The sequence below is a fragment of the Miscanthus floridulus genome, chromosome 6 (genome assembly GCF_019320115.1).
Source record: "Miscanthus floridulus cultivar M001 chromosome 6, ASM1932011v1, whole genome shotgun sequence".
NCBI classification, from domain to species: Eukaryota; Viridiplantae; Streptophyta; class Magnoliopsida; order Poales; family Poaceae; genus Miscanthus; species Miscanthus floridulus.
The window spans coordinates 114,217,872-114,289,210 of record NC_089585.1 but is presented as its reverse complement, the minus strand read 5'-3'; the positions used below and the strand labels follow the sequence as shown (position 1 = coordinate 114,289,210).

The following is a 71,339-nucleotide window of genomic DNA, read 5'->3' as shown; positions in this document are numbered from 1 at the left end:
TTAATGAACTTATATAGAATGGTTAGTTAATGAACTAATGTTGACTGCTAATAAAAATTGAATATAAGGACGCACGCTTAGTAATGCTTCCTGCAGATGCAATAAACCCAGAAGCCAGATAGCCTTGTATATCCTTGGAGTCTTTTCTTTCCTCCTGTCGGGTAAGTCTTGCTGAGTACAATTGAGTACTCAGGGTTTTATTTCCCCCTGTTGCAGGTGACAGACGGATGCTAGAGTTGACTCTTGTGTGTGGATCCCTCCTGGTGGGCTCAGAGATGATTCTTTTACGTTACGATCATAGTTTTTATTCATAACTCTCACTAAATATTTTTATAAATAGAAGTTTTATAATCTGTTGTCATAGTTTATATATTAATGCTTCATCTTATTATGAATAGATATTTATTTTCGCTGTAACTCTGATCACATGTTTATATTCCGCTGTTAAATTAAATTGTTCATAACTCTGATAACATGTTCATATTCCGCTATTATAAATAATAAATATTATACTCAGATGTTATATGGAAAGGGATGTAAGAAATGACTAAAATATTGTAAGCTTTGTTCTCTCATTTGTGATCCTGATGGAAAAATATAGATTTTCGGGTTCTCCTTTGCGGTGTGCTCGATGGAACCGCATAATTTGATGTCCTCCCTTAAGTACTTAGTGTTTAATAGAAGACAAGTACTCCTGGAAGACATTAGATTAGGTGGTTCTGCCACACTAGCCCAACCTAGGCATCTCCGGGCATGAAGCTCCCTAGCCCACGAGCTCCCCAACAGTGCCCCAAGCTCCGTGATGGCGGTTAGCGCCCCGAAGGCTCCCTAGCCCGACACAAGCTCCCCGATGGCGCCACAAAGGCTGAGCAAGCTCTCCAATGAGACATGGCGGGCTCTTGGCGACGAATGGAGATTTCTGATTAAATGCGTCTAGACGATGGAAAGCAGGTCCATGGATTACTGTGTCTAATGGTGTTAAAACTCGCATCCACTTCAACTCACTAAATCCTTTCAACCGAACAAAAAAACTAGAATGACTCATCCCTCAAACCAAACATGAGATGGAATGACCTCATTCCACGTTATCTCTAAACCAAACACAGCCTAAGAGACGGGAGACTTATGACACTTAAAAAAACTAATCTAGGCTCATACTAATTTTTTTTGGTAAAAGAAACATGGTCATGTCTATCTAGGTGTGCAGTAAGGTTTTATCTAACGTGACAATTTTGTTGTATAAAAAGTATTACATCCTAAACCTAGTCATATCAAGTACTCTAGGAAAGTAAAGGCACATAACTTGCAATAAGTAAAAGCGGAAGCATACAGTAAGTAAACAAACAAGCAAAACGGCACAATCTTGGCATGAACATTTGTCACATGCCATTACTAGCCAATCTGCCATCTTTAGTCCATATTGGAGCTCTTCCAATGATAGATGTATAAATCGAAAATATATGATTAGGTAGAAAATTAGGTAAAATACTGTAAGGACCGTGACGCCTAAGAGGGGGGGTGAATTAGGCAACTTAAAATTCTAACTCAAAACTATGGCCTCTTTTTCTAACCCTAGCAAAACCTATGCAATAGATAAACTATCTAGATGTGCAATTATGGTTTTGCTAGTGCGTTGCTATCTCTACCGCAAACATAGTAAAGTAAACAATGTAAATGTGAAAGCTAAAGAGCAAGGTAGAGATATGCAAACTCCCGTCGACGACTCTGGTATTTTTACCGAGGTATCGAGAAGCGCACAAGCTTCCCCCTAGTCCTTGTTGGAGCCCCTCGCAAGGAATCCCTTACAAGGGCCAAGCTCCCGGTCGGGTAACTCCATGGATAGCCCCGGGCCTTCCCCACGCGCAAGTGGGTCTCCGATGTGCCTCTCGGCAAGCCTCTCCTAGATGCTCCCCGCCGTCTTCACTATCAAGCTTTCGGCCGAAACGCCGTGGGCCTTGTTCCCTCCGGTACACGGTGGCGGCCACACCACAAACGCGGTTGGTGTGATCTAGCAAGACTTCAAGCCCCTCCGATGTACAACACTTGTGCTCGTAAGCACGGGGTGGCAAGAGGTATGCAAACCTCACTAAACACTAGGTATAAGCCTAGAGCAAGCGCATAAGCGGTGGTCTAATCAACCTAAGCACTTCACAAAGCACTTATGCTAATCACCTAATAAAACACTAAGCACTATGCATGTGGAGGTCACTAAAATGGTGTATCAACACCCTTGGTATGTTTCTTTAGCTCCACTACACTCAAATAGCCGGTTGGGGGTTGTATTTATAAGCCCCACTAAGAAAGTAGCCGTGGGGGTCGAACTCCCGCGAAACTGCTACTGACCGGACGTTGAATCATCATGACCGGACGCGTCCGGTCATCCCAACCATTGAGCTGGCAATGTGCTGATCGGACGCTGGCCAGCGTCCGGTCGCCTACCACCAAACGCGTCCGGTCGCAGATATGCCGCTCTGGAACCTTTCTGTACTCGATCGGATGCTGCGTTCCTGCGTTCGGTCGGTTGCCGCTAGCGTCCGATCCTTGTGTCCGGTCGCCTGTCTGCTGAGCCACCGGTCCAGCGTCCGGTCGCGCTTCCAGCGTCCGGTCACCTCTGCGAGCTCGTTTCTTTGCGATCTTGCGTACGGCTTGGTTCCTATCTTCATGCTTGGACTTTGCTTGATATCTTGGGTCTTTTCTTATGCTCCTAAGGTCTTGCTTAAGGTGTTGATCATCGGATCATCACGTCGCCTTCGTCCAAGTCATGTCTTGCACCCTGTTGGACTACAAAACAAACACTCACAAATTCATTAGTCCAATTTGGTTGTGTTGGTCATCAAACACCAAAATCCAAAGTAAATGGGCCTAGGGTCCATTTTCCTTACAATCTCCCCCTTTTTGGTGATTGATGACAACACGACCAAAGCAAGCAAATAATAAAATTTTGAAAATTTAAAAACTACCTACTTGCTAGGATGCAATGCAAAGGGCAAGGTTATATGATGCTAGAAGATACTACTTAGATACCAATTGAAGACCATCTTGCCCTTACAAATGTCCCCATATGATATTATGGATTAAGGCCTAGCTTTCTAAAAAAAATTCTCCCATTACTTAGACTAATCTATAATTCATTTTCCTCCCTTTCTCGGACCATTACCACTTGTATACATCAACTTGATGCTTGCCTTTGGTCCTTCAAATTCTCCCCCTTTGGCATCAAACACCGAAAAAGAAGACATTAGTAGCACAAGGGAGGGTCAAATTTCATGGTCCTTTGTATAAAGAGTGAAATGGATCACAAAATTTTACTCTCACATTATATAGACTAAGCTCCCCCTCAATATATGCATACATATGGTAGAAAGCAAGGCATATGCATAATTAGCAATTTATTTTACAAGAGAGTTTAATCTATATAATGCATGGAGAAAGCATATAAATATGAAATGAAATCAATATGATGATGCCAATTGAAGAATGATGCTTAACTCTGGGGACTCCAATTTCCTTACAATGAGACTACTACACATGTGATAGGTTTGAAAAAAAATTTGATACTATTTGAGCAAGTGTTAGTCTCAAGGCATCCAAGTTGTAGATTAAGCTCCCCCTAAATTTGTGCACACAAGTGTTGAATACTTGTAAAATTTGTGCACATTGATTTAAGTATCAAAATACCACTTGAAAGATGATATTTGGGAGCGATTATCTACAATTTGGACTTTGGCACATATTAGATAATTAATTGTAAAACAAGCTATGTGCCGTGCTCCTAAACAATTTTAAACCATGTAGGTTTGCTCCAAGGGTTGATAATGAAACCGAGCAAGCCTACCATATGATATACCTATTGAATGCATGACAAAATATTTAAGCATGTAAATGCAAACATAGGCATGAAAGATAACTAGATGCTTTAAGAGTATATCAATTGAAAAACAAACAATTGAAATGAAAACTAATTGAAAGTAATGACATCTAGTTATCTAACATGGGAAGGGGAATTTGGGTCCATAGTATTCACTAACCTACTTGGCAATGACTTTGTCCATCAAGATGCACCCCATGAAATACACCCATACTTTGCCAAGTCTCCAAATTCCCCGAAAGTCCGACGAACTTCTCACTTCCCTTTCGGGATCCAAACCTTCTTAGTGCTCTTCATGTTGGAAATGATTTCCTTTGGCACCCAAAAGCGTTTGACCCCATTGTTGGCTTGCTTGTTCACCTTGATGGCCACCACCTTGTTATTTTTCTTCTTCTTCAAGAGATAAGGTGTGGATGCCTTCTTGTCCACCTTATTGGTGTAGGTGTTGGAGAGCTTGCTTGTTTGCTTTTTCTCCTTCTTCTTTGCTCCTCCCCCATTCTTCACCTTGCACTCATAGGACTTGTAACCTTCCTTGTGGCACACGTAACAAACCATGGTTTGTCCTTCATCAAGCTTCTTCACTCCCTTGACGGTGTTATCTTGATGAAGTTGGGTTTGCTTCGCCTTGCCTTTCACTTGAGTCAAGTCCTTGGTGAGGCAAGCTACTTCTTGCTTGAGTTGCTCATTCTCCTTTGCAACCTCTTGTGTGCATGTATCTACAACAACTTTCTTAACACAAACTTGGTTGCACAAAGGTGAGTCTAAACATAAATCATTACAAGAAATAGAAGCATCCTTTTTAGACATGTTAGAGATAGAACTTTTCTTTTTAGAAGCCTTGGTGAGGGTTGAATTAACGGCTTCAAGATTAGCAACTTTATTAGTTAGCTCATCACAATGTTTGCACATGGTTTCCATTTTAGCAAGCAAACCATTATATGCTTCTTGTGAGCTAGCTAACTTTTCTTTTAATTTTTCATTTTTTTTTCAAGTTGCTTATCATTGATTGTGCATTCATTTGTTGTTGCACTAGCCTCAAGTTGCTCAATTTTAGTAGATAGTTCAATATTGAGATTTGCAAAGTTTTCATATTGTTCAAGCAAATTCTTGTATGCTTCTTGTGAACTACCTAGCTCTTCTTTTAAATTTTTGAGCTTCTTTTGTTGACTAGTGCAAACTTTAGCATATTTATGATTTTGTTGTACAATTGTATTGTAAGAAGGCAAATCATCATCACTATTGCTTTCACTAGAGGATGAGCTTTCATTACCTCATGCCATAAGGCACACATGAGAAGAGCTTGATGATGAGTGCTTGCGCCCTCGCCTCTTGTGATGATCTTCTTCACTTGAAGAATCATCCCATGACCTTATTGATGTGAGGGCTTTGTTCTTGCACGCCTTCTTCTTTGCCTTGGGTGTGGGCTTGTTTGGACAAACTTCCACAAAGTGCCCCAACTCGCCGCATCCATAGCATCCTCTCTTTCTTTGCTCGTTTCTTTTATTAGTGAAAACGAGGTCTTGAATTTGGATGGGCACACCCTTGACATTGAGCCTTACGATCATCTTCTCCACCTTTTTGATAAGTTTGATTGATTCTTCATCAAGGTTGAAGGTGGACGAGGAAGATTGATCATCATCACTTGATTCTTGTTCATCATCATCATCATCCTCATCTTCTTCTTCACTTGAGGAGCTTGAGCTTGAGCTTGACTCAACTTTCTTGCCCTTCATCTTTTTCTTCTCGCTACAAGCGAGAGCTTTGCCTTTGCTTGATAAAGATGCTTCTCCTTGACCCATCTTACGTGATATTTCAAATGCCACTAGCTTGCCAATGACAATGCCCAGGGTCATGGTGCTCAAGTTCTCCATGTTGTGAAGGATGGTGATGATGCTTGCATATTTCTTTTGTGGTAGAACGGAGATGATCTTCCTCACGATGTCCACATCATCTAGCTTTAATAATCCTATTGAATGGAGCTCATTGATAATTAGATTCAATCGAGAATACATATCACGAACAAGCTCATCATCATTCATAGCAAAGGAATCATAATTTTGCTTAGCTAGACAATATTTTTGCTCACGGACATTACTTGTGCTGTCATGGATCTCTTGGAGTTTTAACCAAATTTCATGTGCCGTATTTAAGGTGAACACTTGGTTAAACACATCCATGCTAAATGATTCAAACAAGCAATTCTTAGCTCTAGCATTAAAATGCATTTCTTTTTCGTCACTCTTTGTGGGCTTTTCGGGATTCTTAATGGGTTTCATCCCGTCACGAGTGACTCTCCATACACCTAAATCAACCGCCTCAAGGTGGCAAGCCATTCTAGCCTTATAGTAGAGGAAGTTAGTGCCATCAAATTATGGAGGCCTGGCGGTATCCATCCCAACCATTCTACAATAGCGTCGGCTCAACGATGGTTAAGCCAAAGATCCAAATATGAGCTAACTGGCTCTGATACCAATTGTAAGGACTGTGACGCCTAAGAGGGGGGTGAATTAGGCAACTTAAAATTCTAACTCAAAACTATAGCATCTTTTTCTAACCCTAGCAAAACATATGCAATAGATAAACTATCTAGATGTGCAACTATGATTTTGCTAGTGTGTTACTATCTCTACCGCAAACATAGTAAAGTAAACAATGTAAATATGGAAGCTAAAGAGCAAGGTAGAGATATGCAAACTCCCGTCGATGACTCTGGTATTTTTACCGAGGTATCGAGAAGCGCGTAAGCTTCCCCCTAGTCCTCGTTGGAGCCCCTCACAAGGAATCCCTCACAAGGGCCAAGCTCCCGGTCGGATAACTCTGTGGATAGCCTCGGGCCTTCCCCACGCGCAAGTGGGTCTCCGATGTGCCTCTCGGCAAGCATCTCCTGGATGCTCCTCGCCGTCTTCACTATCAAGCTTCCGGCCGAAACGCCGCATGCCTTGTTCCCTCCAGTACACGGTGGCAACCACACCACAAACGTGGTTGGTGTGATCTCGCAAGACTTCAAGCCCCTCTAATGTACAACACTTGTGCTCGCAAGCACGGGGTGGCAAGAGGTATGCAAACCTCACTAAACACTAGGCATAAGCCTAGAGCAAGCGCATAAGCGGTGGTCTAATCAACCTAAGCACTTCACAAAGCACTTATGCTAATCACCTAATAAAACACTAAGCACTATGCATGTGCAGGTCACTAAAATGGTGTATCAACACCCTTGGTATGTTTCCTCAGCTCCACTACATTCAAATGGCCGGTTGGGGGTTGTATTTATAAGCCCCGCTGAGAAAGTAGCCGTTGGGGTCGAACTCCCATGAAACTGCTACTGACCGGATGCTAAATCGTCCTGACCGGACGCGTCCGGTCGTCCCGACCATTGAGCTGGCAATGTGCTGATCGGATGCTAGCCAGCGTCCGATCGCCTGCCACTGGACGCGTCCGGTCGTAGATATGCCGCTCTGGAACCTTTCTGTACTCGATCGGACGCTGCGTTCCTACGTCCGGTCGGTTGCCGCTAGTGTCCGGTCCTTGCGTCCGATCGCCTGTTTGCCGAGCCACCGGTCCAGCGTCCGGTCGCGCTTCCAGCGTCCGGTCGCCTCTTCGAGCTCGTTTCTTCGTGATCTTGCGTACGGCTTGGTTCCTATCTTCATGCTTGGACTTTGCTTGATATCTTGGGTCTTTTCTTGTGCTCCTAAGGTGTTGCTTAAGGTGTTGATCATCGGATCATCACGTCGCCTTCGTCCAAGTCACGTCTTGCACCCTGTTGGACTACAAAACAAACCCTCGCAAATTCATTAGTCCAATTTGGTTGTGTTGGTCATCAAACACCAAAATCCAAAGTAAATGGGCCTAGGGTCCATTTTCCTTACAAATACTTTGCTTTGTACCTTGACAAACATGTTGAAGAAGTGCAAGTCCTTGATCTGCACGATGTCGCGCTTCATCTCCTGAGGATGACCAGTCGCTATAGGCTCTGTAGAAATCAGCTAGGTCAATTTACTAAAATCAGCCAAGCCGATTTTTTCTAAGGTAGTTGGAAATCGCCATTTGCTGTCCACTCCGACACCTCCTTGTCTCAAGGGGTCTGATCTTCCACGTCTTGATGTGCTTCATCAACTGAACATGGTTTGCCTATCGGTTGTTGCTGATCAAGGCTTTTAGTATGACATGAACTAGATAGAGCTACAACCCTTTAGCTTGGTCTTCACCATTTTTATAAAGATAGACTTGTTTCTTGTGATGCAATGGATTCAGAACTAGTAATGCTTTGTTTTGGCTTTAGAAATAACTGAACTATCATTCATATCCAAATAAATTGGATCTTTTCCAGTTTTACGAATTGACAGTCATTGATTTAGCTTTCCTTCATGGTCAATAATAATGCAATAATAACAGGATTATTTTTATCGTCTGATTTTTCAAATCTTTAATCCAATTAGCGACAAAATCAGAATAATAAGTAGATAAAGTACCTAATGATAGTACTTCCTCTAGCAAATAAATTTGAGAAAGTAGTAACTTTATTTTAGTGAGCGTACCTTCTTTTATTTTTCTGACAAAGGACCAAAACATCATATGTATTCTATCATTTATTTCGTGCACAAGTTGATCCCTAGATCTTGATTTTTGCCAATATTGCATTATGCTCATCATGTGGAGATGTGTGCATGCTTGTTGAATTTGATTCAGCTAAAATTACTAGAAACATATGAAGTCAAAACATAAGCAGTAAAGGAATAGTCAAAGTATAATTGAGGAGTAATATTGCGGTGCAGTACCTTGATACACCTCCATGCTCATCAATGGATCTTGAACAACCTAATTACTTCGTGTTGATATTCACAATGATAATAGCAATGGTAGCACGTAGTCTAACAGCAAGCAAGACCATTGTTAATCAATAGCATTAGCCTTTTTTGCGACAGTGAAACAAAGATAATATATCAATAAAGCAATTGGCTAGGATAGATAGATTTGTCTGTAAGGTAAAGCCAGAACAATTGTTCCCAATGGAGTTTGTGTAAATTGTGTTGACACAATTATGGTTCCACGGCCAAAGAGCTAGAATGCTCGGATTACAAATAGATCGAGACCGCGTGATCCTGCAAAAACTGGCCTAGCTGGTTCCAAGAATTGGCTTAGGCAATTTCCCCGGGTTTAGAAATAGGTAAGTATCATGCTTATGAGCAAACCGGCAAAGGGTACTTATCACGCTTCCGTGATGACAAACGTGTAGTCTCCATGCAAACTACAAAGAAACCGTTGAAACACATGACCGTGAGGGATCCTGTCAAGGCGTAAACGTCGCCATGTTGACCTATGTCAGCCAACAAGCGACACCTCTGGTCGTTGGATCAAGAGATAAACAACAAGCTGGTAATTATTAGAAAAGTAGTGCATGAGAAGACAATAAAAAAGTAATCTTGTAGAATGATTTGTGCGATTGTATTTAATTCAATGGACCATGGCCCTTTTATATATAGAGGCATGGGCTTATTTGGTGAGGGGTCAAAATACGACGACAAACTCGGATTTGTGTGCAAAAAAATAACTGACATGGTAGATCTTTCCGATATCGTAGTTTCCTCATCAAGACTCCAAATTATAGATCTACATATGCATTTTGATTCTCTCGACCAGAAGAATGGTAAAGTCTATTTTATATTTTGAGAAAGTTACCTAGCTAATTTTGGAAAACCTATTAGGACGGCTAGGGTAGTTTTTCAAGATAAGTATAGATCAAATTTCTGTCTCTCTCCTACACTTATTTTTTGGGAATTACTAGCGCCCGGACGTCCGGAGCAGATGAGCGCGTCCGAACACCCTGTGTATGCGACTGATCTAGCTTGCCCACCTGCGCCTACCGCTGCGCCGTATCGCTGTTGCACGCACACATCCGTCCCCCTGTCTGCCTCACCCTGCCCTGCACGCGTACCCCACTCCCGTCTGCCTCACCCCACCCCGCACAAGCACCCCCGCTACGCTCGCCACTCCTCCCCCCTGACCACCTCCTCTCTCCGCGTGGGCAGGACCCAAGAGCCCGGATGAGGATGAGCATGTCCTGTTCGTAGGACCCCAGGCATGTCGTGCGCCCCATCTGTCGGACCCCGGCTCGCCGCGCCCCTTCCCCTAGCGCCCATGCCGTGCCCCCATGACTCTCTGAACATACTTCTAAAACATGAAACACCTACAACATGAGACACTTGAATACAACATAAGTTTGAAATAGATGAAACATTTGGAACATACACCTACAACATATGTGTGAAATATATGCAACATCTAGATAAAACACTTGCAACTTGCAATATGAAAACACTTATTGCAACATAAAGACTAAAACATCTGAAACATTTCGAACATATTCTTGCAATATATGTGTGAAACATGTGCAACATCCAGATAAAAAAACACTTGCAACATACGTCTGAAACAGATGAAATATTTTGAATAAACGCTTGCAACATGTCTCTGAAACACTTGCAACATGCCTCTGAAACACTTGCAACATATGCAGCATCATAATCTAGTTTTGCAACATTCATATGAAACACTTACCACATACCTCTGATAACATCTGAAACACTTGAAACATACATTTGCAACATAGGGGGAGGGGGGGAGAGTCCAAGGCCGCTTGATTTCGGCCTCGAAGTGGGAGCCGGCGCTGAGCGACAGCACGTGAGCACCACCAGCATGAGCCACGCTTCATGGGTGCCCTAGGCTCGGTGGGACTGACCTTAGGCGCGCAACGACACCACCAGCGCCAGCAAAGGCGGAAGGCGCTGCCCCTACCTGATCTCGTCCGCATCGCTGGATGCTGTCGCCGAGCGAGGATGCGGGAAGATCTCTATGGAGGGGAAGAGAGGCGGGGGCTGATTAGTCGCCGCTCCTGGCCCGAGGTGCCGTTGGAGAGGGACAGAAGCGGTTGGGCGGGCGTGACAAACTGATGCCGCGCGATGGTTGGTGGACTGCGGTGGAGAGAGAGGAAGGCGGTCAGCGGCGCTCAGGTGAGGTGGAGATGGAGGATGGTGGCCGGCTAGCCGCGGTCGAGAGCGCCGCTGGAGCGCGGTCACGGTGGAGCACGGAATTGGAATTCGGCGACGAGTGGGGATTGGGCAATGACGTTTGTAGAGACCCGTGAGTGAAGAAGACAGCCATACGCTTTTTTATCAAACAACCGATCGGATGAGGCATCTGGGATAGTTGGGCCATTCGTACCGTCGTGGCCCACGGCAACGGGGACGTCCGGACGATCGGACGCCCTACGCCCCTGACCCAGCATTTGTTGTCAATACCGGCGGAGCTATGAGTATAGTTTTAGTGAAGAAAAATCCCTAGTTCTTCATGAGCAACGGCTCTGCAGAATGCCAAATGAAGACTACTATTGTTGTTCAGGACGCATGGAGGGTGTGTGTGTATATACACATATAGGAGAGTATATTCAGTAACCAGCTACAAAATAAGTTATTTCATAGCCACCTCCATTTACGATAATTTTATATACTAATTTACGTTAATGTTAATACATATTTACGATAGTTGGGTTACTATAACACATGAAGATAATTACCATAACGTTATAGTAAACCGCTTAATATAGTGTTACTATAATATCGTAAATTAACATAGTAATTATCGTAACTAAAAGTGGTTACAGAATAAGTTATTTTGTAGCCAGCTACATGGTAGTGTGTGTGTATATATATATATATATATATATATATATATATATATATATATATATATATATATATATATATATATCCTTAATTCTTTATGAGCAACAGCTCTACGTAAGTGCCAAATGGAGCCTACTATAGTACTATTGGTGGTGCCTTTCCGAAATGGAAAGAGAAAGGTCCAGCCGGAGCGATCGCGGTGGTCCTGTCTATCCTCTCGCCGCCGTCCCGTCATCCTATCGCATTCCCAGCCCAGCCCAACCCAATCCTAATCCCCTCCGCGTCTCGCGCAACCCCACCACGAGACGGACTGCTCATCAAGGCCCGCTGCCTCCGCACGGCACCCCCACCCATCCGGCCTCCGGTGGCTGCCGTTCGTGGATCCACCCCCGCGACGCGCAAGAGCCATCCGATCTCTCGGCCTTGGCCATTCGCATCACGGTCCACGGCCGCTCGCACGGAGCGGCTGCACAGCACACAGCAGAGCCCACAAAAGGAAAGGGAGAGGCCAGAGGCGCAGCGCCGCTCCGGGTTTCCCGAAACCCCCTCTCCCATACACCGGTAGACCCAGCGCACGGGCGCCTGTGTCCCTCGCGGTCTCTACGTGGAACAGCCTCCGCCTCATGCCTCCCACGCATGCAAAACAAGTCTTCATTCTGGCCTCACTCATTGGCTGTGCTCCTGCACCCCCTCGGCCGCCGCTCCCAGATTCACCGAGCCAGGACGCTCAACGGACCGGGTGCCCGCCCCCTGCCCGCCCTTCGCCGCGATCCCCACCTGCTGAAACCCCTCCCGTCCTGTAGCTGTAGTAGGCCTTGCGGCTCGGCGCAGCCGAAAGCAGGTGGTGCGCGATCGAGAAGTCCTCCGCCCGCTTCTCTGGTGCCGGTGTGGTGTTTCTGAGGCCCGGCGCGCCGCGATGGGGCGAATGCAGTGGGATGGATGGTAGTGATTCGCTACTCCCAGAGGTGCGCCCGTTGCTGTCTGGCACATCAGGCTAGATCATTTTGCTTATTTATGCGCTCTCTCTGATTCAGTTTTTCAGGCAAAGTTTTCACCGTACTTTTCTGTATTGTATTTTAGCAAAAACAAGCACGATCGGATGTAGATGGTGCTTTCCTTTTTTGGGTGGGTGCGTGTGTTTTCTCACGTCATGATCCATGTAGCATGCACCCCCGTTGGGGGTTCCTAGAACCCAATATTGTTCGTTTGATGGCATTGATGCTGTCAATATGTGCTTTAATTTGGACAAAAGATCAAACAGACACAAGTTTTGCAGCTACTTCATCGAATACTTTCTAATCAGATGCATATACCAGGAGTATTTTTGCAACAAACATATATGCCTTTGCTACACGCAAGGAAAAGGAATCACATCATGTGCCTTATATAGATATCATTCATGCTAACTTTTCTCGAAAACGCAGGAGAACTGCGCTTCATTATATTAAGAAAAAAAAAAGGAGAGACCCCGTTACAACACACCACACCACTCCAAAATAAAAGTATAAATGCGCCTGTGAAAACAAAGAGGTGACCAAGATTAGACGTCCTCCAGACTACAAGGCTATAGGGGGAGGGGGAGGCTGGGAAGCCAAGAAAGATAGCCCTGTAAGCCCACAGGATCACCGGCTCAGGTGAGTCGACCACTCACCAGTCTTGCCGATCACGGCCGAGCACGACAGACGTTGTCCGACCACACACTATAGTCAGAGGTAGAAGAAGAGGGAGAACAGAGCATACACACGGCAGAGACACCAGCGTTGGCCGGAGCCCGATATAGGAGATGGCAAATCTGAACTCTCTATTTTGAGTTGCAGTGGCAAACTATATATACAACTCTACTCATCTAGTCCTAGTACAGCTGCCCTGCTGAAACAGTGACTAGATAACACAGCAGGACTGACTTCTGTGTCTGTCCTTGCTGTGGCTATAGTGAGGCAGGTGAGCCGTTTGGCGCCTGCCCCTGTAGCGGCTACAATACCACAGCAGGGAGCCTTTTCGACGCCGTCTTCCCTTACTGTGTGTTCACACAAGGAAGCAGTAGATTATCTAACAATTATTTCCCTAATCCTACTGCTATCCCTTGTACCCCCTCCATGCCGATCATCTCCTTCAGCTCCGTGAGTCGAAGACGTCCGAGCGGCTTGGTGAGGACGTCTGCGAGTTGCTGACCAGTTTCAACGAACTCGATGACGATCTGCCCTTCATCGACACAGTCCCTGAGGAAGTGGTACTTTACGTCGATGGGCTTGCTCCGGTCGTGGAGAACCGGATTCTTCGCGAGGGCGATGGCGGACTGGTTGTCCACCATCAGTGCTGGTGGGTGAGCTTCCACACCGGTCAGCTCACCCAGCAGCTGGCGCAGCCACATAACTTGGCACGCCGCTGTAGCCGCCTCTACGTACTCTGCCTCGCACGTAGATAGCGCCACCACCTTCTGTTTTAGCGACAGCCATGAAATTGGAGCCGACCTGAGAAAGACAAGCACTCTAGAGGTGCTCCGCCGTCCGTTGATGTCCTCCGCCATGTCTGCATCGCTGAACACAGTGAACTACAGCCTACTTCCACCGGTCTTGGGAAAGATGATCCCCTGATCCACCGTCCCCTTGACGTAGCGTAGTAGCCACTTCACCGCAGCCTAGTGATCCTCTCTGGGATCCTCCATGAAGTGACTGACGTAGCCCACGGCGAATGCAATGTTCGGCCTCGTGTGGACTAGGTAGCGCAGACAGCCAACGATTCTCCGGTAGAGTGTTGCATCTACCTTCACCGCGGTGCTGGCCTTTGTCAGCTTCAACCGCTCCTCCATCAGAGTCACGCAAGGCTTGCACTCAGCCATGCCGCTCTGCTCCAACAGCTTCGAGGCATACGTGCTCTGACCGAGCGTGAGTTCCTCCTTTCCCTTTCTCACCTCGATGCTGAGGTAGTAGAAGAGTGCGCCGAGATCGCTCATTTGAAAATGAGCCGTCATCTCGTGCTTGAAGCTGTTGATGTCCTCCGTACATGCGCCGGTGACGATCAAGTCGTCCACATACACGCCGACGACGAGCTCCTCCTTCCCCCATCGTCGCGTGTAGAGCGCGTGCTCGGTTGCGCACCGCTGGAACCCAAGCTCGCCCAGCGTGGCGTCAAGCTTGGTGTTCCATGCTTGTGGGGTCTGCCGCAGCCTATAGAGCGCCTTGTGCAGTAGGAGCACCCTATGCTCCGCTCCCTTGATGACGAAACCTGGAGGTTGCCTGACGAAGACCGTCTCCGCCAGCTCGCCGTTGAGGAATGCAGATTTAACGTCCAAGTGATGGACGCGCCAGTCCTTTGCTGCTGCCAAGGCTAGTAGCAAACGAACAGACTCCATGCGTGCTACTGGTGCAAAGACTTCCTCGAAGTCCATGCCTTCGCGCTGAACAAAGCCTCGGGCGACGAAGCGTGCCTTGTGCTTGACAATGGGGCCGAGCTCGTCCCGCTTGACCTTGTACACCCACTTCAGGCTGATCGAACGATATCCTAGAGGTGGATCGACGAGCTGCCATGTCTCGTTTTCCTCGATCGCCTTCATTTCCTCCAGCATTGCCCGTCGCCAGTTTTCGTCACGCTCTGCCAGCGCGAACATGGGTGGTTCATCTGCATTGACGAGCAGCAGCTCTTGGTCATTGAGCAGACGATCAGCCAGGCCCGAGGGCCCTGTACCACCGACTATGTCATCCAGCCTGCGGAACCGCACCTCCTCACCTTCGTGGAAGACATCCACGAACTCAGTGATGTCACTTGGAGGTGAGGCAAACTCAATCGGCATAGATGGAGTTCCTTGTTCTGCCTGAGTGCTCGGCATAGCACCTGGAGTGCTCGGCACCCCGTTTGTAGTGCTCGGCACTACTCCTGGACAGCTCGTCACCACTCCTGGAGTGGTCTGCACCCTTCCCGGAGTGCTCGGCACACGTCTTGCAGTGGTCGGCACCACTGAAAGACCCCTCGGTTCTGCTACGGGAGTGCTCAGCACCCATCCTGGAGTGGTCGCCACCACTACAGAACCTCCCGGCACCACTCCTGGCGTGCTCGGCATCCCTCCAGGAGTGCTCGGCACTCCTCCCTGAGTGCTCGGCATCCCTCCCGAAGTGCTCGGCACCACCCCAGGAGTGCTCGGCTCTGTTGCTGGAGTGCTCGGCACCCCTCCTGGAGTGCTCGACACCTTTTTCCCAGCGTCTCCACCACCGTGGATGACCAAGTGCTCGACGAGGAAGGTGTAGTGAAGCCACCGGTTTCCCCTGTGCTCGGACTGTTCCAGTCCCAAGCCGCCTTCTCGTCGAACATGACGTCGTGTGAGACAAGTACATTGTCTCCGCGTGGGTCGTAGAGCTGGTACACCTTGGTACCCTCTGTGTTGCCCAGGAACACTATCGGTGTGCTCCTGTCCTCCAGCTTAGTGAGGATCGGCTTCGTCTTCCTGACGTGGCCGATGCAGCCGAATATCCGAAGAAAGGACACGCTCGGCTTGCGTCTATGCTAAGCCTCGAATGGTGTCTTGCCCGTTAGGGCCTTGATCGGAGCGCGGTTGAGGATGAACACAACCGTGGTCACCACCTCACCCTAGAACCTTGCCGGCATGCCTTTGCCTTCATCATGGATCGAGCCATGCCGACCACCGTCTGGTTCTGCCTCTCCACCACACCATTCTGTTGTGGCGAGTATGGCACGGTGTGGTGGTGCATTACACCCTGATCCGCGTAGTACGCAGCGAGCTCTACCGAAGTGAATTCGCCGTCGCGATCAGTCCTCAGCACGCGGAGCTTCTTGCCGCTCTCGGCCTCCGCGCGCATCTTAAACTTCTTGATCGCCGCCGCCGCTTCGTCCTTGCTCATCAGGAGTTACAGCCACATGTAGCGACTGCAATCATCCATGAGCAGGAGGAAGTACCGCCGACCACCGTTTGTGGCTGGTGTGATCGGCCCGTAGAGGTCGTCGTGGACGAGCTCGAGAGCGTCCTCCGCGCGATACTTGGCCGCCTTTAGGAACGGTAGCCTCCTCTGCTTCCTGGCCAGGCAGCTGTCATACAGCTCGCCTTTGTGCTCGATGTGGGGTAGCCCTCGGACCATCTTCTCCAGCCGACCAAGCACGTCGAAGCTGAGATGTCCGAACCGGGCATACCACAACCACGGTTCCTCGGTGTGCCTTGCCGCCAGGTACACCGGTTGCTCTACCTTCAGGTCGAGCAGATACAACCGGTTCAGGGACCTCTTCACCTTAGCGAGAAGTCGCTGCTCCCGATCCCTGATCCTAAGGATTCCATCCTTGATCAGTACCTCGCTACCGCGCTCATCCAGCTGACCAATGCTGATGATGCTTGAACGCAGCTACGGGATGTAATATACATACGTTAGCGCGTGGTGCTTCCCGTTCTGGCACCTGACGATGATGGTGCCGTGCCCTTGGATTGCCACCCTTGAGCCGTCACCAAACTTCACCGTACCGGTAACATCATCGTCGAGTTGGGTGAAGGTTGCCTTGTAGCTTGTCATGTGGTTACTGGCACTAGAGTCCAGATACCACCGTAGCTCTTGGTCGGTGCCCACACGTCCGAGGTGGACTTGGGCACGTGGTTCGTCGAAGTTGACAGCCTTCAGGGCCTTCCCAGGTCCTTCCACCATCGTCGCATCTTCCTTCTCCTCGGCCTCGATGTCGTGCAGTGCATAGAATGTCTCCATTAGGATAGTGGCCGCATCATCATCATCATCAGCTTGCTCCAGATGAGCCTCAGTCTTCTTCTCCTGCTTGCGATTTGGGCACTTTCGTGCCCAATGGCCTGTCTTCCCGCAGCGCCGACATGCGTTGGGGTCGACCTGCTTCTTCTTCATCGAAGAAGCCTTGCCGTGGCGCATGCCATCGCCACCGCGGCTGGAGGAGGCTACCATGGAGTTCCTCCGAGCAGCCCACTCCTCCTCTATCAATAGCAGTTTGCCGCTGTCCTTCGTTGCTATCGCCTGCTCCAGGAGCTCGCCCACCGCCTGCAGACGGCCTGTCACATCCTCAATGGTGAGGGCGGACAAGTCCAGCATCGTCTCTATGGAGAGAGCGATCTGGATGTACTTTGCCGGCACCGAGTGGAGATACTTGGAGACCGCCTCCTCTTCATCGATGGTGACGTCGTGGCTCTTCAGCTTGCTGATAAGCGTCAGCAGGCGGAGGGAGAAGTCTTCCACCATTTTACCATCCTTGAATTTGAGGTTGACGTACTCTTGCTTCAGAAGCTGGGCCGTCACCTTCTTTGCGCGGTCGGAACCGACGCGCATCGCCGCAATAGCCTCCCACGCCTCCTTAGCAGAGCTTTTCGCCCTCAACGGCTCCCTGTACTCCACCAGTACAACAACGAGGATAGCCTCCAACACTGACATGTCATCTTCCTCTTTGTTGGTGCCCTTGTCAACAGCATTCCAGAGCCGTCGGGCTCTGAGCTTGACTTTCATGGTCACCGATCACTCTCCATAGTTGGTGCGAGTCAGCGTCGGTCAACTGGTGCCGCTGACCTCCAGCACCGTGTGAACAACGACCTCCTGTCGTGGCTGGGCAGCCACAGCAGTGCCACTGCTGTCGCCTATCTCCGAACCGTTCGTCATCGCCAGCGGTTAGTCCGGCGACGGCGCTTGTACAGCTCTGATACCACTTGTAAGCCTATAGGATCACCGACTCAGGTGAGTCGACCACTCACCAGTCTTGCCGACCACGACCGAGCACGACAGATGCTGTCCGACCACACACTATGGTCTGAGGTAGAAGAAGAGGGAGAACATAGCATACACACACGGCAGAGACACCAGCTTTGGCCGAAGCCCTATATAGGAGATGACAAATCTGAACTCTCTTTGTTGAGTTGCAGTGGCAAACTATATATACAACTCTACTCATCTAGCCCTAGTACAGCTGCCCTACTGAAACAGTGACTAGATAACACAACAGGACTGACTTCTGCGTCTGTCCCTGCCGTAGCTATAGTGAGGCAGGTGAGCCGTTCGGCGCCTGCTCCTGCAGCGGCTACAGTACCACAGCAGGGAGCCTTTTCGGCGCCGGCTTCCCTTGCTGTGTGTTCACATAAGGAAGCAGTAGATTATCTAACAAGCCCCCGCCATAGCCCAAAGCCGACTCTCTTCTAGAGCAAAACCCAAAACACCACCCAAGCTGGGAGTAGCTCCGTCAAAAACACGCCTATTTCGATGGTTCCACAAGGTCCAAGCTCCTAAGATCACAAGAGAGTTGAACCCCTTCCTTGTTAACCCAACAGTAGCATTGCTTGAATTTTCCCACCACACATCAAAAGACAAATCTGAAGGCAGTGGACAGAATTGTTGGATCCCAAAGTGCTGGAGCAAATAGAACCAAAATTGCCGAGCAAAGACACAAGAAACCAGCAGATGGTTAACGGTTTCCTCCTCTTGATCACAGAGGGGGCACTGTGCCGGATGTGGCAGCCCTTGCCTTGCAAGCCGATCAGCCGTCCAACACCTGTCATGTGCGACCAACCGCATGAAGAAACGACACTTGGGTGGAGCCCAAGATTTCCAGATTCTCTCATATGGGCCAAAAAGAGTGGATCCTATGAAAAACCCTCATATGCCTGACTTCGGCCGAATACTGACCACTAGAAGAAAGACGCCAAATGTGAGCGTCTTCAACCTCCGGCTGTAGCTGAAAATCATAAAGGAGATCCCAGAGATTGAGGAACTCCACCGTTACTTCCACTATCATGGTACCTCGGATATCCAGAACCCAAGCACAATCAGTAAGAGCTTCTTCAACTGTGCGTTTATTTACTATCCTTTTTGGTATTCCAGCAAGAAGATGAGGGGCTAGGTCTACAATTGATTGTCCATTGAGCCATTTATCAGCCCAGAAAAGAGTGTTTGCCCTATTGCCAACTTCAGAGACAACCGCTAATCTGAAGAAGGCTTGGACCTATCCAGGCACCTGGATAGGAAAGTTTGCCCAGGGCCTATGGGGTTCCGTTTTCTGAAGCCAAACCCAGCGCATCCGCAGTGCCCATCCAAGATATTTCAGGTCCGAGATCCCGAAACCACCAAGCTCCGGTGGACGGCTCGCCTTGCCCCATGCCACAAGACAATGACCCCCTTTTGCTTCCTTTCTTCCCCTCCATAGGAAACCCCGTCTAAGTTTGTCCACAGCTTTGATGGCCCAGGGAGGGAAGTCTATGGCCATAACAAGGTACACTAGCATAGCAGTGAGCACAAACTGTACCTGCACTTTTCTTCCAGCCCTAGTCATGAGGTCCGCCTTCCAACCTTGCAGTTGATCTGCAATCTTATCAATAATAGGCTGGATCTGCCCCTTAGTGAGCTTAAGGGAGAGGGGTAAACCTAAATATTTGCAAGGAAATTCGGACACCGCAAAAGGCAACAGGTTCTGGATGGTGGTCAGCTCCATGTCACCACACCTGATGGGTAAAACACTGCTCTTTTGAAGGTTGGTTTTAAGCCCCGAAGCATCACCAAAAAGATTGAGAATTTTCATTACCAGATTGATGTCACCAGCTTCCGGCCTGAGGAACAGCACCACATTCATGCTAACTTGCACTTTGTACTTACAGTCATGTGCTATCTTCCTTCCCCGGCTCTTCTATGCGCAAGCAAACTATAAATTATATAATATAATATAATATGCAGAGGACTATTCATATATTATATAACTTTCTGAAGGCCCATTGTCGACATTCAGGTGCAGGTGTAAATGCAGTCCAAAAATTCGGCATGAGCCCCCTCTCTGAGCTGGTGTGGTCTCCGGATGAGGGCTTGAGCATTAAAATTGCGGCGTCCAGTCTAAGCACAAGGAAGGCTTCTCTTCGTTGGAATGCAGATACGTTGAGCATATTAATATCTTCACCTCAACGGAGTGGTTCTGGTCCAGGTGTAAAGAGCGGTGATACCATATATGATAACCTAGAGGTGTCAGAAAAGATGCCATCACAACTACAGATTTGTAGTGATAGCTCAGTGAGAGTAACCATGGATAGCCCCAATAGAGTTACAAATGTCGATGCCCTACAATCTACGTCTATGAGATCGCAGGAGCAAGATTCAAGTAAGTCTAAAAGACATAATTTAATTCAGAGAGCTGGTAGTTTGAATGCAATTCTTTTTTTTTCTTTTTGCCCAGAGATATGAATTTGCCAATTCTTTATTGGTCTAGCTAGCTGCTCATCATGTTAGAAGGGTCTAATACAATCAATATAAAGAGCACTGTGTTAACATAATCAGAACAAATTACACCTCAAAATCAAGCCAAGTCTCTTCTCTTTTTTAAGGTTTGTTAGGGAACTCTATTGCCTATCATTTGTTATATTAGATTTTGAAGTTTCATCTGCCTCATAATACATATGTACTCCCTCTGTTCCAAATTATAAGTCGTTTTGACTTTTCTAGATTTTGAAGTTTCATCTGCCTCATAATACATATGTACTCCCTCTGTTCCAAATTATAATTCGTTTTGACTTTTCTAGATACATTGCTTTTGCTATGTATGTAGAAAAGCCAAAACGACATATAATTTGGAATAGGAGGGAGTATTAGCTAGTAGCTCAACTTCTTTGGCCAAATAGGATTAAAAAATTAAGAAGTTATCTTTTCTATTATCTGACTTAACTTTGTTGAAAGCTAAACTTGTAGAGTGCTGTGATGAAGGGATTAATGTCATGAACGAAGGGAAAGAAGAGTCGGAAAACTGTTGTGTGGATAAGCTGGAGGACATGGAAGCGGGGAATTGTCCCACAAGATGTTGCAAGGATGCTTCCCATAGTAATACTTAATGTTTTGGAAAATCAATTAAGACAGTTTTGTTATTTTTTGTTCGTGACAAATATTTATCATGGCTTTTTTTCAGGTTCAGCCTCCAGAAAAGAAGTCATGCCTAGTATTTCAGAAAACCAGGTGTATTGTGCAACCACTGTCTGCAATGAAAGATCTTGGGCACCTAATGCATGGCGTGCTCGGTTAGTAAAAGCAGTTTGTCAGAAAGAATCTATGTTGCCAATGAACACAGAGAATCCGATGTTACCTTCTTCCTTAGGAATTTCATGTGATGCAGGAGAGGTCTCAGGCAAATTGGTAGGTTCCCAAGGCAATAGAAATGTTCAAAGCCTGGGCAGTGACAACAATGTAATTAGTAATGTTCCAGAAATTCATTCACATGACAATCGCCAAGGTCCGGTTCTCCAGGAAAGCCATAAGGATGAGCCTGTTGTTGCGAAAGGTGAGTCAGCATCTGGTGTTAATGCTGTTGCAAGATGCGAGTCAGCACCTGTAGTTAATTCCAGAAAGCTTGTGAAAGGCAAAGAAAAAGTTGTGTACAATGACAGCAATTGTGGTAACAATACAAGGGAGGGTGATGACAGCAATGAGAGCATCGAGAGCTGTACAAGTACAAAAGCCCCAAAACGGAAGTATGCGCAGTGTAGTGCAGCCATGATGCCTTCTTCTGGAAACAAAAGATTTAGAAGAGAAGACAATGAGAGTTCTTGCTCAGGATTATTGCAAAAATGTGGTACATCTTTCTTCAACTGGATGTCATCACTCACGAATGGGTTATCCATGCTTGATGGAGACACTGCTGCCATTCCACTTGATCAGAAGTTTTCAGCAAGTACAGGAGAGGGATCTGCAGCACCTTCCCAGCCACTTCAAAATAACAGCAGCGTTCCTTTGCAATCTGTTGGCTTCAATTCGCTCTTCCAGTCCCTGTATACTCATAATGTTATGATAACTTCAAGAGATAATTGTCGTCAACCAGAAAGCAACTGTGCTGGGCATGTGTTCAATAGACTGACCCTGGAATTAAATGATAACAATTCTATGTTGGACAAACAAATTGGCATGGGTAGAGAAACTCTTGATGTGGCTACTGAGACTTTAGCTGCTGAACGCTTTCATATGATTTCTGGTGGCTGTAGAGGAAATGTTCAGAGTCAAATTGATATTTTCCAAATGAGACCAGAAAGAAATATGAAACTGCCCAGTTCCAGTAAGTTTAGCTCTAGACCTCTAGAAGAAAAACAAAATCAGTGCACAGCTGCCTGCTCAAATGATTCAACACAAAATAAAGGTGGTTTAAGGGAAAGCTTGTGGGTAACTCGGCTTTTGCCAAAAGCATCAGTGGAACCGATGGAGGCAACACCATGCAATGTAGAGAATGCTGTTAATCCACAGGCTGTGGGTAACAAGTTGTGTTGTCCACCTCCTTCAGAATTTTAATTTGGAGAAGGAACTGAGCAATATACAATGCTTCACTGGCAGAGGAAGCAGCGATGGTGTAACAAGTAGTAAATGTCCAGCAACGCCTCCAGAGGAACCTAAGCAATCTGAAACAATGGCTTCTGTTTTTGCAAAGAGATTGGACGCACTTAGACATGCAAACACCTCTGCAGTAAGGTTGGCTACCGCATGTGAGTGTGGAAGTCCCAAACTGAGAAACCACAAAACTAACTCTTTTGTTGTTAGTTACAGCAGCCATGATAAAGTAGAGGCAGGACACGAAAATCATAAATCTTCTAGCGGAAACGGAAGAATGGTTTTGTGGGTAGGTGACAAAGGCAAGGAACAACTGTGTCTAAGCAACGAAGAATTAAGAGGAAACTTTATATCTGAGCGTGAGCATCAGCATCATGGAGGGAACACAGCTGGCAAATCTGCAACTCAGCATAATCTAGAACTGAACACATTGGCTGAAGATACTGACAGAAACCAAGTAGAATTAAAGGGAGGAGTCTCAGATTTTATGGTGGGTCCGTCAGATAACAAGCAAATTGTTCCTTATGGCACTATGCCTAATGATGTCTCTGATGAATCAAGTGTTGTTTTTGGTGCCTTGCATAGGCTTCGCCTGTCTCGCTCAGATATCATAAGGTACTCCACTGGATTTCTGGACCATTTGAATCCGTGCCTTCTAGGAAGCACATGTATTTTTGTTATGAAGAACATGTATATTTGCATTCAGGTGATTTATGTTCTTTTATGAAAGGGGAACATGTAGGTAATGATTTCTTAGAACATTTTGGTGGACAAATATATAAATGTTAGATACTACCTCCATCCCAAAAAGAAAGTCATTCTAGTTTGGTCCAAAGTCAAACCATCTTAAGCTTGCCAAGTTTGTAGAATTGAGTTATCAATATTTATGACACCGAATAAGCATACTATGAAATATATTTCATGGTGAATCTGATGATTTGGTATCGTAAATGGTTGTACTTTTTGTATAAACTTGGTCAAACTTATCATGTTTTTTTTCTTCAAGCTCGCAAGAGAGGTGTGTATCATCGATTAAATAGAAGAGTAAAAAGGTTTAGAAACCCGTACAACATCCAAAAAGAAAGACCTTATGATGGTTTGACTTAGGACAAAACTATAATGACTTCCTTTTTGGGATTGAGGGAGTACCTTGTGTGGTTATGGTTAGTTCAGTGTTTGCTACTGCCTGGTTCATAGAGACTAGTGTGCCATAAAAATGACAAGAACTTGCATTATCTCTGAGTACATAAAGCCATGTTTTTCTTTTTTCTTTTCTGACATAAGCATTTTGTTGTTTTTCATGAGAAATAGCACCTTCATCCATAGAGGACACTTAGCTCAAGTTACAGAAGATCCTAAAGACTGAAAGCTCATGTTTGATCCTTTTTGTGTTTGTTATTCATGACAGATGGCTGAGATCACCGATCATGCACACTACGTTAGATGGCTTTTTTGTCCGACTGCGATTTGGTAAATGGGAGGAAGCATTGGGTGGCACAGGATACCATGTTGCCCGCCTGAATGGTAAATGACTAAAAAGCTGCCTTAATTTGGTGATTGAATTTGGAAAATTCTTCTTCCATGCAGAGCATTTGTTCGTTGCTTAAAAAAAATGAAAAACAGTGGTTAAATGGATAAGGAGAGTAAATGGTATGGATATGTCTTACAGGAGCACTGGATAGGAGTCGCCTTTCTGTAACCATCAGAAATTCAACCTGTCAAGTAGATTCTCGCTTTGTATCCAACCATGACTTCCATGAGGTATGTTACTGCATAGAAGTTTTATGTTTTGACCGACTTAGTTGGGTGATAACTGAAAGTTTACCAAACACAGCAGCACTACATTAAAAATGAACCAGTTTGTATCCAGTTCATGGCAGTGAACAGGGTAAAGCTAATTATTGTCTGTTGTGTTGTGCCTTATGAGAGCTGTGAAATATTGTTCCAATAGTTCTTGTTAGTCGCTGAATTCTTACTCTTGGTAGTAGCAGAATTCTTACTCTCATCGAGAGATGATGACACTAGGAGTTGGGGTAATTTTCTGGTTTATTTCCAAATACCATGCCAACCTGAGGGGTTGGGGGTACATATATATAGGCTGCTAGCCAGCCAAGCATATGTCAAGATGCTAGTCTAAGATGTTGTCCTACATGTTAAGATGTTGTCCTCTAAGTTGCTGTCCTCTAATCTAAGATGCCGTCCTCTAAGATACTGTCCTCTATTCTAAGATGCTGTCCTAAAAACAGACCATGCAGCCACAAGGATTATATGACCAGCACAGCCCCACAAAGACCAGTCAACACATAAGACTTCTCTTAATCATTCTCCCCCTAAGTCTTGTGCGTCGTCCTGTGGGAAAGTTAAACCATCCCGGTCCTGGAGCAGAGCTCAAGGAACTTGATCCTCCCAAGAGGCTTGGTGAGCAGGTCCGCAAGCTGATCCTTGGTGTTGATGTAGCTCGCCTTGATGCTCCCTTCCTCCAAACAGCCTCGGATGAAGTGGTATCTCACCCGGATGTGCTTGCTGCGTTCATGGAACACGGGGTTCTTTGCCAGGGCCAGAGCGGACTTGCTGTCTACCCTGAGCTCCACCGCTCTAGTGTCTCTGCCGAGGAGATTACTGAGCAGTCGAGCGAGCCAGGGCGCCTGAGTCGAAGCGATGGAGGTCGCTATGTACTCGGCCTCGCAGCTGGACAGGGCCACCACCTGCTGCTTGACCGACTGCCAGCTAACGAGGCACTTGCCGAGGAAGAAGAGGATCCCGCTCGTGCTCTTGCTGGTGTCGATGTCGCCGGCGTGGTCGCTGTCGCTGTACCCGACGAAGTGTGCCGCCCCAGGGCACCTAGGGCAGTAGAGGCCGTGATCGAGAGTCCCCGCAACGTAGCGGATGATCCTCTTCACAGCCTACTGGTGCTCTGTCGTCGGTCGCTGCATGAACCGACTAACGTAGCCGACGGAGAATGCCAAGTCCGACCGTGTGTGGGCGAGGTAGCGAAGGCTCCTCACAAGACGTCGGTACTACGTAGCGTCCACCTCCTCCGTCGTGCTGTCGCGGCTCAGCTTTAGCCTCTCCTCCATCGGAGTGAGAGCTGGGTTGCAGTCGGTGAGCCCAGCTAGCTCAACGACGCGCTTGGCGTAGGCGGTCTGTCGAAGCGTGATCTCGGAGTCATCCTGGTGCACCTCGATTCCTAGGTAGAAGGAGAGAGGCCCCAGGTCACTCATCTAGAAGGTGGCCTTCATCTCTTCCTTGAATGCCGTCACCTCCGCATCCTTGGTGCCGGTGATCACCAAGTCGTCGATGTAGACACCCACCAACAGAGCATTTCCTCCACTGCCCCGTCGGTAGATGGCCGCCTCGTGCGGGCTTTGCTCGAAGCCCATCCCCTTTAGCGTGGAATCCAACTTGGCATTCCACGCCCTCGGTGCCTGCCGCAAGCCATAGAGGGCCTTGCGTAGGCGGAGCACCTTGCCTTCCTTGCCAGGGATCGCAAATCTCGGCGGCTGGTGCACGTAGACCTCCTTCAAGTCGCCGTTAAGGAACGCCGACTTGACGTCCATGTGATGAACACGCCAGCCCTCCTGGGCAGCTAGCGCAAGGAGTCGCATGGACTCCATCCGTGCCACGGGAGCAAAAGCGTCGTCGAAGTCAACCCCCTCTTGCTGCACGAAACCTCATGCCACCAAGCGAGCCTTATGCTTGACGATGGCACCAGCTTCATCCCTCTTCAGTTTGTACACCCACTTAAGGGTGATTGCGCGGTGACCACGAGGAAGGTCAGCAAGCTCCCAGGTGCGGTTCTTCTCGATCGCATCCATCTCCAACTGCATCGCGGCGCGCCATGCCGCGTGTCTTTCGGCCTCTACAAACAACCGAGGCTTGCCGTCGTCACACGCAAGGTGCAACTGCGCCTCCAGGTCGTGAGGCACCAGTCCCAGCACCGGCTAGTCGCCGAGATGGTTCTCCATCGTAGGGTACCGCAATGGCTCGTCGTCGTGGTACGCGTCGATGTGCTCCTCGTCGTGAGAGAGCGGAGTAGCGAGCTCAACTGGGTTGTGCTCGACACGAGCTAGTGTTGGAGTAGACGTGTCCGGAGAGGTGCCTGTCAGTGCTGGAGTGCGTGGCGGTGCCGGCTATGGTGGAGCCGATGAAGGACTCATCGCAGCCGAGGTCCTGGCTGAAGAGCGTGGTGCTGTCGGAGTAGCAGGTGCTGGGGTCGGTGGAGGCTCGGGGACTGGGGTAGACACGCTCGCCGAAGAAGAGCTGCCTACTCCCCCAGCTCCCTTGAAGTGGACGTACTCGACAATGAAGTCGTTGTACGTCAGAGCCGAGCCATCGTCCACCGCCTTGTCCCATGCCCATCCTCGCCCTTCGTCGAACACAATGTCGCGCGCCGTGCGCACACGCTGGGTTTTTGGGTCGAGGATGCGGTAGGCCTTTGAGCCCTCTGCGTAGCCGATGAACACCCCCGGAGTGCTCCTGTCGTCGAGCTTGCTGATGTGGCCAAGCTCCTTGGCAAACGTGAGGCAGCCGAAGACCCGCAAGTGGGAGACCGCCGGCTTGCGCCCATGCCAAGCCTCGTACGGCGTCCTACCGTCGAGCGCCTTGGTAGGCGAGCGGTTGAGGATGTAGATGGCCGCCACCACCGCCTCTTCCCAGAAGACAGCCGGCATCCCCCTCTGCTTGAGAAGGGCCCGAGCCATCCCCACAACCGTCTGGTTGTGCCCCACGCCGTTCTGCTGTGGGCTGTACGACACGGAGTAGTGGCGCTGAATGCCCTCATCAGCGTAGTACGACGCGAATTCAGCCGCCATGAATTCACCGCCGTTGTCAGTGCGCAGCACGCGCAGGTTGTGGCCGCACTCCGCCTCCGCAGCAGCCTGCGAGCGCCTGATGGCGTCCGCTGCCTCTCCCTTGCTGCCGAGGACCATCATCCACATGTAGCGGGAGAGGTCGTCGACGAGCAGCAGGAAGTAGCGTTGTCCTCCCAGTGTGGCCGGTGTCACTGGGCCACACAAGTCCTCGTGCACAAGCTCGAGCCTCTCCTTGGCTCGAAAGCTCATCTGCTGGGGAAAGGGGAGTCGCCTCTGCTTCGTCAACACGCAGATGTCGCAAGAGCTGCTCCACATGGTCGAGGCACGGCAGGCCTCGCACCACCTTCGTGGCACTGAGCCGCTTCAGGGCCTCGAAGTGAAGGTGCCCGAAGCGCTCGTGCCACTGCCACGCCTCGTCATCCCGACAAGCAGCGAGACAGAGGGGGTGTGCCACCTGCACGTTAAGGATGTAGAGTCGATTTGCGCTTCTAGATACCTTGGCAAGAAGGCGACGACAGTGATCCCAAATCCTCATGACTCCATCCTCAACCACCACGCGTGAACCGTTCTCATCCAGCTGTCCCAAGTTGATGATGAAGTTCCTCAACGCGGGGATGTAGTAGACTCCGGTGAGCAGCCTGTGCTCACCAGACACGGCGGTGAAGATGACGGAGCCGACGCCCTTGATCTCCACGCCGGAGGCATCCCCAAACTTGACGGAGCCTCGAACGCTAAAGTCAAGCTCGGTGAAGAACTCCCGTCGACCGGTCAGGTGATGGGTGGCGTCGGTGTCGAGGCACCACCCGTCAGTCTTGTCGTTGCCGGAGCTGTCGCCGAGGAGGGCGTGTGCTTTTGGCTCGTCAAGGTGGAGGAGAGCCGCTACGGCTAGTGCCGCTGGAGGTAGCTCGATGCTTGCATGTGCCATGAACAGAGCCGGCTCCTCCTCCGCCTGTGCGACGTGGGCTTGGCCGCGTCATGGCTGTCGATAGTCCTTGGCCCAATGGCCAAGTTGGCCGCAGTTGCGGCAGGCGTCGTCTCGTGCCGGCTTATGCCTGCAGGCGGCGCCGCCCTGGACGCCTCTACGGGCATCACCCTCGGCACGTCCTCGCACCCCGGCCTGGGCGTCTCTATGCGCCTTACGTGGCTTGCCACCCTTGCGGCCGCCTTCGTGGAAGAAGGCTCTCCCTTCTTCCGATCACCTTGGCTGGCAAGCCACTGCTCCTGAGTGAGAAGGAGCTTCCCGCCAGTGGTGATGGGCCCGAGAGGGACCGTGGCTCATCGCTGTCGACGACCTTGAGGCGACCTATCGCCTCCTCGATGACATCGTGGAGAGATCCAACAGAGACTCAAGCGAGCGAGCCATCTGCTTGTACTTCTCAGGGACGCAGAGGAAGAGCTTTTCGACAGCTCTCTCCTCGTCGTAGGTGTCATCGCCGAACTGCACCATCTTCTGCAACAGAGTGTTGAGACGGAGAGCGAAGTCATCAACGTCCTCACCTGGCTTGAAGGCCAGGTTCTCCCACTCCTTGCGAAGTGCCTGCAGTGTGGATTTACGGGCGTGGTCACTGCCGATGCGTGCCGTAGCGATGGCGTCCCAAGCCTCCTTGGCAGTCCGCTTGTTGGTAAGCGAGAACTGCATCTCGAACGGGACTGCAGTGATGAGGAAATCCAGCGCCCGTCGATCTAGGTCGTAGTCGACGTCGCCGTACTAGACTGCCTCCCACATGTGCCACACCTGGAGCTTTACCCTCATCACCGCAGCCCACTCGACGTAGTTGGTCTTGGTGAGGGTAGGCCACCCACCGCCGGGGCCGACGTCCCTGACGACAGCCTAGAGCCTGTGGTAACCACGGTACCGATCCGGGGAGAGAGAGCCACGCTGCCTGTGAAGGCTGCACTCTCCATCGACCCGTCCGCCACCGTCGCCGTGCGCGCCTCCTCTAGGAGCGCCGCCGCCGTGTGCGCCTCCTCCAAGAGCGCCACCGGTGCGTCCGCGCCTGTCGGGGCTGCCGCCGCGCTCGTGGGCGTGCGCGGCTGCCCACTGCGCCGCCCGCGCTCGTCCTGCCTCCCTTCCCAGCAACTCAAGGTCCGCGTCGGCGCTGTCGTCAGCAGAAACGAAGCTGCTGATGCTGCCGCGCAGGGCCTCGACCTCTGCCGCCGCCGCACGCGCTGCATCCGCCGCCGCCGCTGTTTCCGCCTCCACTCTGGCTGCTGCCAGCTCCACCGCTGCCAGCCTCGACGCCCTTGCTGCCGTCGCAGCGGTCTCTGCCGCCGCTCGCTCGTGTTCCTCTGCCGCGGCAAGTTCGGCCCCCTGCCGACGCCGCGTGCTCGAGGCGACCGAGCGCTGAGACTGCCCTGCAGACATGACGCGCTACCGGGGGGCTGCTGCGTGGGGAGAGGGTTGCTTCAGATGAGTTGTTGTGCGGCTGGGAAAGGAGATGAGCAGGAGATGCTCAGGCTACAGGATAGTACGGCTCTAATACCAGTTGTTAGTCGCTGAATTCTTACTCTTGGTAGTAGCGGAATTCTTACTCTCATCGAGAGAGGATGACACTAGGAGTTGGGGCAATTTTCTGGTTTATTTCCAAATGCCATGCCAACCTGAGGGGTTGAGGGTACATATATATAGGCTGCTAGCCAGCCAAGCATATGCCAAGATGCTAGTCTAAGATGCTGTCCTAGATGCTAAGATGTTGTCCTCTAAGATGCTGTCCTCTAGTCTAAGATGCTGTCATAAAAATAGACCATGCAGCCACAAGGACCATGTGACCAGCACAGCCCCACAAAGACCAACCAACACAAGAGACTTATCCCATCAGTTCTTGTGGTGGCTTTATTCATCTGGACAAAATATGGCAGCCACTTTTTTTTCTAAATTGTTTCTAGAATTTCTACACATCAAATGATATTATTCAAAGTAATCTTATTTTGGTTGAATCTGTATTGAAACATGTTTAACAAAATCAGTGAAATACATTTATTCCATCTAAACACTAATAAATACTAAATTTGTTATGTACCGAGACATTAATATAAGAGCATCTCCAAGAGTTTGCTATCTCAACTTGGCATCCATATAATTTTGGCAAAATAAGAAAAAATAGTCTCCAACAGTTTGGCAAAACAACTTGGCATCAATAGCAACTTGGCAAATCTTCCCTCCGCGCGCGCAAATATACGCGCGCGTATACGGCTTGGCATCCAGGGCTCTTCGTTCGCTTAGCGGGGCTCTTCGTTCGCTTAGCGGGGCTCTTCGTTTTGTTAACGGGTTTTTTTATTTTACCAAGTCAAAAATGCCAAACTCTTGGAGATGGATTGTTTTTTTACTTGGCATATAATTTTGGGAGTTGGCAAATCACAAGATTTGCCAAGTAAAATTTGACAAACTCTTGGAGATGCTCTAATGCATGCCTAGCAAATTGTGGGTAATGGAAAAGGCACATGTTTAACAATAGACACCATATCAAATACTTTATATTTCTCCCAAATCTCTTTTCTTCCATTCTCAAAGCATATGATTTTAACCACTTTTTCCAATAGCTCCTATTTACTATTGACATGAAATGGTTTTAGTCCCATCCCATCATTTGGAATAGGAAATGACTTATACGATGAATTCTATGATTTCATTTTCTAGGATGAGCTGAAGGCATGGTGGTCTGCTGCCATGAAGGGTGAGTGGAAGCTACCATCAAAGGAAGAACTGAGTGTGAAGCTAAGAGAAAGAGAGCTACTTCGTTCGTAGAATGGAACAGTTGTGCAGTACCAAAATATGGAGGCTTCTATCCATCCTACTAGTTAACTTAATAATGGAAAGTTATGAGCCAGTTGATGAGGCATGTATTACTTCACCACGATAAGTTGTATAGTTCTGGTTTTTGCGGTGTCGTGGCTACCGCTTGGCTGCGGTTAGTCTGAAAGGCGACGCTGCTATGGCTACCACCCTTGTATGTCCACGGTCCACTTCTCCAGATATAAGGATTATTCATATTCATATTTATCGGTTGTAACATCAGCTTCTTGTATGAGCATATATGGTTTGGCTTCTTTTTTTGATGGGATGAGGTCCTGTGTGATATCCTATCTGTAAATAGGAAGGTACCGACAGATTTGTACAACTGTACAACTTTTTTTTGAAAGAAACTTGAAATAAGATTTATCCTTCACACTGCTGATTCCTTTTTCTGGGTCGTTCGCGGATATATTTGTTTATTTGCATGAAAATTCAAACGCAGACAGTATAGATGGGTGCAAAAATACACCATCATCTTTACCCTTCATTTACTTGGTGGATTTGCTCGAATCCATCCTCTGACGGAAAACGACCTCTGTGCTTGTGGGGTCCTGTGTGTGTTGAATAAACAAAATTGTCGTTGCATGCTTGCAGCTGTTTGCTCCCAATTGCAAAATAGTAGAGAATTAATTTCGTCCTTACTTTTTCTCATGCTTTCCCGCACAAGCAGATCGAGCAGCACACGATCTTGTTGGCTTGGTTTTTAAAATAATCGGCACGAGTTCATTCTCAAACGTGAGTAGGTTCTTTTTGTTTCATCCAAAGAATCCAAAGAATCGGCAGCCTCAGAGATAAGTAATCGATTCGTCTGTACCACGCAGGACAAACACATGATCGTCGCAGTCACTGGGGCGCGCGGCAGCAGAAACGTATCTTCTCTGCTGCTACAGCGGAGGAAGCGAGGAGGGGCGAGGCGCGTCATCCCAGCAGCATTGGCGGTGGCGGCAGTACCGCGTCCTCGAAGCTCGAATGCATCGTCCTGACGGTGTCGGTAACCGAAGACCAAAGGATCAAAAGGAAACCGAACATAGTGCCGTGCCGGTCCATCCCATGCATGCACTCGTTTCGCTCTTGCACCTCCGCACCCTTTGGATCCCCGTCCCCAGCCTCGAGACCCTCTCTCTCTCTCTCTCTCTCTCTCTCATCTAGCCTCAAGCTTGCATCTCAGAGAGAGCAGGACGCACATTTCCCGACCACAGGCGACGCCGCGTAGCTCCTCCCGGTAGATGGGCTCATGATGTTGCGCGCGGTTGATCTGCCCGATCGCTTGGACCGCGTCGCGCAACCGACGGACAATGGCGGCAGCGAGGAAGCGGTGAAGGACACAACAAGCCCGACGAAGCCAGTGGTGCCGCTGCTCAACATCTCCGCCGGCGGCCGTGTCCACGAGATCCAGACGTTCGCGCACTACGTCGGTACGCCTGCTAGCTAACGTTTTCATATATATATATATATATATATATATATATATATATATATATATATATATATATATATATATATATATATATATATACACACACACGGTAAGGCTATTCTGTAGCTGGCCACAGAATAACTTATTCTATAGTCACCTTGTTTTACGATAATGTTTGTACAAATTTACGATAATGACAATACACATTTACGATACATGAGTTACTATAATTCAAGATGATACTTACCATAATGTTATAGTAAATCGCTTATGAAAGAGTTACCATAATCTCGTAAATTAGTATAGTAATTATCGTAACTCAAACTGGCCACAGAATAACTTATTCTGCTGCCAGCTAGAGAACAACACGTCTATATATATATATATATAGTATTTTATATACTCCCGGGAGTAGTTACTCCCATAATCAAAAAATCATGTTGCGTATGTGTACATACTCATTTATCAGTTGGAGTATGTTGACGTACTAATATTAAGATACTCCAGATCTTTACTATGTGAATTTTTTTTAAAGAGCACATATTTTTTAATATATTATATAATACTATGATAGTAGCATATAAAATAAGTATAACCATATACTCTAAGTATATATACGTACTTGTCATACATAGTACTCTAGATGGTCTAGTATGATGATATACTCCATCTACATATACTTCGTCGGGCCATATACGTCCGAAATCTAGAGATATATACATGGGAGTAACTACTCTCTGGGAGTAGGAAATGATATATATATATATATATATATATATATATATATATATATATATATATATATATATATATATATATATATATATATATAGTATATTCAGTGGCCAGCTACAAAAACAAGTTAGTGTGTAGCCATCTCTATTTACGATAATATCAATACATATTTACGATAGTTGGGTTACCATAACACATGAGGATATTTACCATAACGTTACAGTAAACCACTTAGTAAGGAGTTACTATAATCTCGTAAATTAACATAGTAATTATCGTAGGTCAAAGTGGCTATAGTAATTAACATAGTTTTGGTTTACTGTAATTAACATAGTAATTAACATAGTAATTTACGAGATTATAGTAACTCCTTACTAAGTGGTTTACTGTAACGTTATGGTAAATATCCCCATGTGTTATAGTAACCCAACTATCGTAAATATGTATTGATATTATCGTAAATTAGTATATAAAATTATCGTAAATGGAGGTGGCTACAGAATAACTTATTTTGTAGCTGGCCACTGAATAACGTTATTGCTGATGCATGGGTTAATTACATTCCCATTAATTGGTCTTAATAACCGATCCGGATTTGTTTTTTTTTTCAGCGACGCAAATCAGTTTCGAAGATCTGAACGAGTGCCCGCACCTCTGCACGCTGTCTTACGATTACCTGAAGAAGACCGAGGGCTACGAGCAGAATCTGCTGGCCTTCTTCCACAACAAGATGAACCCGGACGCTCTGCTCGTGCAGCTCATCGAGGAGCTGGACAAATGCATCCTCGGCTACTTCTCCTTCCATTGGAAATTTGCAACCCACATAATCACTCAAGTATCCGACGAAGAAAGCGTGAGAAAAACAGTATTTGTGCACGCACCGACGCGTCCTCCTGGAATCATTTTTGTGTGCCATGCATATACTAATGTCGTTGGGTTTACTTGCATAAAATAGGTTCTGACGCACGAGCAGCGTAGAAGAAAACTCAGGAGAATGGTAATGGAGGCCACTAGGTAATTACAGTACGCCTATCCGATCCGGCACAAAATTAATGTGAAACATCCTACTAGTACATATCAATGTTTCTTTTCCTTTTTTATTCATTCCATTTCCCGAGAATATGGATGAAATTAACCTCTATTTTGCGTCTCTTCGGATTAGGCCCTGTTTAGATCCAAAATTTTTTGGATTTTAGCTACTGTAGCACTTTCGTTTGTATTTGACAATTAGTGTCTAATTATGGACTAATTAGGTTCAAAAGTTTCGTCTCGCGATTTCTCACCCAACTGTGCAATTAGTTTTTTTTCGTCTACATTTAGTACTCCATGCATGTGCCGTAAGATTCGATGTGACGAGTACTACGCAAAATTTTTTGGAATCTAAAGAGGCCTTAGTTAGAAATGAATTTTGTTGGTGGTTTCTTATTACAGGAAGATGAGGTTTGAGACGGTGACGAGAGAGCTGAAGGTTACCAGGCTGTTCACCACGCTGGTGGAGGAGCTCAAGGTCATCGGTATACACTGCCAGCACGACCACTGCCGGGCGGCCACGGACGTGATGGTCCCGGCTGCGCACAGCGACCGCAGCGATTTTTTTTTAATGTTAATATTTTTTAAAAACTAATTTTAAATCTAACACTTTTGGCCGCGGCTATTGCTCTGGCGCTGCTAAATGACTGTGCCGCGTCATGCATGGTGGCGCGGCAGGACCAAATAAATATCGCGAGCAAGCCCGCCCGCCCGCCAGCCGCACGCGCCCCGCCGCCGCGTAGCGCCCGCGCCCGCCCGCCCACGCCGCGCCCGCCCACTCCCCAAATAGCGCTTGCGCCGGCCGCGCCACGAATGCCGGTGCGTCAAGGCCGTCCGCTCCTAAGGTACCTTCCTCTCGATTTTATGTTATTTTAATTATTATTGATTTAGGATAATTAGTGATTTAGGATATGTAGTAATTTATGATAGTTAGGGTTTTATGACTGTTAGTGATTTAGGATAGTTAGGTTAGTGAATTTGTTTGTGATTTACGTAGGTAGTTTTTAGGTTTGAGGTTGTGTGTTCTAGTATAGTTAGGATTTTGGGTTTAGGGATTGATTATGTATTTATTATTTAGTTTATAGTTAGTTATTTAGTTAGGGATTTTGGGTATAGATACTAGTTTACAAATATCAGTACTTGTTAGTGCATGATACGTTGATTTTGATGACTTCATGAAGTTTCGTCAAATGTTTATATTCCTAGTGAAGTTGTTTATGTTACTGGTGCATGATATGCCTGTTAATGTTATTTTGAATGTATACATGTGCTTTCATATTGTGTTCGTATTGCATAACAAGTAGTTCAAATTTTGTAATGCTACATAATGGTAATTTGAATTTTGTTAATTTGAATACTCTAACGCTTTGTTTATCAATTTATAACAGGATTGTCCCTCCCACGCAGCACCCGTTGTACCCAATTCTTGAGGTGGAGTACGACGACCAGCACCGAGCACACATCTTGAGTGACAACGACGCAGAGGTGGCCTTGCCAACTTTGAGGCTCCGTACGCACACCAGGGCGCACCAGTGAGACGAGCGTTACGCGCCGTACATACGGCGTGCCGGCTTTCTCGAGCTTGTCCGTGTTGTCAACCACGGTCTTCCGCCCCTTGACCCAGCACTACTTACTGTAGCTGTAGACAGGTGCGAGTGCATTATTTGTACGCAAACTTTCTTATAACAAATTTGAGGCAACTAACAGTCGTTCTATTCTTATAACAGGTGGAGGCCTAAGACCCACACATTCCACCTACCTTGTGGCGAGATGACCTTGACCATGCAGGACATGAAGGTTATTTTTGGCCTTCGGTTGGGGGACTTTCAGTGACAGGGATAGTTGACAACGATCACTGGAGGGAGCTGGTGGCTTAGTTTACTAGCTTTCTTCCACCGGACGACGAGGTTTCCAAGAAAAATAAGTGAGAAATTCAAGCCTATTTAATACTTGCATGCTTTCCTACAGTCATCGGGTCTCATTTTCTTTGGTCAATTTCAAAAAAAGTTCCGGTGTTTCGTCGTCCTGGATCATAGAGCGCTTTGATTACTTGAACCCACAAGCTGAGGAGGCTCTGATCGACAGGTTCGCTCGAGTGTGGCTCTGGCACTTTCTTGGTGCTTTCCTCTTCCCAGACGCCTCGGGCAACACCATCAGCTAGATCTTCCTTGACATACTACGGCAGCCATGGGAGAACATAGCGGCGTACAGCTGGGGCAACGCAGTCTTGGCATGGACGTATCGATAGCTATGCGTTGCCTGCCGTCGCATCTCAGGGTATGCAAACCTTAGGGGTTGCTTGTACCTACTCCAGGTTTGGTGTTGGGAACGATGGCCCCTTGGGAGGCCTCTTAATACTGATTTACCGGTAAATACTTCGGTTCATAATATTCTTCGATATGGTTACATATGATGAGTTTATTAATGGCTAATTCATTATCATGTTCAATGCAGCAATGGAACGGACAGCATACACTCCCTACAGCTCTGTTTATCTGGACGGAATCAGAGTTAGTTAGAGGGAATGCGAGGCGTAAGTACAGGGAGTACACGGGCGGTCTCGATGTCCTGACACAGCCCCAGGTTACGCTCTCTTTACTATCATACATATGTCTTGTTCGATGTACACTATATCACAACCTAACACAATTACAAAATGTTCAGGTGTATTGGTGTCCTTGGGATGCCCTGGAGCTCCAGTACTATCTCTGTCCTATCACTAGGGACGAGTCAGAGGAGTATGGCTGCAACATCCCTCTTATTTTCTTCCACGTGGTCGAGATTCACTTGCCCATCAAGGTCTGCAGACAGTTTGGAAGAATGATAGGCTGCTCACCACCTCTTTACTCCACCAACCAAAGATTGCACGGGTGCGTTATCGATTAATAACAAAGCTACAATTCAGAGGTGCGTGTGGTACAACTAACATCGTTTTGTTGCAGGTATGACCGTAGGAAGAGGTACAAGACCAAGGATTGGCGCATAACACACAACGCGCACATCCACTTGTGGGAGACCAGAGAACGGCAGCCGATCCATTCGGGTCCTCCACACGACTAGCACACCTTCGACGAGTACCTACGGTGGCTTCACAGGTCTACGAGGACATATATCAAGCCCTCATACACTGAGGATGCGATTGACGAGGACTCAGAGGAAGATGTCATCGAAAATGTGTACGACATTACCACTAGGGAGGACACACAGCTACAGAGAGCCCGCTTCAAAGATACATGGTAAGATACTTGAATGGTATAATTTGTTATCCTTTTAGTATTAAGTATGTGTACTAAAACTATCTAACCGCGTTTCTGTACCCAGGCGACACAATTGTCAAGGATGTCCAACAAAGCAGCGTTCTGGCTTCACGAGTCTAGAGGGCTAGGGCCAGGCATTCTCGCGGCTTTTATGGAGGTAAACATAAACTAGTCTGTTCCAAAAATGTTTCTTTAGTATATATGCGTTTGGGAAATGCACTAACTTTAACGTCTATTTATGCAGAAGGTGAAGAAGAGCTGCAGGAAGCTAGCTCAGAAGCTAAGCTACATGGACACTCCTTATGAGGAACCACCACTCCCGGCGCGGTCGGATGGCATGTCTTCAGCCTCTTTGAGGACACCAGCTGGCCCTTCTCAGCCGATGACAGCTGCCACTTCCACGGTGCGTACACCACCACATCATAGCGTTGGGAAGGACCCTACAACCGAGGACGACGAGGATGATGATGATGACAACGACGACCCCTCTGGCTTCCACAGACAGCACGACCAGTGGGACGATTGGCCGTAGGACAAGATTGGCATGTCTCAGCTAGGTGGTGCCCCGCTTGGTACCTAAGGAGCCTCACAGGTACTAACGAAGGTAGTTTCTTTAAATACGTAGGCTATATGAACTAACGATCATGAAGAATTCTAAGTAATCATGCATATCATATACTTATAGGGTATGAGCCATATGCACCGGCGACGCGACCACACCAACGTTGGCTACACTCCCAATGTGTTGCCAACAAATCCGAAGAGACAGAGGCGTCCGAGGGATCCTTACACTCATGGGTCTTAGTTTGTTAGGTCGAACTATTATTGACGTCCAAAACTTGTAGGCTTAGTTGGTTATGTTATGTTGAACTTATGTCAAACCAATGAAAATGTTATGTGGCAGCTTGTCAACTTGCGGACGAACTTCATTTATTTGCTTCATATTCGTTTCAATGAGTCACGACATCACTGCATGTGAGATTAAGTAGCACCTAGTTCGGAAACCAGCGGTCCCGGGGTATCTCGACGCCAGTGGCCAACGTCTTGCGCGAGGGGTCAAGGAAGCTGGGGTCCATGGTCACGTCGCCGCCGATCCTACAATATGGGGCCAAAAAGCCAAATAAATAAGTTCCCTTAAAAAAATATGCGTTTCAATCCGATCAATTTTTTTGTAATCGATTAGTTAACATGGTGGTTAATCATATTATGAAAGATGAAAAAAAATCATTGGCTTATCAAATTCTCTATTCGGTCATGAAAAAAATTCAACAAAAGACAGAAATAAATCCACTATTGATTTTACGTCAAGCAATACTTAGAATAACTCCCACTATCGACGCGACACGTTCTGATTAAACTGTCTAGGTATCGCTAGGCGGGCGGCGGCTAGGTGGGCTTGCTGCTCGGGCAGGCGGGCCTGGCCGCAGGGTTTTATTTGGATCTGCCGCGCCACAGATCAGGGCGTGGCACTGTCGCGCCAAGGTCGGTGGCGCGGCAGGCCCTGCCACATCAACGGTCAGCGAATCCAGTCGCCGCCACGTCAGCCCTCTGCCGTGCCACTATGCATGGCGTGGCATAGGCATTTGGCCGCGCTAGGGCAATAGGAGCGGCCAAAAGTGTTAGTTTTAAAAAAACAAGCAGTGTGAGATTTAAAATTAGTTTTCAAAATGTGTTAAAATTAAAAAAATCATGGTAGCCCAGTGCTACTCCTCATGGGCGGCGGCATGGGCGCTGGCGAAAGCACCGTGCTCAAGCAAATCATGAAGGAGTGAGTCATTCTGTCGGGTTCATGGACCCGCTTCTCTGCAAAACTTGACCTAGCAGGTGGCACAGCGACAGCATGCGTCTGAGCCGACCCAGCTACACAAATAACAGGCAAAGACCACGATCTAGTATGGGTCCCCATCGAGGTCGGACGAGACGGAGCCCGCACCTAAGGGATCGGGCGAGGCGGAGCCCGCACCCAAGGGGCTGGGCGAGATAGAAGGCCTAGCCGTGGTGGGACTGCAGTCCGACTTTGACCCCCCTTTTCTTCGACCGAGGATACATCGGACCTCTGCTCGCTGCTCTTTCCCGATCAACACGGTCGGGACCGATTGGGAGCGACCGACCAGGGACACCCACTCAGTGTGGGCCCAGGGAGCAGGCGGAACAGATAAGATAAGACGCTTAAGTCAACCGTAATACCGATGACCGTACCCTGCCATGCCCTGCGCGCTTGCAGGACGGTGTCGTCAAGGCATGACAGGCAAACACGGTAGAGCCTACCAGACGCGCCAGAGCATAAACAGTGTTGTGAGCGCCGTCGTTTACCGTACCAGGCAAACACGGTAGAGCCTGCCAGACATGTCTAGGCATAAACAATATTATGGGCGCTGGCAGCCATCCTGTACCCGAAGGTGTGAGCAACAAGACTAGGCAGCACACGTATATATTCTTTCTCTTTCTCTCTGACTTGTAAGGCATTCCCTTTCAACTATAAAAGGGGATACGCTCTCTCCTATAAAACAAGTCTCTCTCTCGAAGACATACTCGACGACTCGAGAACACAACAGCTCAACAACTCTAGAGACACACGGAGCATACGCTCCTTCGATCGAGCCTCTAACACCCCCTTCTCATTCCTTACTCATTTGTAACCCCATAGCAAACTTCGAGCACCTTGACTCAGGAATAAAGTTACCGACCGACCTTAACTGGACGTAGGGCCAGTTGCCTGAGCCAGTATAAATCCTGTGTCATTGAGTGCTAGGCCACATTCTATCACAACGCACGACAAAACTATAAATATTTACTTGTTGATCACTTTTCGCACCGACACATTCCTTCCAAAACCAGGTGCAGCATATATAGAGAACATCAGGGACGTACCTACTCCCCTGCGATGCAATACGATGCCATACAGGGTGTTCTGGACTAGGGCGACGGCGAACGCCGTGGTTGTGGAGGCCGACGCGTTCAAGGAGTTGGACGTGATCTACCAAGAGCAAATTTCTTCATTGCCACTGAAACATATAACACTCCCTTCACTGCCATCGATTCTAAATTTCAAATCCCTTCACTGCCATTGCCGTCCAATGCAGGGAGATTATTGTTAGATAGCATGTGAAAGACAATCTTACCCTTAGAAATTTTCTCTATAATAATCCCTTGGTTGCCATTGAACTTTAGAACACAGGCAAATCAATTGGAGACCTATCAGCAATATGCAGTGACAAAAATGATAACATTTCAACACATGCATAGAAATATGACAACAATATTATATTCATAGAATACTTAATATGGTTCACAACATCCATATAATATATTGATATTCATTAGTTCAAATGTTTACCAACCAAACTAGCAATTCATTGGATCACAGACCAAACAAAATAACAGGTTCAAGCAGCCATTGTTGTCCATTCAATTCTCAACTAGGCTCATACTTGCTAAGCAAAATAAGCAGCCATAAGTTTATATATCAAGCAAAATAAGAGGGTTGCACAACATTATAGACCATACAAATGAGTTGCTTGAACTACAAATTCAAATATGGAAGTTTTCTCTTGCTTCTAGTGTGTGCAGCAGGGCTTTGCCTTAGAGGGTTCTTGCTTCTAGTCCCCATTGCTGGACTATCTGTTGGTGTTGTAACTTGCTGCTGCTTCTTTTTTCCCTTGTGCCTTTGCCTTCCTTTTACCCTTTTTCTCTACTATAGGCATGGATGTGGCAGCTGGTGGTGTGGTTTCACCTAAAGTGAACAAAGGGTATTCAATGGAAAGTGTCTCAGGTTGGTATGAGCCACTACCAGACCTGCATGTGAGTGAGTTTTACACTTTTAGAGAATAATATTGAGAATGCTATAATTAAGAACAAATGACATTGGATATTGGACACATACCTGAGAGAGTTTCCAGAATCTAAGATAAGCGAGGCACTTTGGCTGTAATACAAAAAATGAAATGCATTTTTTAGAAAAATAATTAGAATTTAAATTTCAGATCTCTAAGTATATGGAGGCATACCTAGGAGGAAAATGCATTGTTTTGGGTCCTGGGTCAGCTGGGCAATGCTACTCTCACATTCAGTTGTTTTCTTCCTTCTTTTTGGTGGCCCCCTGCATGAACATAAACATCAATGAGATCTCAAAAGGAAGCAATATGAAATCAATAACAAGTCAAACTAAGTAAAGATTAGAATGCTTACTTCTCAGCTAGCATAGCTGCTATATCCTCAGGGTCACCATCCTTGCAGTTATACCAGCGGTGTCCATAATCCTTACAAATGGGGCATTGATGTGACCCTTTCTTCTTTGTTGTGCTGCCATTGGCCTCTGTACATCCTTTGGCTCTCTTGTTCTGCCTTCTACCAGATGTAGATTTTATAAGTGGTGGATGCATAAAGTAACCATGGTCAGATTGTGGCCATTAGAATTTGTCAGGCATAGCAGGGATAAGAATCTCATATGCTGCTCTAAATTTCTGAACTGAATAATACATGTCAACATATTTCTCCAAACTGCACCCGCACCGTTTCCCGTGCCTGTCGCTCACGCCCCCTCTACACCCACGCGAATGCAGGTGGGCCCAACAGCTGTAGCAGGCGGATGCGACATATGGGTACCACTACAACACGTGCAACACCAGATTTACTTTTGCAACATCTAGATTAAACAATTGCAACATATGTCTGAAACACTAGAAAAATACGTGTGTAGCCATTGCAAAAACATATGCAACATCTAGATGAGATAGTTGAAACATATGTTTGAAACATACGCAACATCCGCATGAAACACTTGCAACATATGTGTGAAACATACACAACATCAAGATAAAACACGCTTGCAACATACGCATGAAAACATAGATGAAATATTGGGAACAGACCTTTGCACCATACGTGTACAACCATTGCAACATATGCAACATTCCGATCTACTTTTTACAACATCCATCTGAATCAATTGCAACATTATAAAACATCTGAAACATTTGAAACATAGTCTTACAACATGCGCTTTCTGCGCAATATCTCCTTGCTACTTGGAAGAATGGAGGCTCGTCGCCGTGTGGAGTTTACCGGAGGCAACGGCCTGGGCGCGAGGAGTGGAGCTAGGTCGGCGAGCGGATCTTAGCGAAGAACGAGAAGATTGGCGCCCAGATCGAGTTCAAGGAGGTGTCGGACCAATCTCAGAAGAAGGGCAGTCGGCGGTCCGTTGGTCCGGGGCGCCAGGGAGCAAGCGTGGGCGGCGCGATGCCAGGTCGGAGCAGCGAGGAGGCTGGAGGGGGGGGCGTGGTTGCGCTGGTGTCCGTTGGGGCTGCGCGTTGGGTGCGACGCAGTGGGGAAGGAAGAGGCCCGCGAGGCAGGAAGAGCGATTTCTTTTTTTTTTAAGAAACTCTGTAGCGGATAGAAGGACGTAGTTTTGCTAGCGGCGTGGCCCAATAAACGGAGCGTTCTGGCGGATGAACGCCTGTTTCCAGCCTTACCGAAAAAAAGGTATAGGGGCGTCAGTGACGCTGCGAGAAATGTCACTTGTTCTCCATCTTCTCTCTCTACTTACTCCACGTTGGCAATGCAGGCGCTGAATAGTTATTTTAAGCACACCACGTCGCTGACTCGCTATGCTCTAGTAAAATTACTTTTTGAGAAAGCCGGACGACGCATGTGAGTACGTACATGAGGATGCGACGGGGCCAGCGAAAGCGAGTGGAACCACAGGTACGTAGCTCGCGACCGATCAACGGTCGATAAAATAAATCAATAAATATTTCCTGCACACGGCTTCGGCGACAAAGACACCTGCACGCGATGCGCGAGTTCTTAATAAGCCATTCTTTCACCGTGCACGGTAGCACGCGGAATTCACTTTGCATATATTTTAAAATAAAAAATAAAAGGAACCACTACATGTTACAATACCGGAGCGGCACACGCTGCTTTCGGGTGCTAGTTCGGTTAGATCCTCTCCAAGCTGCTATACTACTACTAAAATCGTCCCACGCATTAAACGTGCCCGCGTCGATGGCGTTCGCCGATCGGTCAAACAAGCCGCGCGCGTAACGCCAGTTTGACACATTGACTTGTTGCAGAATAATCTTCCACTGGATCGCCGGTCAGTTTCGTTCGTGCCTCGGAACGTATATAAGCGCGGACGCGCGAGGCGCCGACAACGCCATGCAAGCAAGCGCGCCGAGGGACGCGCATCTATCACTTGCGCGCGCGCTCGGCCAGCATGGATCCGTTCTACTTCGGCCCGGACCAGCAGCTGGACGCCGCCGCCGTCGACGAGGACGACTACCTGACGAGCCTCGGCCTGGTCCTCTCGCCGGCGCCACCAGCGGCGTTGCCCTTGCCCGCCGGCGCATTTGAGGCGTACCAGCGGCGTGTGCCGGCGTTGCTGGAGTACAACTCCCTGACGATGAGCGGCCGGCGGTACAACGTAGAGCGGAACATGCACCGGAGGATGTTCAGTTACCTGAGACGCGTCGCTCAGGTCGCCGCCGCGGCCTCCACGGGGGCCGTGGTGGCCCCAGCGTTCCCGGCGCCCGCGGACGAGACCATGACCACCGTTGGGGTTTTTGGGTCGTCGCAGCAGGCGCCGCGAAGCTCGCGGTTCCGGCACATCATGCGCGAGCGGCTGCGGCGGGAGCGCCTAAGCCAGGGATTCGCCGACCTCCACGCGCTTCTGCCCCCCGGCGCGTCTTCAAAAGTTAGTCGCAAAAACACACGAACGTCACGCACGCACGAGTGCTTTTCGATCGGCTTGTCAGCTCAGCTGTGCGGGCGTGACATGAGCAAGCAAAATAACCTGTTGTGCGCACGCACGCATGCAGGGTGGCAAGAACGACATCGTCGGCGCGGCGGCGGGCTACATCAGGGAGCTGGGGGCCAGGAAGGAGTGGCTCAGCGCCAGGAACGAGGAGCTCCTACACAGGGCCGCGACCCGGTGGAGTGGAGGAACGAGGAGTAGCGTCGGCAGGGTCATGGTGGTGAAGGTGCGAGCCGAGAGCCAAGACCATTCGACGGTGGTTAATGCGTCTGAGAGGGTGCTCCAGCGGCTCAAGGCCATGGAGGAGCTGCAGGTGACGGCGATCCGATCGCGAATCTGCGCCGGAGGCATGTGGATGAACGTCGGAGTGGAAGGCCAGGTACGTACGCACCTAGTTTTTTTTTCCTGTCGAACATCACTCACTCTAGATGTAACGTATACGTACGTTGGATGTGAAATATTCTCCTGAAATTGGACATTAAACGTACGTTTGCTGTAGGCCACACCCATGTGTCGGGTTTATAAACCCAGGGTTCCCAATAGACTCGCTTCCCTGTAAAACTCGGCCCAGCAGGCAGTGCAACGACAGCACGTGATTGGGCCGGCCCGGATACATAATGATAGGCCGAGATAACGATCTGGTCTTCGATCGAAAGGTCTGGCCAAGGTGGGACCACAGTCTGACTCCGACTCCCTTCTTCGACCGAGGATACGCCGAACCTATGTTCGTTGCTCTTTCCCGACCGACACGGTCGGGACCGACTGGGAACGACTGACCGGGGATGCCCGATCGGTGTGGGTCCGGGGAGCAGGCGGAGCAGATAAGGTGAGGCGCTCAAGTCAACCGCAATATCGAGAACTGTACCCTGCCATGCCCTGCGCACCTGTAGAACGGTGCCATCGGAGCATGTCAGGCGAACATGGTAGAGCCTGCCAGATGTGTCTGAACATAAACAGTATTGTGGGCGTCGACGGCCATCCCGTACCCGATGGTGTGGGTAATAAGACTAGACAGCACACATATACACTCTCTTTTTTCTGACTTGTAAGGCCATTCCCTTCAACTATAAAAGGGGATGAGCTCTCTCCTAAAAGCCCCCCCCCCCCCGAAGACTGGTCGACTCGACAACTCAATAGCTCTAGTACTCGACAGCTACACAATCTACACGTTCTCAACAGCTGATAAGCTCGAACACACAGAGCATATGTTTCAATACTTAGCGCACGTTTGAGCATCCGTCACTCTCTTCCACTCGGTTCAGAGTTCGACCGGGCCTCTAACACCCCCTTTCTCATTCCTTACTCGTTTGTAACCCCACAGCAAACTTCGAGCACCTAGGCTCAGGAATAAAGTCACCGATCGATATCAATTGGACGTAGGACCTATTGCATGAACCAGTATAAATCCTGTGTCATTGAGTGCTAGGTCACATCCGATCATAACGCATGGTAAAACTACAAATATTTAGTTGTTGGACACTTTTTGCACCGACGGTTGGCGCCGTCCGTGGGAGGACGTCGTGCGTTCACGCCTTTGGTCATCGGATGGCCCACCTTTCCACTATCTTCGGCATGGCGGGCTCGAGCGATACGATTCGCTTTGACTCGCTGGAGTTTCCCACGCTCCCACTTGCTAGGATGTGGGCTCCTCCCATCTTCGTGCCACTCCAGACCTTCCTCTTCGGAAGTCTGGACTTTGTCGCCGACCATCTCGACGTACTTCGCCTCTGTGAAGAGGCGCTTGTCCCGGTGCCCACTGGAGGAGGAGCGCCCTCCACCGGCTGCAACGGGCCACTCGATGACCACAACGTCGAGACACCCGCACTTCGCCTCGAGCCCATGCTGTGCTCAAACCCCACGGTGAGTGATGTACATATTGTTTTTTACTCACTATTTAACACCTTCCGCTGACTCTCTGGAGGGACCACGTTATCCCCACCACGACCACTGTGCGACCGGTTCCCCTATGGCTTCATACCCCCCGTGGACGCGTGCGCGCGGGGACTCCGAAGGATGCTGACGCCGCACCCTCTCACGTCCGAGTTCGTGGGGATGACAGGCTATGCTCCCACCTCCTTCCACGACCTCGTCGATGACGAGGTCGAAAGCGATGTCTCTAGCATCGATGACGTCATGGCACCTGGCCACCCTCTGTCCCAGGAGTGCGCTATGGCGGACGCCCCGAGACAGCCAACAAAGGTAGTGGAGTCTTAGTAGACCCACACCCCTCTGGACCCCCGTGCACAGGCGCTGGCGCGTGCGCAACAGCACGACGAGGAGTTACGGCAAAGGCGGCAGAGCCAGCCACCACCTGCACCGGAGCGCCCGGCGCATCACGCTGCGCCACATGCGCGTAACTCGGCAAGCGGCGCTTCAGGTCAGGCCCGTCAGGTCTAGCGTAACATACTGGATGGAGGGGATGACCCCCTTAGTTTTCTTGGGCTGGCCAGAACATCGCTGTTGCAGCGATGCTTCTGCTTGGCCTCCCTGAGCTTGCCGACCCAGAGGAACAGACAATCCACCAGAACCTCCAGGCGCTGGTGGAGACCGCCACCGTTTAGCAGGCGGTGAGCTCCACATCGCGACATCGGCTCGTGGCCTCTTGCCCAACCGGGGACTGGGGCCACACCAGTCGAATCGCTCCGTCCACTCACCGCAGAAGTTGCCAGGTGTGGAGCAGGAAGCCACGGCTGCACTGTAGCCAACCCGACACCCACTCCACACCGACCACGTGTGCATGAACGGCTCAGGCCAAACCATGATGCTCACAGCGTCATCAACAATCGACGCCACACCTGGTATGATGATAACGCCCATCGAATGGCGGCAAGAGCAGGCAGCACGGGCCTCGGCCTGACCAGAGTGCGAGGACATGCACCCCGGGCATGGTGGCCGACCAAACAACTAGAGCCCTAGCCTAGATGGCCCAAGGCCATGGGCCTTTGGTTATCGCATCCAGAAAGCATCGTTCCCATACGACCGCCCACCAACATCGTCAGGTACCCCAGGAAGATGAACCCCGGTATATAGCTCGAAGGCTTCTGGCTCGCCTGCCAAGCCAGAGGAGTGGATGATGACTACTTCATCATCTAGTACCTCCCCATCTGCATGGGGGAGCCCGACAGCATCCGCGGCTGGGCAGATCTCAAGAAGGTCTTCGTCGAAAATTTCTAGGGGACGTCCGTCCGTCCTAGGAATTCCTAGGACCTCAAGAGCTATCAGCAGGAGCCCAATGAGTCTCTACAGGATTACATCCCTAGGTTTTCAAAGCAGTGCAACTCCCTTCCTGATGTCATTGATGCGAACGTCATCAACGCGTTCCTCTCTAGGACAACCTACAAGTCCTTGATCCACAAGCTCAGTTGTGTGAAGCCCTGTACCACTCGTGACCTGCTCGACCTCGCCACGAACCATGCCTCCAGCGAGGAGGTGGTTAGGGCAGTCTTCAGCAGTGGTCAGGACAGGGGCAAGGCCAAGTGCGAGGACCAAGGTGAGTGCCCCTCCACACAAAAGGGCTAAAAGAATAAGAAGGATCGGCGTCGACCGGCCAACCTAGCTTTGGTCGCTACGGCCGACCGAGCGGGCAAGCAGCCCTAGCAGGGCCAGCCTGACCACTTAGACAAGCTCATGGAGAGTCCATGCACCAACCATGCCTATCCCGTCAAACACCTCTACAAGGACTGCGAGCTCCTCAAGCGCTTCCTGCGGCAAGCCGCCAAGCCAAAGGAAGGGAAAGACAAGGAGGAGGAGGCCACGAAAGGAGGCACGGTGGGCAAGGATGAAGACAGCTTCCCCAATCTCGAGGAATGCCTCATAATCTTTAGAGGATCCGACGCTATCCACTTCAAGCGCTAGAACAAGGTACGCTACAGAGAGGCATGCGCCGCCGAGTCGGCCATTCCCTCTTTCCTTAGCTAGTCGGACCCACCGATCACTTTTGATCAGAGAGACCATCCTTCCCATGTAGCCCGACTAGGTCGCTACCTGCTCATCATCGACCCCATCATCTGCAAGAAGCGCCTCACCAAGGTGCTGATGGATGGAGGCAGCAGCCTTAACATTCTCTATGTCGACACCCTCAACGCCTTGCGCATCCCACGGTTGGAGCTCCGCTCAGTGAGCTCTCCCTTCCACGGTGTGATCCCAGGGGCGTAGGCATATCCACTCGGGCAGATCGACCTGCCTGTCATGTTTGGCGACCATGCCAACTTCTGCTCGGAGGTCCTAGCCTTTGAGGTAGTGGACTTTTTGGGGTCCTACCATACCATCTTGTGGCGGCCATGCTACGCCAAGTTCATGGCAATCTCCAACTACACCTATCTCAAGCTGAAGATGCTTGGGCCGAACGGCATCATCACCATAGGTAGTACCTTCTCGCACGCCTACACATGCGACCGGGAGCATTATGAGCTTACCACTGCCGTCATCAACTCCGCCAAGCTCCTAGAGCTTGGGAATTCAGCGACTCTAGCAGTCCCCGACTGCAACGGGCTGACCTCCTCGAGTGCCTTCCATCCAACTGAGGAAACCAAGGCTATCGAGATCGACCCCACCTACCCGACCAAGATGGTGTGGATCGGGACCAAGCTCCTGGCCAAATAGGAAAGCGAGCTCGCTGACTTCCTATGCGCAAATCATGATGTCTTCACATGGAAGCCTTCTAACATGCCAGGCATACCGAGGAAGGTCACCGAGCATGCACTATGCATCGTCCTGGGCTCAAAGCCTACTAAGGAACGCCTGTGTCGCTTTGATGAGAAAAGGCACAGGGCCATAGGCGAGGAAATCACCAAACTTCTGGTAGCCGGATTCGTCGAAGAGGTGAAAGCTCTAGTTTGGTTTTGGTTAATTGATGAAACCCTAAGTGCTAACCTAGTTTATCAAAGTGATTATGAGATAGGTAGCACTACTCCAAGTGATGAAGCAATGGAGAAGATCATGACGATGATGATGGCATGGTGATGATCAAATGCTTGAACTTGGAAAAGAAGAAAGAGAAAAACAAAAGGCTCAAGGCAAAGGTATAAATAGTAGGAGCTATTTTGTTTCGGTGATCAAGACACTTAGTGAGTGTGATCACATTTAGGTAAGATAGCCGTACTATTAAGAGAGATGAAACTCGTATTGAAATGTGGCTATTAAAGTGCCACTAGATGCTCTAACTCATTGCATATGCATTTAGAATCTAGTGGAGTGCTAACACCCTTGAAAACATTTGTGAAAATATGCTAACACATGTGCACAAGGTGATACACTTGGTGGTTGGCACATTTGAGCAAGGGTAAGATACTTCACCGGTGGAGTGTCCGCCCGTAGAGTGCGGACAGTCCGACAGTGCCACCGACGCCCTAGACAGAAAAGTTGGAGGTCACTGTAAGTGACCGGACACTGGCCTCAATTGGACCGGTGCGTCCGGTTAGTGGCAGTAGAGGGTGCGCGTTTTGGTCTTATGACCGGACGCTGGGTCACTTAGTGACCAGATGCTGGTAGGGTGTGTCTGGTCAGTGCTGACGTACGTTGACATGAGACGCATAGAGGAGACATTGTGTGACCGGACGCTGGGTGAGTCCGGTCGGGCATGACCGGACGCGTTCGGTCGTGAAATGTTGCGTTTGGAACCTTACTGGAAACGATAGGACGCTGAGATCCAGCGTCCGGTCACTTTCTAACTGACGCGTCCGGTCATTACTTGACCATTGAAATCGAGCGATCGATGTTTGAAGCCGATGACATGTGGCGCACATCGCATGATCGGACGCTGAGGTCCAGCGTCCGGTGAATATGACCGGAGCGTCCGATCGACCCATGTTCAGTGCAGTGAGGAGCCCAACGGCTCTATTTCATGGGGGCTTCTATTTAAGCCCTAGGGCCGGCTCAAGCTCACTCTCTTGGCCATTTGCATTGACATAGCAACCTTGTGAGCTTAGCCAAATCCCTCCCATTGATCTCCATCATTGATTCATCATCTTTGTGAGATTGGGAGAGAATCCAAGTGCATTGCCTAAGTGATTGCATCTAGAGGCACTTGGTATTCGTGTTTTGCTGTGGATTTCGCTTGTTGCTCTTGGTGGTTGCCACTACCTAGACTGCTTGGTGCAGCGGTGGAGGATTGGCATGAGTTGGTGATTGTTCGTGGCCATCTCCGGTGATTATGAGGGGATTTGTACCTTCCCCGGCGGAGCGCCGAAAGGTAACTCTAGTGGATTGCTTGTGTCATTGAGTTACCTCACTTGTGGGTAGGTTCTTGTAGTGTCCAATCATGTGGACGAGGTTTGTGCAACACCTCTTAGCCACCGAACCACCAAGTATTGGTCGACACAATGGGGACGTAGCGTGTTGGCAAGCACGTGAACCTCGGGAGAAAATTAGTTGTCTCTTGCCCTTTGGAATTCTCCCGGTGATTGATTTCATCTTCATCTTGTGATTGGTTCATCCCTCTACACGGTGGTATAATCACCCTACTCACTCTTCTATATTCTTGCAAACTAGTTGTGCCAAGCTCTTTAGTGTAATTAGAATTGAGAGCTTCTTTTGTTATTTAAGTTCATCTAGTGGAGCTCTTTAGTGTAGCAAGATTGTAGCAAGATTGAGAGCTCTTAGTGAGTAGTATTATAGCAAGTTGTGTGTCTAGTAATCATTACAACTAGAATTGTTGGATAGGTGGCTTGCAACCCTCGTAGAGCTAGAGCAAGTTTGCATTTTGCTATTTGTCTTACTAATCAAATTGCTCTAGTTGATTTGTAGAATTTTAAATAGGCTATTCACCCCCCTCTAGCCATATTAGGACCTTTCAAGAGGTATACCACTCCGACTGGCTAGCTAATCCTGTTCTTATGAAAAAGAAGAATGGGAAGTGGAGAATGTGTGTTGACTATACTGGCCTCAACAAGGTGTGCCCAAAGGATGACTTCCCTTTACCACGCATAGATCAGATAGTCGACTCCACCTCAGGGTGTGAAATCCTCTCCTTCCTGGATGCCTACTCATGCTACCACCAGATCATGATGAAAGAGTTCAACCAGGTTGTGACTTCATTCATCACCGCGTATGGTTCGTATTGTTACGTAACCATACCTTTTGGTCTGAAGAACGCTGGCGCCACCTATCAACGGTGCATGCAGCGATGCTTCGCTGACCAAATCGACCTGCCCGACCAACCTAACCAAGTCGAGCGGCTGAAACCAGCAATCACCGTCTATGTAGATGACATAGTGGTGAAAATGGCTCAAGCTAGCGACCCGATCACAAACTTGGCCGCAACATTCATGAACCTCCAAAGGTTCAACGTCAAATTGAATCTCAAAAAATATGTTTTTGGGGTTCCGAAGGGGAAGCTGCTCAGATACATCATGTACGAGCGCGGCATCTAAGCCAACCCCAAAAAATCACGGTCATCTCCAACATGGGCCCTATATGCAACGTCAAGGGCGTACAGAGGCTCACCGGCTATTTGGCCGCCCTAAGCCGGTTCATCTCCCGACTAGGTGAACGAGGGATGCCTCTCTATAAACTTCTCAAGAAGACAGACGCATTCGTCTGGACAAAGGAGGCACAATAGGCTTTGGAAAGCCTCAAAGCATCACTGACGTCAGCACCAATCCTCGTCACTCCCAAACGGGGAGAATCCCTCCTCCTCTACATCGTGGAAAGCAACCACGTAGTGAATTCAAGAACACTAGAATTGTTGAGTTGTGTGATGAATTTGGAATTAGACATCAATTCTCGGCCAAGTACACTCCTCAATCAAATGGCTTAGTTGAAAGGAAGGATAGAACTTTGATTGGCATAGCAAGATCAATGTTGAGTGAGTACAATGTGAGTCATTCATTTTGGGCTGAAGCAATCAACACGGCTTGCTAATATAGCAACCGACTCTATTGTCACCCCATGATGGAGAAGACACCTTATGAGCTTTTGAATAGAAGAAAGCCCAACATAGCATACTTTTGGGTCTTTGGTTGTAAATGCTACATATTGAAGAAAGGCACTAAATTAAGCAAGTTTGAAAAGAAATGTGATGAAGGTTTCTTGCTTGGTTACTCCACTACTAGCAAAGCTTATAGAGTTTGGAATTTGGCTAGTGGTACTCTTGAGGAGGTTCATGATGTGGAGTTTGATGAAACAAATGGTTCCCAAGAGGAAGATAAGAATCTAGATGATGTGAAAGGCACTCGATTGGTCAAGGTAATGAGAAACATGGACATAGGTGAGTTAAGGCCTAGAGTGATGATTGATGGTGAAGATGACAAAAATCAAGTACCCTCTAACTCAAATGTGCAAGCTAGTGGTTCTCATGATCAAATCCAAGTAAGCACTAGTGATGGCAATGTGTAAGATCAACAAATGGCTAGTTCATCATCTCAACCAAGTAATCAATCTAATGCAAGCAATCAAGTGCAAGTGCTCCAACCAACCAATGTTGCAAGAGATCATCCATTGGACACTATTATTGGTGATATTTCAAGAGGTGTGCAAACAAGATCAAGATTGGCTTCATTTTGTGAGCATTTCTCATTTGTGTCATCCATTGAGCCTAAGAAGATAAATGAAGCTTTGAGGGATGTTGATTGGGTCAATGCTATGCATGAAGAGCTAAACAACTTTATAAGAAACCAAGTATAGGACTTAGTTGAGAGGCCTAAGGATCATAATGTGATTGGAACCAAGTGGGTCTTTCAGAATAAGCAAGATCAAGATGGGATAGTAATAAGGAATAAAGCAAGATTAGTGGCTCAAGGTTACACTCAAGTTGAAGGTCTTGACTTTGGAGAAACATATGCCCCGGTTGCAAGATTGGAAGCAATTAGGATCTTGTTAGCCTATGCTTGTGCCCACAACATCAAGTTGTACCAAATGGATGTGAAAAGTGCATTTCTCAATGGGTACATCAATGAGCTGGTGTATGTTGAGCAACCTCCTAGTTTTGAAGATGAAAAGAAACCCAACCATTATTACAAGTTGAGAAAGGCTTTGTATGGGTTGAAACAAGCACCTAGAGCATGGTATGAGAGATTGAGGGCTTTCCTATGCTCTAAGGGAATCAAGATGGGAAAGGTTAACACCACTCTCTTCACCAAGAAGCTTGGAAATGACTTGTTTGTAATGCAAATCTATGTTGATGATATCATCTTTGGATCAACAAATCAAGAATTTTGTGAGGGTTTGGCAAGATGATGGCAAGTGAGTTTGAGATGTCTATGATTGGAGAGCTTAGTTACTTCCTTGGTCTTCAAATCAAGCAAATGAAGAATGGCACATTTGTGAGTCAAGGCAAGTATATCAAGGACATACTCAAGAAGTTTGAAATGGATGATAGTAAAGCTATTAGTACACCAATGGGGACAAGTGGAAGCTTGGATAGTGATGCTAGTGGCAACATGGTGGATCAAAAGATATATCGGTCTATGATTGGAAGCCTACTCTATGTGACCACATCAAGGCCGGATGTGATGTTTAGTGTATGCATGTGTGCTAGATTTCAAGCCTCACCAAGAGAAAGTCATTTGAAGGCAACAAAGAGAATATTGAGGTACTTAAAGCATACACAAAATGTTGGATTGTGGTATCCCAAAGGAGCAAGATTTGAGTTGATTGGATATTCGAACTCCGATTATGTGGGATGCAAAGTTGAGAGAAAAAGCACATCGGGCACATGTCAACTATTGGGAAGATCACTTGTGTCTTGGTCATCAAAGAAGCAAAATAGTGTAGCACTTTCAACCACCGAAGCGGAGTACATTTCGTCTGGTAGTTGTTGTGCTCAATTACTTTGGATGAAGGCTACTTTGAGTAACTTTGGAATTAGATTCAAGCAAGTGCCATTGCTATGTGACAATGAGAGTGCCGTAAAGCTCACCAACAACCCGGTTCAACACTCAAGAACAAAGCATATTGATGTCCGCCATCATTTCATAAGAGATCACCAACAAAAAGGGGACATTTGTATTGAGAGTGTGGGAACCGAAGATCAACTTGCCGATATCTTCACCAAGCCACTTGATGAGAAGAGGTTTTGCAAGCTAAGGAATGAATTGAACATACTTGACTTATCCAATATGTGTTGATGCACCCCCATTATATGACATGCCTCTCCTTCGAGCAATCCACCGCTGCGGATTTCGCTTATTGCTCTTGGTGGTTGCCACCACCTAGACGGCTTGGTGCAGCGGTGGAGGATTGGCATGAGTTGGTGATTGTTCATGGCCATCTCTGGTGATTGTGAGGGGATTTATACCTTCCCTGGTGGAGCACCAAAAGGTAACTCTAGTAGATTGCTCGTGTCATTGAGTTACCTCACTTGTGGGTAGGTTCTTGTGGTGTCCAATCGTGTGGATGAGGTTTGTGCAACACCTCTTAGCCGCCGAACCACCAAGTGTTGGTCGACACAATGGTTACGTAGCGTGTTGGCAAGCACGTGAACCTCGGGAGAAAATTGGTTGTCTCTTGCCCTTTGGAATTCTCCCGGTGATTGATTTCATCTTCATCTTGTCATTGGTTCATCCCTCTACACGGCGGTATAATCACCCTACTCACTCTTCTATATTCTTGCAAACTAGTTGTGCCAAGCTCTTTAGTGTAATTAGAATTGAGAGCTTCTTTTGTTATTTAAGTTCATCTAGTGGAGCTCTTTAGTGTAGCAAGATTGTAGCAAGATTGAGAGCTCTTAGTGAGTAGTATTATAGCAAGTTGTGTGTCTAGTAATCATTACAACTAGAATTGTTGGATAGGTGGCTTGCAACCCTCGTAGAGCTAGAGCAAGTTTGCATTTCGCTATTTGTCTTACTAATCAAATTGCTCTAGTTGATTTGTAGAATTTTAAATAGGCTATTCGCCCCTCCTCTAGCCATATTAGGACCTTTCAAGAGGTATACCACTCCGACTGGCTAGCTAATCCTGTTCTTATGAAAAAGAAGAATGGGAAGTGGAGAATGTGTGTTGACTATACTGGCCTCAATAAGGCATGCCCAAAGGATGACTTCCCTTTACCACGCATAGATCAGATAGTCAACTCCACCTCAGGGTGTGAAATCCTCTCCTTCCTGGATGCCTACTCATGCTACCACCAGATCATGATGAAAGAGTCCGACCAGGTTGTGACTTCATTCATCACCGCGTATGGTTCGTACTGTTACGTAACCATACCTTTTGGTCTGAAGAACGCTGGCGCCACCTATCAACGGTGCATGCAGCGATGCTTCGCTGACTAAATCAACCTACCCGACCAACCTAACCAAGTCGAGCGGCTGAAACCAGCAATCACCGTCTATGTAGATGACATAGTGGTGAAAACGGCTCAAGCTAGCGACCTGATCACAAACTTGGCCGCAACATTCGTGAACCTCCGAAGGTTAAACGTCAAATTGAATCTCAAAAAATATGTTTTTGGGGTTCCAAAGGGGAAGCTGCTCGGATATATCATGTACGAGCACGGCATCTAAGCCAACCCCAAAAAATCACGGTCATCTCCAACATGGGCCCTATACGCAACGTCAAGGGCATATAGAGGCTCATCGGCTATTTGGCCGCCCTAAGCCGGTTCATCTCCCGACTAGGTGAACGAGGGATGCCTCTCTATAAACTTCTTAAGAAGACAGACGTATTCGTCTGGACAAAGGAGGCACAATAGGCTTTGGAAAGCCTCAAAGCATCGCTGACGTCAGCACCAATCCTTGTTGCTCCCAAACGGGGAGAATCCCTCCTCCTCTACATCGTGACAAGCAACCACGTTGTGAGCGCCGCCCTCATCGTCGAAAGGGAGGAGCTAGGACACCCCCTGAAGGTCAAACGACCGGTGTACTTCATCAGTGAGGTACTCACCGATGCCAAAGTTCGCTACCCCTAGGTTCAGAAGCTTCTATATGCCATGCTAATGATGACCCAAAAGCTCCTAAACTACTTCACCGACCATGAGGTCATGTTCGTCACCTCGTACCCACTCAGGGAGGTCGTCCGTAACCGTGATGCCGCCACCAAATCTCCAAGTGGGCTCTCAAACTCATGGGCCACGACATTAGGTATGTCCCCTGCACTGTTATTAAGTCTCAGGCTCTTGCCAACTTCATCGCCAAATGGATGGAAGTCCAGCTTCTGACCCCGGACATCACCCATGAGTACTGGATGATGTACTTCGATGGGTCAGTCATGGTGCCCAGCTCGGGGGCTGGAGTGGTTCTGATCTCCCCAAGTGGGAGCAGGCTTCACTACGTGATCCGTCTCCATTTTTTAGCCTTGAACAATGCCATGGAGTATGAGGCCCTCATCAATGGACTACTCATCATCGTCGAGCTCTGCACCACGTGGCTATATGTCTATAGCGACTCAGAGTTGGTCATCAACCAAGTCATGAAGGAGTCCTCTTGCAAGAGCCCTCTCATGGCGGCGTATTGCTAGGAGGTGCGCAAGCTCGAGGATAAGTTTTGAGGGATCGAACTGCATCATGTCCCTCGAAAGGACAATGATGCTGCCGACTTCCTCGCAAAATTGGCGGCCAGGCAGGAACCGCACACCGACAAGGTCTTTGTAAACGACCTCCATGAGTCGTATGCCCGCATCCGAGAGGATCCGACCCAGACGTGCTCCAACACCAATCTGGCACTCGGGTGCTTCGACCCCCCGATGTGCCCCAACACTGACCGAGTGCTCTGGGGCTTTGACCTTGGTGCCTCCATGGCAACATCGCCGTGATGGCACTCGATCCGATTGATTGGAGAGCACCACTGCTCGCCTGCTTCTCGAGGAGGTTCTCCCACCAGAAAGGACTAAAGCATGATGAATCGCTCGACATGCCAAGACGTTCGTCACCATTAGTAATGAACTTTACAAGCCAAGTCCGTTGGGAGTGCTCATGAAGTACATCCTGACCAACCAGGGGAAATAGCTTCTCCTCGAAGTCCATGCCAGAATCTATGGACATCACATGGCCCCAAGGTTGCTGGTCAGGAAAGCCTTTTGCCAAGATTTTTACTAGCCCGCTACGCTGCGAGATGCAGAAGAGGTGGTCCGTAGGTGTGAAGGATGCCAATTCTACGCTCGGCAGACTCATCCACTGGCGCAAGAACTTCAGACCATCCCCATCACCTGGCCATTCACGGTCTAGGGCCTCGACATGGTTGGACCCCTCAAAAAGGCCCTAGGTGGCTTCACTCACCTACTCGTAGCGGTGGAAAAGTTCCCCAAGTGGATAGAGGTGAAGCCCATCACCAATATCCGCTTGGAAGAGGTGGTCAAGTTCTTCCTCAATATCATCTATCGGTTTGGTGTCCCTAACTGTATCATCACCGACCATGGAACAAACTTCACTGAGAAGAAGTTCCTGGACTTCTGTGATGGATACGGCATCAGAATTGATTGGGCCTCAGTCGAACACCCACGTACTAATGGTCAGGTCGAGCGGGGCCAATGGCATGGTCCTCTAAAGACTCAAGCCCCGCATCTTCAACCAACTCAAAAAGTATGCCAGGTGATGGGTTGTAGAGGTCCCAACAATCCTCTAGAGCCTAAGAATGATCCCAAACCGGTCCATAGGGTTCACCCCTTTCTTCCTCGTGTATAGAGCCAAAGCATTGTTGCCCTCTGACCTCGATCATGGCGCCCCAAGAGTAAAAGCCTTCGACCAAGACCAAGCCATGGAGGCTTAGCAGGACATGGTCAACCTGCTCGAGGAGGCTCATGAGATGACCGTCATCCACTCGCTCATTACTAGCAAACTCTCCACAGGTACCATGAAAGAAAAATTAGGGGGAGGATCCTCGAGGTCGGTGATCTCGTACTCCGGAGGACCCAGTCAACCAAGGAGAAATTTAAGCTCTCTCCACCATGGGAAGGACCCTACATGGTGACTGAGGTGATCCGACCGGGCACCTATCGACTGAAGGACAACAACAGTAACGTTCTCACCAACACATGGAACATCGAACAATTATGTCGTTTCTTTCCCTAAAGCTTGGTCTTACCATTTTATTTCTATTCAATGCTTGCTCCTACAGCATTCTAGCCTAAGCACTCTTGGCCTGGGTCGCTTGGGGGCTCCATGGGGTGCGACACCACCCCCTTTTTTACTATCATATAGTAACACTTTTCACCCGAATAAAAGGGCGTCGCCCAAACAAAAGGGCATTCCGTTTCTTTGATTACCCTACGTAACTTGCGCTTTTAGCCTCCTGACTTATCACATCCCACCATGACCTACGATTACGAGTAGCTGAGCCTCGCAGGCCACACCTAGGCTCCTAAAGTTGCAGCCTATGGGTCAACGGGTAGGTGCAAAAAAGAAAGGACAAAAACAAAGCTACACAAGGATAAAAACAAGGACGGACATGACAAGCTTCCCCTCACAAGTGATTTCATCACAAAAACGAACTTAAAATATTCATGAATATAAAATTGTTCACATGCGGGCTCCCCCATGAATTCATCTTTGACATAAATTGACTATTTCTACTCTAACTCTATTATGGCGCCCCGATGACATTGGCTGATGGTACGGTTAACGAGGACGAAGGCAGCTCAGTTATGGTCGGGACGACGGCACTCAGCTCGGCTGTGGTCGGGATGACGTTTGGCTCGGTTGGGGGTGGGACGACGCTTGCCTTTGACCTGGCCTTTGCTGCCTCCATAGGCTAGACAACATCTTCCCAACACATGTCTATGGCCACGGTCGAACAACGAGCCTCCATCACCCACTGCGTGGTGACCTGCTCAACGACCATCTATGCATGTGGCACCAAACTCTCCCCCAGCGCATGGATTTTGTCTACGCTCCACCCATCGGCGTATCCTCTATAGATGTCCGTGAAGTCCAGATCGGGGAAGTGGGTCACCACCGAGGTCAGCACCCCTGATGTCCCGTAGAACATGCCATCGGAGATGAGCGCCCGAACTTCATTCGGGACCTCCGCCAGCTGGACGGTGGGAGTACTGGTGCTCGGTCCTGACCCGAACACCTCAGAGATGACCACCTATGCAATATTGCAAAGCTGGTCGAGCTCTCCCTTGAGAGCGCATCTCTCCTCAAGGGCTTGGGCTAGCGCCTCCGTGCTCCGATCGACCACCGCTTTGACCGTCTCTAGCTCATGCTCCAGAGAGCCGATCTTTCCACCCAGTTCTAGAAACAGACGACAAATTCAGGAGCAAAGGAAAGAAAAATTCAAGGAATCAACCATGGGCAGAATAGGTACATATTGAGGCGGGCACTTTCAAGAATGGAGAGCCCTTCCTCTTGTCGGGTCACCCTCTCGAGCAGTTGAGCGTTCGACTCCTTTGCCCTAATCATCTGCCCCTAGAGCACGACCACTTCTTGCTCGATGTCTGACCGTGCCTTCCGCTCCGCCTCTAGAGCCTCTAAGGACTTCTGGAGCGTTGCCTCAGTCTCCACCAAGTTGGCCTTCACCACGTTAAGTTCTCACTCGGCAGCAGTCACCCACTCAACCGCACACAGCCTCACCACCTGTGCTCCCATCACCTCGGCCGCCTAGTCTTGGGACTCATGGCAGGTGGACTCTAGCTGGTGCCTGAGCTCGTCGACCCACCGTGATGCCACCGCTTCTTGCTCCATCCGATCATGCTCCTCCCAAAGAAATCAGGACTTATGGATCGACATCACCTCTAGGTCCTATGGGACAAGAAGTAGACATGCTTAGACAACCATTTAAAAGATAAGGAATCAAAGACAACACCAAGAACATAGAAAACTTACCTCTGCAATGTGTGGTAGGTCGATAGTCATGGCCAAATGGACGATCACAACCCTCTCCAAGGCCTCCTTAAGCCTCGCCTTGGTAAGGGCGAGATCAGACTCCATCGACAGTCCTCTCTCCCCGAGCAGGTGCCAGAGCTTCACCTCCTCCTCATCATAAAGGATGAACCTAGCCTTTCCTGACTCACTGGGGCAAGGCCACACCAGCTTGTGGGTCGCCCCTAACCCTCTAGAAGATCTAGCCATCATAGTATCATGCGATGATCGAATCATTGCCAACTCCTAGGACGGTGGGAGGGCTAGCGGCTCCACCCCATTGTCATCCTCGCTGTCGAAGCAGATGTCCACCGCTAGGACTCCACCGCTCGCTAGTGGCTGCTCTACCTCTAGCCTAGCCGTGGCTCCTTTGGACCCCTCCAGCTCTGATCAGGCGAGCGAACTGTGTGCTCCTCCACCGGGCAAGAATGCTTCCCCCCCTCGCTCTTCGCAACCCGCAATAGGTTGGGTCTCCACTCTTCTCACACGGGAAGTGAGGAGATCCCTAGTCCTTCTGGCTCCTTGCCACTGCAAAAAAGGGCACAAGCGCAGGTTAGTCATACCCAAAAAAACTCAACTATGAGGGCAAAGGGAAGCATGAATACATACCCAGACGAAAGTGGCAGAACCTTGAAACTTCGATCGGCTGATGATGAGCCGACCAGACCGATCGAGGGTCGGGATGACATGGCCAATCCCCATTTAGCTCACGAATGGTCACGACCACTAGCTCACGGCGAACGATCACGCTACTCCGACTGACCGACATGTTCCGTCACACTTGGAGCAGGGGGCTGAGAAGCCAATGATGCCTCTGAAGGGTGTGGCGATCGCGTCTGCTTCACCTCTCGTTCGATGGCAATGTCTCCACTCGTGACATGCTTCCTCGACTCAGGAATGTCGCCGGGCATCTCCGTTCCATGCCCACCGCTGATGGGCGCGGCCGCAGGCTCACGGCGCTCTACCAAGGTCACATAGTGCCCCTATCTCCCTCATCCTCCGAGGCACTCATGTCATCACCCATCTCTGTGGGCTCCTCTGACTCGAGCTCCACCTCCACGTCGCTCTGGCTCTCGCCACCCTAGACATGCCGGTTGATTTCCTTCTACTTATTGAACCACCACTGGACCTCCTCAGCTTTCTTCTTCTTAGCAAGTGTGGCCTCCCTATGGGCATCTTGCTGAACCACGCCTTTTGGCCCTCTAGAAAGATGCAACCAGGATTTATAGCCCGCGAGTCCCTTCGAAATGGGCAACTCGAAATCAATCAAAACAAGAAGGAAAAGATCACAGGAAAAAAAACATACCAAATTGGATAGCTTTGCGGCATGAAGGGGTCTGGGCGTCCCTTCGAGGGAGTCTTCATCCCTCAACTGCAGTGCCCGACCAAGATAACCTCGGACTTCATCTTTCGACAATTCCTCCGGTGATGCACGATCAGGATCTGTTGGGCTAGAGTATTCCCACATTGGCTGTGTCCTTTCCCCTAATGGGGCAACCCGTCGACAGAAGAAGGTGTGGAAGATCTGCAACCCATCAAGGGTGTTCTGCACTAGCTTCTGAAGCTCTGGTTCGATGATCACCAGCTTTTTTTGTTGATGGGAAGGACCCCACGTCCAACTTTCACTCTTCTCCGGCCTCCCCCAGTAAACATCAGGAACGGCACCTCCATTGGGTTCCTGATATAGAACCATTCGCCATGCCACCCCTAGTTGGAGTCACTAGGGGTATATGCGGGGTAGGGGACCGGTGGCTTCGGCCACTTCTGCTGGGCAAACCCCCCAACCGGTGTGGTTCTAGGCAATTTCCCTTTGGACAGGGCTTGCCCGATGAAGACTTGTCAGAATAGATCCACATGCGGCTCCATCCCGAGGAAGGCATCATAGACGATGACGAAGCCAATGATGTGCAGCACCCTAGTTGGGTTGAGATGCTGCAACTCTAGGCCCCACTCATTGAGGAGACCACAGAGAGGCTCCGCTTGGAGCACGGCGAGGCCCACGGGGAGCGCGACCAGGCCGTCCAAGAGAGTGATGAGCCACAGCAGAGGATTGGATCCCTCTAGGCCAAGCTTAGAACCATGACTACCTAGAGGCTAGAGGCCAAGAGCATCTCCACCAGGCTCTCCACAGAACTCACCAAGGCGCGAGGATCCTTCAGGCGAAGAGTGATGAGCACGATCTCCTAAGAGCTACCCTCGGAGTGGTTTGTGATGACTTGGAGGTGATACGGCCGGAGGGGACTAGCTCGATCATGGCCTATGCCATAGATATCACTGCGTGGGAGCGCTAGCTCGAGAGGGAAGCTCTTTGCTCTGGGTTCACCCAAGCCTTCGCCATCGCCCGCTCCTACTACGTCGATAGTATTGACTTGGAGACAATGAGCGTTGGCTTCGCGCCTGGCTATAAAGCCTCCGAGCTAGATGAGATAGAGAAGGCGGTGGCTCCTCTCATGTGGAACCTAGCGGACAAAGTTCAAGACACAGTTCTCCCCCCTTTGAGGGGCTTGTTAGTCATATAGGTCAGATGAATTCAGATGAACATTATTGTAATTTGTGGACAACTACCGACCCTTATGCATCAATAAATTCATAACTTTGTTCTGCTTGATTGAATTTGTTTCCATCCCTTTTTGTATGCGAAAAGAGAAGGCTCACGTATTCTGACCCTTCCGTTCGTTAATACCATAGGGCCCGAGGTGTAAGGGGAAAACTTTGATCACGCTATTGAGCAAAGACACCATAGCCGACGAGGCATAGGTGTTTTGTAGTCCAACCAGGCATGATCAATCATTCATTTCCACAAACCTTGCCGCTAGGTTTAGTGTGAAGAAGAGGTCTGGTGCGGCGACTATTTCAAAAAGGTATACTTATACCTTTATCAGCCCCTAAGTGAGATCTGTCCCTTTGCCGTTGCTGGGGTCAGATATTACTGAAAATTGAGGGGAGGATAGCGAAACTTAGGAGAATGCATCTCTTGTATTCGCACATACCCTCACCTTAGGATCTTAGCTACCATTCCGTGACCGTGTGTTAGGTCTCCTTGTAAGTCCAACCTCCCTCGAGCCCCCATGCGTGGTGGGGATTCGGTCAAGGGTCGGCTCATTTTTTGTGACTGTCGCCCCATCCACAGTTTCTGCCATCGAAGGGGTTGAGTTAACATCACTTGCCTTGATGCCTTGAGTAACACGCTCGGTGAGCTCACTAATGGGTATGTTCCAACAGAATCCGGTTCCATCGCTTGTGACGGGGTTGGTAAAGCCCTCGGGTGGCATTCCATTGCTCCTTAACCCACCTTCCAACAGATCCCCCTCAATGGGGATTCTATGGGCTCGGCTAGAGGCTAGGATCGGATGAGAAGGTTGAGATGACCTTGTCCGCTTCTAAGTGGGACGGGCATAGGCCACTGAGGCTCATTTGCGTTTCCCCCCTTGGCTCTTTGTTCGACACGAGACGACCTTGGGCCCTCGGTTTTTTGATCTAGGATTGGGTTGGCTCGAGCCCTCGAGCCCCGTGGGGTTTGGTAGGGGTTGGCCATGATTCATGCGTCACCCCATCCTCGGTTCCCGTAACCAGAGGGGCTGAGCTAACAATACTTGCCTTGATGGCTCGAGTGTCGCGCTCGGCGAGCTTGCTAATAGGCATGTTCGAGTGGAATCTGGGTCCGTCATCCGCTGATGGGGTTGGTAGAGCCCTCATATGGCATTCCACTACTTCTTAACCTGCCTCCTAGTAGATGCCCGAGCCATTCGATAGGCTCGATTGGCCCATTGGCCTCTCCTCGATGGAGATTCTATGGGCTTGGCTCGAGGTTAGAATCGAACGAAAAAGGTCAAGATGTCCCTGTTCGCTTCCGAGCAAGGTCGGGCAAGGTCGCTGGGGCCCATCTCATTTTTTCTCCCCTAGCTCTGTTTGACACGAGGCAGCCTCAAGCCCTTCGTGGGCTGGCCTTCGAACCTCGATCGATCACTGTTCATATCGAATGAGATGACTACCACTTCATGACACGACACGAAGCATTGTGATGCGGTAATCGCATGCGCAATGCGTGGATGCATGGGATGATTGAATGATTATATAAAGAAACAGTGGGGTCGGTAATGTTACCTCGATGGCATGAGTGGTGGGTTCTGGGAGTTCTTACCGGATATGTCCATGCGGGGGTCTAGGTCCGACGTTCATGATGGAACTGGTGTAACTGCATGAGCCTCCCATTCTTCCATATCTATCATTTGGCAGCAGCATGAGCCATTCGATCAATTTGGGTGACCTGACAACCTCTCCTTGATGGAGATTTCATAGGTAGGCCCCTCCAAATCCTTCCCGAGAAGGTGGAGGTTAAGGTTTGGAGTGCGGAGACAAGGGCTCTGATCGCGCTGGTGGATAAAAAATGTCGTAGCCACTAGGGCGTAGGGTTCTAGCGGTCCGACCAGGCTTACTCAAAGTTTGCGCCCACACACCGTGCCTCTAGTTTTTTAAATGTAAGGAGGGGCCAGGCAAAGAGAATGTCTTGCGAATAGACACCCTCGCTAGCCCCCGATCAATTCCCGACCCTCTGTCCTTGCTGGGGTCAGAGGCTCAGTAATGAAATTAATATGTAAAGTAAGTGATGACGCTTATCTTTTGGTAGCGGTCCTGAGCCGTCTGATCAACCTGGGCACTGGTTTTACCTTGATGGTAAGAGTGATGGGTTCGAAAAGCCTCCCTCAGATATGAGCGTGATCCCGTCTGCTCCTTATCCGCTTCTCGTTAGTGGCCAAGCCGTCTGATTGTCTCGCGTTACCTATCGAGACAAGATTTCCCTATGAAAATAGAGGATGAGAGCGTCCCGCGTAAGAATTTAGTTAGGTAGATAAACCAAGCATCGAATTTGGGCAAAATAGACGAGCTCTTCGTTATAGTAAATAGCCTTTTAGCTCTTCTCTCTCTTTTTGTAAAAGAGGTTTAGTGCATTCTGACCCTTCCCATAGTTAAGGTCATAAAAGCTTGGAGTATGGGTGAGCCAATTCTGATTATGCTGGTGAGCAAAGACACTATAGCCGCTGGGGCGTAGGTATCCCGTAGTCCGACCAACTATACTTAGAGCTTGTTCCCGTAAACCTAGCTCCTAAGTCCTAACGTAAAAAGAGGGGCAGGCATAGAAAATGTTTGCTAGATAAATGTACTCATATCAGCCCCCGAGTGAGGCCGGACCCCTTGTTGTTGCGGGGGTCCGATGTCACAAAGGATTGGGGAGTTTTGATAATGAAACTGATAAGGAAAAGTGTGCATTTATTAGGTGTAAAAGCGACGTAGCTGCTAGATGTTCTAGGCATTGGTGAAGATTTCGCCGTTGATGTTCTTGAGCTTGTAGGCGCCTGGATGGAGCACCTCTGCAACTATATATGGTCCCTCCCATGATAGGGAGAGCTTGTGGTGATCCTTGTTGCTCTGTACGAGGCGGAGGACCAGTCCCCAGCGTTGAAGGCTTGGCCCCGCACTCATCAGCTATGGTACCATCGCAATGCCTATTGGTACTTGGCCGAGCGGAGGAGGGTGATGTCGCATGCGTTGTCCAGCTGGTCCATGGTGTCCTCATGGGATGCCTCGGCTCCCTGTTCATCGTATGCCCTGATCCTTTGTGCTCCACAGTCGAGGTCGGTTGGGAGGACGACCTTGGAACCGTAGACCATGAAGAAGGGCGTATAGCCGGTGGCTCGACTAGGGGTTGTCCTCAAGCTCCAGAGAACTAAAGGAAGTTTGGTGACCCAACATGCACTAAATTTATTCAACCGGTTGAAGATCCTAGGCTTGAGGCCCTGTAGGACCATGCCGTTTGCGCGTTCTACCTGCCCATTCGTCCGGAGGTGCGCCACGGAGGGCCAGTCGACGTGAATATGATGTTCATCACAAAATTAGAGGAATTTCTTGCTAGTGAACTATGTGCCATTGTCCGTGATGATGGAGTTTGGGATTTCGAAGCGATGGATGATGTCGAGGAAGAACAGTATGGCCTGCTCGAATTTGATCATGGAAATCGGTTGAGCCACTTTGTAAACTTGTCTATGGTGACAAGCAAGTGGGTGTAGCCCTCAGGTGCCTTTTTGAGTGGTCCAACTAGATCGAGTCCCCAGACTGTGAACGACCAGGTGATGGGGATCGTCTAGAGTGCTTGGGCCCGTAGGTGAGTCTACCGAGCGTAGTACTGGCACCCTTTGCAGGAACGTATGATTTGATCAGCATAGGCTACCATGGTAGGCCAGTAGAAGCCCTATCGGAATGCATTTTCGACCAGGGTTCTGGGCACGGCATGGTGACCATAGACCCCACCATGGATATCGCTCAGCAAACGCTTCCCCTGTTCGAAGGGGATGCAGCGCTGTAGGATCCCGGTGTGGCTTCGCTTGTAGAGTTCACCCTCCACAACAACAAATAACTTGGCACGATGTGCGAGCCATCGAGCCTCTGTCCAGTCCGTTGGTAGTGTGTCATGTAGGGGGTAGTCAAGGTAGAGCGTCCCCTAGTCGACCAGAGGGTCGGGCTCTATCGTTGGGTCCTCTTAGAGCTCCATGACTTCGGGGCCGGATGTAGCCGATGGTTAGTCAGCCCCCGGGCCAAGATTGGATGAACTGTCACCGCCTTGTTCTAACCCCTCATAGCGAACCGAGGGCTTGTGATGGTCGCTGGCGAAGACGCATGTTGGTACCGGCTCTCGGCCGGATGCTACTTTTAAAAGTGTGTCGGCCGTGTCGTTGAGGCGCCTGGGGATATGATTGAGCTCGAGGCCATCAAACTTGTCCTCCAACCGATGGACTTCTCAGCAGTATGCGGCCATCTTGGCATCATGACAGTTTGACTCCATGACCTGGTCGATGACCAGCTGGGAATCTCCTTGAACATCGAGGCGTCGGACGCCCAACTCGATGGCAATGCGTAGGCCGTTGGTGAGCACCTCATATTCGGCCACATTGTTGGAGGAGGGGAAATGGAGATGGACCATGTACCTCATGCGTACCCTGAGAGGTGACACGAAGACCAGCCCTACATCGGTGCCCTTCTTCATCAGTGATCTGTCAAAGTACATCGTCCAGTACTCTTGATCGACGACTGCTTGTGGCATTTGGACCTCGGTCCACTCCGTGATGAAATCAGCCAATACCTTGGACTTGATGGCTGTCTGGGGGGGCATACGCAATGCCCTAACCCATTAGATCGAGTGCCCATTTCGTGGTTCTTCCCATGGCATCCTAGTTTTAGACGACCTCGCCGAGGGGGAACGACATCATGACTGTCACTGGATGTGACTCGAAGTAGTGGTGTAGTTTCCTCTTGGTGATGAGGACGGCATATAAAAGCTTTTGGATTTGGGGGTAGCGGGTCTTTGAGTCAGATAGGACCTCGCTAATGAAGTACACATGGTGCTATACTCTAAGGGCGTGACCCTCTTCTTCCCGCTCCACTACCAGGGCGACGCTGACCACTTGCGTGGTGGCCGTAATGTAGAGCAGAAGGGGTTCTCCATTGGTAGGAGGAACCAGTATCATGGCCTTCATCAGAAATAGTTTGACCATGTCAAGCGCCTCCTAGGCCTCGGACGTCCATTTGAAGTGGTCGGCCTTTTTTAGAAGTCGATAAAGGGGGACACCTCGTTCACCAAGGCGCGAGAAGAAGCGGCTGAGTGCGGTGAGGCATCTCGCAACTCACTGTACTCCCTTTATGTTCTAAATCGGGCCCATCCTAGTGATGGCTGAGATCTTCTCTGGGTTGGCCTCGATTCCACTCTCAGAGATGATGAAACTGAGTAGCATGCCCCTTGGGACCCCAAAAACACACTTCTCAGGATTGAGTTTGATGTTGTTTGCTTAGAGTTTTGCAAAGGTCTGCTCAAGATTGGCTATGAGGTGGTCAACTTGTTTGGATTTGACTATGATGTCGTCAACGTAGGCCTCAACAGTCCACCCGATGAGGTCTCCAAAACACTTGAGCATACAACGCTTGTATGTAGCCCCAGCATTCTTCAGACTGAACGACATTATGACGTAGCAGAACGATTCGAAGGGGGTGATGAAAGATGTCACGAGCTGGTTGGACTCTTTCATCATGATTTGATGGTAGCCAGAGTACGCATCAAGGAAGCAAAGGGTTTCACACCCTGAGGTAGAGTCAACTATTTGGTCTATGTATGGTAAAGGAAATGGATCCTTTAGGCACACTTTGCTGAGACCCGTGTAGTCAACACACATCCTCCATTTCCCACTCTTCTTTCATACAAGAATGGGATTGGTTAACCACTCTGGGTGGTATACTTCCTTGATGAATCCGGCCGCCAAAAGCTTTGCAATTTCCTCGTCGATGGTCCTGCATTTCCCCTCGTCAAAGTGACGTAGGCATTATTTCACCAGCTTGGAGCCTAGGTGGATCTTCAAGGCATGCTCAATGACTTCCCTCAGAATGTCGGGCATGTCCAAGGGTTTCCATGCGAAGATGTCTCTGTTGGCGTGGAGGAAGCCGATGAGCGCGCTTTCCTATTCGGAGGAAAGCATGGTACCAATGCGCACCATTTTTCCCTTATGTTCCCAGGATCTATGAGGACTTCCTTAGAGCCTTCTGCTGGCTCGAAGGACCCAGTCGACTGCTTGGGGTCAGGTCCTTCTTCGGCGACCTCCTTCCTGAGAGCCACGAGCTCTATAGAGGCAACGATTGCTACGGTGTGATCACAGCACTCAACCTTGCACACGTAGGTGCGCTGAAAGGAGGTGTCAACAGTGATGATCTCGCCTGGGCCCAACATCTTTAGTTTGTGGTAGGTGTAGTTAGGGATGGCCATGAACTTCGTGTAGCATGGTCGCCCTAGGATGGCGTGGTAGGTTCCGTGGAACCCAACCACTTCAAAGGTGAGGGTCTCCATCCTATAGTTGGATGGACCCCCGAAGGTGATGGCAGATCGAGCTACCAAGTGGCAAGGCCTGCTTTCCAGGCATGACACCATGGAAAGGCACTCCGATCGGCCGGACGCACGCTCGGTCGATCCCCATGGTATCGAGCATCTCGACGTATAGGATTTTGAGGTCGCTGCCCCCATCCATCAGTACCTTAGTGAGGCGCTTCATACCGACGATTGGATCGACCACGAGCGGATATCTCCCTGGTTGCGGGATGCTCTCTGGGTGGTCGGTCTGGTCGAAGGTTATGCTAGATTCTGACCACCAGAGGAAGGCAGGTGTGGCCGGTTTGGTTGCATAGACCTCGTGGTGTGAGATCTTCTAGCGGCGCTTGGAGTCGTAGGCCTTCGATCCTTCGAAGATCATGAGGAAGCCATCTGGTGTTGGAAAGCCATCATCCTTCTCCTCGGCGTCATCCACGGTGGGGTTAGGGTCCTTTCCGTGCTCCCCTTTGTTGGAGCCTCCGAACAAGAACCACCGCATGAGGCTGCAGTCCTTGTACAGATGCTTGATTGGGAAAGCATGGTTTGGGCATGACCCCTTTAGTAGTTTTTCAAAATGGTTCAGAGTGCCCTCTGTGGGCTTCCGACCACCGCTCCGGTCAGCGGCGGCCACGAGTGAGCCCTCACGCCGCTGCTTCTTGTTTTTCTTTTTGGCGAGACGATTGGAGGTGCCTTCGTCGGCGTCCTCGTCTCACATCACCTTGCCATTGAGGTGATCGAAGATGGCTCCGATCGCTTCTTCGCCCAAGGCATGGCTAGTGACGATGTCCAGGAGTTCTTTGGTGGTTCATGGGCCCTTATGTCCTAGCTTGTGAACTAGAGACTCACAGGTGGTCCCGGACAGGAAAGCTCCTAAAATGTCGGCGTCAGCGATGTTAGGGAGCTCAATGCATTGCCAGGAGAAGCGCCGAATGTACCCACAGAGGGTTTCTCTGGCCTTCTACCGATAGTTCTTGAGGTCCCACAGGTTTCCAGGGCGCTTGTATGTGCCCTGGAAGTTTCCCACAAAGATCTCCTTCAGGTCCGCCCAACTTTGGATTCTATTGGACAGAAGGTGTTCCAACCAGGTTCTTGCCGAATTGGCCAAGAACAATGGAATGTTACGGATAATGAAGTCATCATTATCCGCACCACCGGCTTGGCAGGCCAGCCGATAGTCTCTGAGCCATAGTCTAGGGTTTGTTTTCCCAGAGTACTTTGGGATATTGGTTGGTGGTCGGTACCTTGGCGGGAAGGCATCGTTGAGGATGTGTCGGCCAAAGGCCTGAGGCCCCGGTAGGCCGAGGTTCGGGCTTCGGTCCTCGCCGTTGTTGTAGCGTCCGCCATAATGAGGGTGATAGCCGTGTATAGCTCCCTCTCTCGGGTCATCGTAGGCGCGTCTATGGGTGTCGAGGGTGTTGCGCGCATCACGGTTGCGGCTGAGATGCTGACGCACTAGGAGTCTAGGACCGTGGTGTGCTGCCTACTTCCTGGTGGTTCCTGGTGGACCGACACGTCCCTTTCGGGGACGCTCCAAAGGCGTGCACTGGCTAGTGTCGAGCTCGCAACGCTGAGACAACGAGCTTTCGGCCTGCTACATGCCACACGCTCGAGCAGCATGTGAATCTCATGGTGGGCTCAATGATCCTCAGGCGTCGTGGCCTCTAGAAGGCCATGGAGCAAGGCCGCTATGGCGGCGATGTTCTAGCTTCCCCGAGTGAAGCGAGGGAGGGCATCATCATCGGTGATGATCCTCCGGTTCACATCATGGGCCATGGCGCAGGCGCGCCCATCGTCTCCGTGGTGCTCGATCTCCTGATCAAGCTCCGTGCATTCCTGCTCGAGCTGGAGTCACGCTTCCTCGATCTCTCGGTGTCGGGCTTTTAGCTGCTCCACCGGCATGCGTGGTGGGGCCGCTGTCTCCCTCTTGGCCTCATCATCGAGGTCGTTTATTGGGGAAGCCTCCCCCTCATGGACGCTTTCAACGTGCCCCTCGGGGGTACCCATCATGAAGCATTCATGAGAGGGGTGATGGCTTCTCCTGCTAGAGTCAGAGCCAGACGGTGACTTTGGCTCCTCTACCAGGAG

General features: G+C 49.1%; 2 protein-coding genes, 2 long non-coding RNA genes and 1 pseudogene across 5 annotated transcripts; all 5 read left to right on the top strand.

The window, feature by feature from the left end:
* The first annotated feature begins 12,123 nt into the window (after nucleotides 1-12,123).
* Nucleotides 12,124-31,810, top strand: LOC136456640 (uncharacterized; annotated as a pseudogene).
* Nucleotides 31,811-32,266: 456 nt separating this feature from the next.
* Nucleotides 32,267-36,024, top strand: LOC136459136 (calmodulin calcium-dependent NAD kinase-like). The gene is made up of 5 exons (XM_066459032.1): nucleotides 32,267-32,845; nucleotides 34,194-34,435; nucleotides 34,538-34,596; nucleotides 35,014-35,456; nucleotides 36,000-36,024. Exons 1-4 carry the CDS (start codon nucleotides 32,665-32,667, stop codon nucleotides 35,204-35,206), a joined length of 675 nt encoding a protein of 224 aa, XP_066315129.1. The 5' UTR covers nucleotides 32,267-32,664; the 3' UTR covers nucleotides 35,207-35,456; nucleotides 36,000-36,024.
* Nucleotides 36,025-36,075: 51 nt separating this feature from the next.
* LOC136459135 (uncharacterized) lies at nucleotides 36,076-37,185 on the top strand. The gene is made up of 4 exons (XR_010760144.1): nucleotides 36,076-36,260; nucleotides 36,339-36,535; nucleotides 36,697-36,979; nucleotides 37,066-37,185. It is a non-coding gene; the product is annotated as an uncharacterized lncRNA (long non-coding RNA).
* Nucleotides 37,186-37,286: 101 nt separating this feature from the next.
* On the top strand, nucleotides 37,287-38,731 carry LOC136459134 (uncharacterized). Its single transcript, XR_010760143.1, has 5 exons — nucleotides 37,287-37,481; nucleotides 37,554-37,847; nucleotides 37,933-38,025; nucleotides 38,113-38,460; nucleotides 38,554-38,731. It is a non-coding gene; the product is annotated as an uncharacterized lncRNA (long non-coding RNA).
* Nucleotides 38,732-44,047: 5,316 nt separating this feature from the next.
* LOC136456641 (transcription factor BHLH148-like) lies at nucleotides 44,048-45,588 on the top strand. Of its 2 annotated transcripts, XM_066456566.1 has the most exons (3): nucleotides 44,048-44,562; nucleotides 44,687-45,001; nucleotides 45,122-45,588. In XM_066456566.1, exons 1-3 carry the CDS (start codon nucleotides 44,086-44,088, stop codon nucleotides 45,179-45,181), a joined length of 852 nt encoding a protein of 283 aa, XP_066312663.1. In that variant the 5' UTR covers nucleotides 44,048-44,085; the 3' UTR covers nucleotides 45,182-45,588. The 2 variants fall into 2 exon arrangements, with proteins under 2 accessions (XP_066312663.1, XP_066312662.1); XM_066456565.1 differs by having other exon boundaries at nucleotides 44,687-45,221.
* Nucleotides 45,589-71,339: the final 25,751 nt, after the last annotated feature.

Bases quoted from the DNA above. Each gene is read 5' to 3' on its own strand.
- LOC136459136 (XM_066459032.1), top strand. From the start codon at position 32,665: ATGATGTTGCGCGCGGTTGATCTGCCCGATCGCTTGGACCGCGTCGCG. The intron at 34,436-34,537 runs GTGAGAAAAACA...TGCATAAAATAG, and splicing joins AAGTATCCGACGAAGAAAGC to GTTCTGACGCACGAGCAGCG. The intron at 34,597-35,013 runs GTAATTACAGTA...TTCTTATTACAG, and splicing joins ATGGTAATGGAGGCCACTAG to GAAGATGAGGTTTGAGACGG.
- LOC136456641 (XM_066456565.1), top strand. From the start codon at position 44,086: ATGGATCCGTTCTACTTCGGCCCGGACCAGCAGCTGGACGCCGCCGCC. The intron at 44,563-44,686 runs GTTAGTCGCAAA...GCACGCATGCAG, and splicing joins CCCCCGGCGCGTCTTCAAAA to GGTGGCAAGAACGACATCGT.